This window comes from Tamandua tetradactyla, chromosome 2 (assembly GCF_023851605.1).
Source record: "Tamandua tetradactyla isolate mTamTet1 chromosome 2, mTamTet1.pri, whole genome shotgun sequence".
In the NCBI taxonomy this organism is placed as follows: Eukaryota; Metazoa; Chordata; class Mammalia; order Pilosa; family Myrmecophagidae; genus Tamandua; species Tamandua tetradactyla.
Genome location: NC_135328.1, coordinates 120,705,518 through 120,777,606, shown reverse-complemented (window position 1 = coordinate 120,777,606; position 72,089 = coordinate 120,705,518). Strand labels below are relative to the sequence as shown.

At 38.9% G+C, this 72,089-nt stretch overlaps 1 protein-coding gene and 1 long non-coding RNA gene across 2 annotated transcripts; one reads left to right on the top strand and one right to left on the bottom strand.

The window, feature by feature from the left end:
- The first annotated feature begins 30,431 nt into the window (after positions 1 to 30,431).
- Positions 30,432 to 35,113, top strand: LOC143661913 (uncharacterized). The gene is made up of 4 exons (XR_013164978.1): positions 30,432 to 30,533; positions 30,667 to 30,814; positions 33,003 to 33,111; positions 34,972 to 35,113. It is a non-coding gene; the product is annotated as an uncharacterized LOC143661913 (long non-coding RNA).
- A 22,229-nt stretch (positions 35,114 to 57,342) lies between these two features.
- LOC143657210 (oligosaccharyltransferase complex subunit OSTC-like) lies at positions 57,343 to 63,317 on the bottom strand. Its single transcript, XM_077129343.1, has 5 exons — positions 63,273 to 63,317; positions 58,224 to 58,463; positions 57,565 to 57,795; positions 57,448 to 57,451; positions 57,343 to 57,383 (listed from the first exon to the last, which is right to left on the bottom strand). The coding sequence occupies exons 1-5, from the start codon at positions 63,315 to 63,317 to the stop codon at positions 57,343 to 57,345; spliced, it is 561 nt and encodes a 186-aa protein (XP_076985458.1).
- Between the last annotated feature and the right edge of the window lie 8,772 nt (positions 63,318 to 72,089).

Genomic DNA, 72,089 nt, shown 5'->3' with positions numbered 1-72,089 from the left:
AAAAAAGTTAGAGTGGGTTTAGCCAAAATGTCCCTAAAGGTTTGGAGAAGGATCAAAGGAGAAGGAGGAGTTATAACAGAGAAGATAAGATTTAACAAATGAGTACAACTGCTGAATTATTATACTGATATTTCTTTTAGTCTCCAGTGTCTTAGAGCAGCTAGAGGGAAAAACCTGAAATTGTGGAACTGTAACCCATACCAAACTCTGAAATCTGTGCTGTAATTGCCTGTTAAAGCATACTTTGAAATTTATTGCTTTTTTGTATATCTGTATGTTTCCCAACAAAAAAAGAGTTTAAATGTCACCTATAGAAACAGAATAAAATAGATTGCATACAAGTAAAACTGTACTCACCATAACGTCATCTTCCCCTTAATAATTCAGGAGGTATCACAAGATTTTGAAGAATTACAAGCATCCTTTATGGACGTCCCAGTTAGTAGAGATGGGCTGCTGGGACATGGCCAAAACCTGCGTTAATTCTACATAAAAGTGGAATATCTTGTATATTGATATTCTTCTCGTCTCTGTGTTTAACTTGTGCTGTTGAAAATAATTTTTAAAACCGTACACCTTGCCTAGAGTCACCTATTTAAGAGGCCACTAGGTGCACAGAAATTGGCTGACTGGATAAATACTGGTACTAATTCTATCAAAAACATTTTTTGTTTTACTTTGTAAGTTTATTTTTTCAGAAACTTGAGGCCTCCAGATTGTTCCTATGTCTCTCCCAGAACATCAACCGGTTTCATTCCTCTACCCCATAAGGTCAACACCCCTTTCCAGCACAAAGAAGCTAAGATGGTCACTGCCCAGATATCCCTGAAGACAGAGAGAAAGATCAAATGAGAGGGAGGAGGTGGAACTGAGCAATTAGGATTTAACAAATGAATGTGACTACTGACTCATTCTATAGATACTTCTTTTTAGTTACCAGTGTATTAGAATAGTTAGTAGGAAATACCTGATATTGTTGAATTGTGTTCCAGTAATCTTGATCTTTGATAATGATTGTATAACTATATAAATTTTACTGTATGACCATATGATTGTAAAAACCTTGTGACTGACACTTCCTTTATCAAGTGAAAGAGTAGATGAGTAACAAAGTAAAGACCTGCATGAAAACAAAGTAATACTAATAATAACAACAAGACAGGAACATGGGAAAAATATCCCTACATAAGCTAAGGACATTAGTTAATAGTACTACTTAAATAATCTTTCATCACTTGTAATGTAACTACTATTAAAAAATAATAGAATTACAAAAAAAGTGTTATCAATTTTAACAAATTTTCCCCATCAATGCAAGTGTGGTGGTGGGGTGGTATGTGGGAAGCCTGCATTTTTTGCATGATTGATTCATAAATCCATAAGTTCTCTAATAAAATCAAAACAACAACAACAACAACAAAACACTTACTTTGTGAATCTGGGGAAGCCACTTTCGCACTTTAGAACTCGGCGGACACTTTTGTCAAGAGGGAGTTGGATTGGGTTTCAAGCTCTATGTGTATGATCTCTCATAACGTTTGCTCCAATCAGAGAAATCTTAATACGGGTCTTAAAGTCACGTGATCTGAGCAAATGGCCTCCCAACTTTTCATATATGTTCAGGAGAGGATTCACAAGACACCTGGAGGATAGACATGGCAACCTATTTATTCACGATGTTTTCCTTTGGATTGTTTGTGTTTCTTCATTCTGTCACCATAGAATGCTATTTTGAACTCCCAAGAAAGAAGAATAAAACAAGAAAATAAAACCTTGCCATTCTCTAGTGGGAGCTGTTATGAGCACAGATGGTGTCTGCAGTTGGGAAATCCATTTTAAATCTCAGCTCTACCCCGGTGTGAGCACAAGCAAGTGACTGAAGTCACTTTTCCCCGGAAAAATGGGAACCACAATTAGTACCTACTTTAGAGGATTGTTATGCATTTACATGTGTGTTTAGCCCAGCGTCTGGCACACAGTAGGGCTCAATGGATGTAGGTCTTACTTTTGTTATTTGATTTGTGATATCCTGCCCATCATATAAAATTATGGGGGGTTGGATGGTTACTGTTATGGAGATAAGATTAGAATTTTAAAATTATACTTACAATTAAAGAAGCATCAGTTAGTCTTATGCAATAGGTAAGTTGTTATTCTATATCTAATGTTATTATTATAATCTTAAGAGGAAGAAAGACCTGGCATTGACTCTAAAATAAAGGTTCTAGAGAAGGGATAACAATTGAGTAGGTAACAATTTGTGAGTTCCAAATGAGCTCAAAATTCATTCTTCAGCAAAAATAGAACAGTACAGATTTCTCACATACTCTACGTTCTGAGAGGGAAAAAATAACTCACAGAGAGAAAAGGATAAAATAGTGTGGGAGTATTTTAAAGTGGCCTAGGAAAGAAAAGTCTTCTGGTTGCTCCTTTGAAGTTAGATTGAAATGAGTCTATTCCTTACTCATGACATGAAGGCATGATTTGCTGTGCATATTTTTTTCCCCTAAAAATATGTAGCTAAGAGAAAGCCAAGGAAATATTTTCATTTAAGAGAAGCCAACTTTGGTGTTATTTTCTGTGTGGGTGGAAAGTGTTGTGTTTTTACTCTTGCCAATCAATAACCAAAACTCAAGAGTCTAGATACACATTTCCGTTAAATGATTATAACCTTATCTCTGTCCTTTAGGGAGGTTAATGTTTAAAGCAACCTGAGTCTTCAAGGATCAAAATGTTTTCTCCCCTGATGAACATCCAAGGAGTTATTTCCAATGTTCAACCAATATTGGTTGCATTTAAGCCCCATTTTTCACTTTGAATGTAGACTAGACCCCCTGACATATTCAACCTCTTTATATTTTTGGAACTCAGGTAGGAGGTGTGTAGTATGCTGGGATAGCCGAAGTACAAGTTTAGAATCAGATAACCCAGGTTCAAATCCCAGTGCTGCCACTTTTTACTTCAAGCCTCAGTTTCCTCATGGGTAAAATAGAGATAATAGTAATATCTACCTGCTGGGAATTGAATCATACACCCCACAAAAGACATGTTTAAGTCTTTATCTGCATTCCTGGGGATCTGAACCCATTCCTTTGGAGATGCTATGTTTAGTTAATAGCATAGTTTATGCACAGAATCTTTGAAGATCCTATTTATATGGAGCCAAATGGAATCAGGGCGGGTATTAATCCTCATGAATGAAGGTCTCAGAAACAGGAAATTTGTATGCAATCAGTCTGCAGAAGCAGAAATTAGAGGAAGCCAGAGAGGTGGGCATTTGTCAGAGGACTTCCATCACTACCGCCTCCAGGAGATGGGTTTGATGGCCATGCCGATATCATGATGTTGGACTATGGCCTCCAAACCATGAGCCAATACGTTTTAGTCATTTAAGCCAATCCGTGGTGTGGTTTTCTCCTTGCAGCTCTGGCAAACTCAAAGACTATCTTGTGGCACGTTTATGAGAACCAATGTGATCACAAATGAGGCATGAGTTACCCAGGAAGATGACAGTAGTGATGAAGAGGCAGACCTGGAGATGCAAACTGCCCATCTCTACCACTCACTGGCAGTGTGATACTGAACACACTGGGATCAATGTCTTCATCTTTAAAATGGGATAATAACAGTTTCTACCCCAGGAGAGTAATTGAGTTGATTAAATGAAATAATACACAATAGCAACTAGCATGGGCTTGGCTTCTATTGATCAATACTATTTATTATTTATTCTTCATCTTCTCCATTTAGAAGTTGGATTTCTTTAGTCTTTTATCATGGGGATTATTTTTCAACCCCTTTTAGCCTTCCTTGAGTTCTCATTCTTTTAAATACCTATAGTAGTTTTTTTGCTTCTTTCATTTAACACTTACCCACTTTTTTTTTTTAACTTTGTGTGAAAATTTTAGTTGTATTTTTTGTCTGGCCTCCTGCTAGATAGTAAGCTGCTAGAGGACAGGACATATTTATACATCTTTGTATTTCTTCTAGCTAGTGCCTAAACTTTCTGCTCTGCACTAGATTCAAAAATCACTACTTTGCCAGCCTCTGGTATCTAAGTTCTGTTTGGTCCTCTTCATGTGGGTCTGTAAGTATAGTTAGTTGCCAATATTTAAAAAAAAAAAAGAAGAAGAAGAGTCAACATTCCTTCATGGCAACTGGACAGAACTTCAAGGGGGCAGTTTGCCCATACAGAGCTATTAAGTATACCTGACTATAGACATTTGAGTTTTCCAACACTTGATGCTTCACATGTTAAGCAAAGAGAGATGAGTAAATGAAAAAATCATTTAAATTTGAATTATTTTTCTTGGAATTCCAGTTTTCCTTTTAAAATTGTGGTGGCCCCAGTATTTGCAGGTCACCTAAGATTCCATTTTTTCTCTCTTTTTCTATATTTTAACTAAATAACTCAAACTTTTCATATTGCCTGAAGCAAATGTATTCCAGATGGAGGAAGTAAGTACTAAAAATTTAGATTGGGGAAAGGGCCTTAAATGTGAACTTCCAGCAATGACAGGTTGTAATAGTGGTTTAGTTCATTAGCTTTGAATGAGACCAAGATTAGTTGACTGCAGTGAACTGTATCAAGAAAATACAAACATTTTTATTGTATCAAGTGAATTTAAAATTATGGTGAAAGACTGTGTCTGTTTTGAGTTCAATTTCCCCTCGAACAGCCATTTCTCATTTCGGTTTGTTTGCTACTTCTTCTGTCTTATTTGCCTTGATTCGCTGTGCCTAATGAAATTATTCTGGAGCTCCCCTGATTCATTTCAAATCAGAACTAGACTGAATTAACCTCCCAAAACTGAAACACTATCGTTTGGTTTTTGTGAAATGATTTAATACCTATTAGAGTTATATTGTCTGAAACTAGAGAGTTCTGACTCTTTATTCAAACTCTCACCTGCAATTTCAGGCCTGTGTGCATGTATTGTGGGCAATTCAAAGACAAGTGTCTGGCACATACATAGTTGAACTTGGATTAAGTAACAGGAGATAAAGGGAAGAGCGTGGAGCTAAGTGACAGAAGAGCTGGGCCACCATGGTTGTACAATTCTTCATCAAGTAACACTGAGCTCATTACCAGGAACCTCTTATCAACATCTGTTTGGTGTCTCTGGGATAGGACCAGTAGAACAAGAAGTGGGGTCAAAAAGGAAGGAGCTAAAAAAGGATCTCAACCAGGCTGTACCGACCACTTTTTGGAAGGCATAAGACCATGTAAAGGTGGCACCGATGTTAATTAGATGCTGGAATTAATTGTTACAAAAAAGACCTACACCCTTGCTCAAAATGCATTCTAAAAAGGCTAAAAGCAAAGCACATAAATATTCTAGGTGGGTCTGAATAAAAAAATCCTAAGGTTAAGAGTTATGTATTTTATCACATGAAGGTTCATTTTAGAAGTAGTACAACTTAATTTAGCTTTGCCTGTTTGTACTCCCATTATTATCTCCCTCTTTCCTATTTCTCTTCTACCGTTAGCTAGACTTTCTTTGTGTCATGTCAACACTACTTCATCATCTATTACCTGTTCTTTCGGAATCCAATTTGGCTTTTTCCAATTCGTCTCTGTATCACATCACACTGTTTTACATAAACACCTGTGCTGGTTTAAAGTTGTTGTATGCCCCCCAAAAGCCCATGTTCTTTTAATCCATTTCTGTGGGTGAAGACCTATTTTGGGTGGGATTTTTTTAAATTTTTATTGAGAAAAATCTTCAAACACATACTTCCTATACGTGATGCACAATCAATGGCTCACAATATCATCACATGGTATCCATCACCATGATCATTTTTTAGAACATTTGCATCACTCCAGAAAAAGAAATATAAAAAAAAAAGAAAAACCTCATATACACTGTATACCTTACCTCACCCTCTCATTTCTGACTAGTGTTTGCATGTACCCAATTAATTTTAGCCTTTTTCCTCCCTATTATTTATTTATTTTATCCATATTTTGTACTCATATGTCTATATCCTGGATATACAGAGCATCACACACAAGGTTTTCACAATCACACAGTCACAGTGTAAATGTTCTATCTTGATACAACAATCTTCAAGAATCCACACTACAGGAACACACAGCTCAACAGTTTCAGGTACTTCCCTTTAATCACTCCAATACACCATAAACTAAAAAGTGGCATCTGCATAAGGCATAAGAATAACCACTCCAATACACCATAAACTAAAAAGTGGCATCTGTATAAGGCATAAGAATAACCTCCAGGATAACCTCTCTACTCTGTTTGAAATCTCTCAGCTACTGAAACTTTATTTTTTCTCATTTCTCTCTTCCGCCTTTTGGTTCTGTCATTTTATGCTGGGTCCTGGCTTATCCCAGTACCAGCTGTCATGAGGATGGGGATGGAGCAGGTCATATAAGAGGCCATCAAACAATAGGGGATGATCATTTAAATTAGTGACTCCCATTTCTTGTATATCAGAGTTGCCTAAAGAGCTGATAAAGAACATAGATTCTAAGATTTACGTAAATAGAAGAGAACCTGGACCTTTGCACTTTTACCAAGTTCATTTCAATGCATACCAAATTTGATAACTATAGCCCAAATTCATCCCCTTAAGCTAATTTCCTTGCTCCCACTTGCTCTATGTAAGGCTGTGGTTCACAAATCTGTTTGCAGTTTGGGGGTTTTAAAAAATATCTACAGAGTTTATAAAAATACTGATACCTGGGTCTCATCCCATAATTCTGATATAGTGATAAGAAGAGAGAGGCCTGTCCATCACAATATTTTAAATCTCCCTAGGTGAGCATAATGTGCAGTCAAATTTGAGAATCACTCACCTAATTAATGATGGGTACGCTAGATTGAATTTTTAAATCCTATTCAGACATGTTCTAAGTTTTAACCCACATTCCTATGGGTGTGACTCCATTGTAATGGGACATCTTGAAGATGTTATTCTAAATTACGATGTGGCCCAACCGAAGCATGGTGGGTCTTAATCTGGATTACTGGAAGTAAAGAGAAAGAAACCGGAAACCAGGGTCAGAGAAAGTAAGGGGAGGAGCCAGACGCCGGAAGTTAATGGAACCGGAAGAGGAAGTGAGGACATCGCCCGGGGAAGGGATGCAGAGATGCAAGGCAAGAAAGCCTGAGGATTCCAAGGAGGCGGTTCCAGAATGCTACAGACTTTGGGAAGAAAGCAGCCTCTTGCTGTCAGCTCAGTTTTGTACTTTTCCTAGCCTCAAAACTGTGAGCGAATGATTCCCATTGTTTAAGACAACCTATGGTATGATGTTTTTCATAATAGTCTGTTAAACCAAGAAAGTGGGTAACAAAGCAATATATGCTTGGGGTGCCTGGTTTTGTAAAAAAATATTATTTATGTGTATGTGTAAAAAAACATTACCTATATGTATGTGTGTGTGTATGCACAAGAAAGAACCTAGAAAGACATGTACAAGCGTCCTGGACCAGTGGACATGGTTATGGATATTCTTTATGTTCTTTTTGGTTCTCAGAATTTTCAGATTTTCCTGTACTTTCAAATTGCATTGCATTTGAAATGATGCAAGACAATAAAAAGAAGCGGAATTAAAGAATGCAGCATAAGAGTTGGATATATATTTGTTAAGAGTTTTCATTTCTTTTTGCTTCCAATTTTCAGCCCATTACGTCTGCTTTACTCTTTGGTGATATTTTCCCAAGTGTTTAATTTGGCCTTGAATTAAATGGTGGGTTGAGTGCTTCCGCTGAAAAATGGCCCTGGCAGGCAGATCGAAAACCCCAGGAGGGGAATGTTGAGGCAGAGAAACAGGAAACAGCTGTTCCCAGGGAACAAGTGTCCCAGTTCCCGACCAGGGTGTGGGCGTGCCTTCCCATCTCATTCATGGGCCCCTTGGGCAGGTGAACCTTACGGGCCAGGTCCAGCAACCTACTCAATACCTGGGCATTTGCATGATGCTCTCAGCTGTGTTGGGCTGTCAGAGATGAAAAAACCCTGAAATGTCAAGCCTTGGCTTCAGGCATAAACCAGCCTGCAATTAAATTAAATATTGAATGAATTTGGAGGCTCTAAACATTGATCTTCTCTTAGAATAGTTGCATTTATGTCTGAGTAGTCAAATTCAGCAGTGCTAAATTTTGTGTGTTTGCGTACCTAATCCCTGATGCTCGAGATTGATCTGGACCCGTCATACTAGTCGAGTCATATATTATTGAAATGAAGCCAGGTCTTCTGTCTTGGCTGCTGAATAATGTGGTTAGCGTTTCAGTGTTTTTATAGAAGTCATATAAGGCTTTTTTTTTCAGTTCACTTGGAAAAACTGAAATAAAATTAAGCTTAAACTGTTGCTAATTTTTAAAAAGTTGTTTGGACAGTGATTTGCTCTCATCTTACAAATGACAAATTTAAGCCAAAGAGAAGGGGTAACATTTTCACTGTGTCTTCCTTGATTTTCAGATCCATGTTTATGTGCTTTCCTTTGCAGTTTTTCTCCCAGTGAACTTGGTCTGAGATGATAGAACCTTTTAGCATAATCAGAGGCTAAATTTCTTTCAGCACCATGCAAACTGACTTTTTCTTCCAAAACAGGTTTTTAGCTTTGGAATATAAAATGACAAAAGAAATGCATCTAGGCAGGGTACTTACTTGAGCCCAATGCAAGATTCATACTTGATAGGACTTGTCTGATAAGTGGGGATGGGAGGGTTGGGAGGTGCAGATCCTTAAGAGGTGATTTGCATGGAGCCCTGTTTTTTGTTGAAGAAGGGGGAAGGATTACCTTTGGAGGGCAATTGGGGAGACATAGGTAAGTGGGGAGGGTGTTATGGTACTGTTCTCTGGAAGACTCAATGACTCAGCTGCCTTGCGCTCTAGATGACAAAATGTAGTCAAGATTCTGTGATGCTTTCTCATCAGTCTTAGAGAATGCATCACCAACTTACCATTAAGGCTCGAACCTTTGGGAGCATCCAGAGAGAGCCTTTGGAATGAACTTAGACCTTCTCTGGTGAGTACTGACTGCACCAAAGAATCAAAGAAGAGATCCGAGGAGAGAGGAAGATGGTGGGTACACCCCCTGTGTCAGGGAGCCATGGGCCACGTTTGGGTGTACAGATGGGACATTGGCTGTGGATGCCCAGCTAACTGCTATATTTTTCAGTGTTCTGGAGGTCTTTTGTGAACAGGTAAAGAATTTAGAGAAATGAAGGCTTTTCCCGTAAACATGACCCCATCTTATACCCTACCTCTTGGTGACACCTAAAGATACCTGTGTTATCGGCAAACTTAAAATGGGAACTCAATTCGAGAATGTGTATTTGCCTTAGCAGCAGAACCCTTTTAGCCGAACAGGTACCTAAGGGGGTAGGTTTGTAGTGAAGAGAGGCTACAGGCTGGCTGCATTAATTCCAGTTAAGTCTTTGATTCATAGAAAGTATTCTTAGAAATCTTGGACTGGAGCAGAACACTAAACAAGCAACTGCCTGATTTTCACAAAGGAAATGCCCTTGGCAGCAGTCACCTGCAGGAGATCTTCAGAAATGCACATGACGCCCAAAGAGGTGTTGTTCTGGAAATACCTTATAATTAGTTGCAAACGCTTACCAAACAGCAGCACGGGCCTATAATTTCTGTACAAACTCAGGTCACTGTTTAAGTCATACTATATTTCTTTCTCTGTTCAAGATCCATTTAAAAAAAAAACCCAAAACCTCCTTGGCTATACAAAACAGTCATCTGACATTGCTGGAGGGAGAAGACAGTTGCCCAGTGGAGGGAGCCTGTTTGGCTGTGAAGGCCAAAGGACTCATTGTAAGGAGATCTGAGATTCTCACCTCACTCACTGTGTGACCTTAAGCAAACACCTTGACCTCTCTGAGCCTGGGCTTTCTTTCCTATGAAATGAGAAGGTTAATTTAGATTCATATTCAATAACTACTTGTTGATTAACAGATACATGCCAGGTAATTTCCATGAACATTACCCAACCTAATCACTTCATTTTGAGACTATCTGATTTCCAAGCTCCATGTCAGTCCTGAAAGCTTTGCATGTCTGGAAACACATTTCAGATTCTTCTGTAAGGTTTTTACCTGGTATGTAACAAAAATGGAAACATATTTATTATTTTCCTGATTCAATTTGCCAACTATACATATTCATACAATGCAGAAATTTATAAAATAAAAATCACCGGTCATCATATATCTCAACAATATCCACATATCCAACATATCCATGTTTTGGTGTGTTAGTATCTAGACATGGTTTTATGGAGACTCACAGATTTATTTTTCCTAGAGTATTTTCAGAAGTTCTCCATATTCCCACGTGTTTTTTCCCCCAACATATTAAGAGCATATCTTTCCATATCAATATGAGATATTTTCATGCCAACAAATATCTGTCAACATCATCATTCTCTATGGTTTCAGAGCATCCCATTACATGGTTAAATCATAACTTAAATACTGTTTCTTACTGATGGACATTGAGGCTAATGCCAATTTTCATATAAAAACAAATCTGAGGTGAGTATCATTGCATATCCATCTTTGGGAATAGATGTGTCTGTTTCTCCATTTTTCCTCCTTAGTTAAATTCCTGGAAATGGAAATCTTGGTTCAGGGTATGTCCAGAAAGGCTCTGTCAATGTACATTCTTAGCACAGAGTTAAAAAATACTCATTTCTCCAAAATCCGTCCATGTTGGCACTATCTTTCTTTTAAATTTTTATCAATCATCCAGCAAAAGATGTCATCTAGTTTTTAATTTTAATTTCTTTGACTACTAGTAAGGTTGAGCTTCTTTTTTGTGTTTGTTGATCATTTATATTTCTTTTCTAAACTGCCTATTTGTTTTTTTCTTCCATTTTTCTATTGGAATGTGTATCTTTTTTTCCTTATTGCTTTGTAAAGACTCTTTCTGTATTAAGGATAATATATGCGTTTCATTACAGACATAGGTGTTTATTCTCAAATTACTCTCATTCTAATTTAATGCTCGATTTACCCATTAGCAAGCCATTTATTACATGAAAGTTTGAAGTACATTAAGGAGAGTAGATTGCTATACAGAGAAGGTCAAAACCTTATTTTATATGGCAAGCTAATTTATTTTCAAGTTTCACTTTTTTCCTCTTCATCTCCCTCCCACTCTCTGCACAGCATCCTTTGCTAACCCCCCAGCTCCCACTACAGCTCCCCCAAAACGGAGGCTATTAAGGCGTTCAGTGATTAGAGGATTTGAACATTTTGAAAGAGAAGTGGGTGTTGACAGCACGTTATTGAAACCTGAAAGCAAGCCAGTGTGATATAATTTCACATTGGGTACTGATCACTATGGCAACAAAGAACAGATTTTGAAAAATAAGGTTCAATATAGTAGAATTAGGGGAGGGAAGTTGATTAGGGAAAAATGACTGTCTCTCTTTTGTTTCACCATCAACTTGTTTATCATATGCAGCCAAACTCTACATTAACTGCCAAGAAGCATATTTTTGCTTTCAAAAGCAAACACATTTTAATTATGTTTACGTCATATAAAGACACAAGAAGGAAATGGTTTTGTTAATATTGCTTTTGTTTGTAATAATGGTGACAGTTTTTTTTTTGGAGTCTTTTACTTGAGAAGAAATAGTATCCTTTAAAATATATATGTAGATTACTTTTTTCATTTATTAACTTAATTTTTTCTTTCATTCATTCATTTAAGTATTCTTTGAGCTGCAGTGCTAGGAATTAGGCTTTGGGCAAATTCAGACCTGGCCTCTATTCTTCAAAACAGTAACTCAATAGTATATGATATTCCAAAATATATATATATATATATATATGTATATATATACACACACACACACACACATATGTGTGAAAATTTATTTAATTATTCTACTGTTGTTGGACATTTAGGCTGATTTAACTTTTTCATTATGATAGATGATTAAATGATGAATTTATCTATAGATTAATCTGTTTCCTTAGAAAGGGAATTAATAACTTAAAGAACTAAATCTATTTCTTTTAAAATATAATAGAACTTTTAAAATGGTAAAATTACAGTTATTTTACATGAAAAGATAATCTTATCAACAACATTATTTCCAGAAGTGCAGCATGGCAAGGATAGAGCACTAAACTTCTTTATTTTACTAGTGTCTCCGAAAGTGGGCGTTGTGTTGAATGTTACTTTAGAAATCAAACCAAAGTTTAATAAAATGTCAAAATTCAGTGTTACTCAGTGAATTGTGAAGGTCAGCGTGCTGGTTTGAAACTGTTGTGTACTCCAGAAAATCCATGTTCTGTAATCCCGATTCAGTATTGTTTAGGGTGGGACCTTTATGATTAAGTTGTTTCCATGGAGATTTGACCCACCTAATTGATGACAGGACATTTTTATTAAGTGGTTTCTTTGGAGATTTGTCTCCACCCATTCAAGGTGGGTTTGTTTACTAGAGTCCCTTAAGAGGAAACTATTTGGGGAAGAGCTCAGAGCCACCACAGGCAGAAATGTTTGGAGATGCAGAAAGAAAATACCCCAGGGAAGCTGTTTGAAACCAGAAACTAAAGGACCAGCAGATGCCAGCCATTGGATTGGCCTTTCTCGAGTCAAGGTATCTTTCTCTGAATGCCATAGTTTGGACATTTTTATGGCCTTAGAACTATAAACTTGTAATTTAATAAATTCCCTTTATAAAAGCCAACCCATTGCTGGTATGTTGCATTTCCAACAGTATTAACAAACAAAAACAGTCAGCTTTGATAAGAAAGGAAAAAATAGATCTATATATTAAAAGTTGTGTTTGAGAGAAAGATATGATCCAATTTTGAGGCTAATTTGCCTGTCAGGTGATGAAACCCAGAGATCAACAGTCAAATTAAGAATGCCAGGGTGTAGGTGGCTAAGAAGCCAGTTATGAGTCAACAGCCATATTGGTTTAACACCCTTTATTATCATAATTCCCTGAGACTGGTGATTACTTCTTGACACCCCATATTTATCCCTTGAAGTCTTCCTATTCCTTCTGTCAATTATGTTATTTTCCAGAATATTGAGAATTCCTATGGAATGAATTCTATTTGCTCATAAGAAACTTTGATTGCATTTTACAAATCATCAGATCTACCAGCATTGTATTCTATACAGCTTGCGTTTATAAAAGCCAGTATAAATGCTTCTTCCTTTTACTTGGCTCAAAAGATATCTACTGCAGTGAGTTTTCCTTAATTAACCCCCCTTCCCCAGATGATTATGATAACAAAGCAGTGTAAATATTAAGAGCCCTGAGTGCTAGTTTTGGAATTGCATTTGTGTGATTTCAGGCCAGTCACACTCTGTCTTATTTTTCTCATCTATAAAATAAAAAAGTTGGAGTAGATGATTTCCAGAAGTCCTTCTTTTCCTTATCTTCCCACTGAACACAGAATACACATACACACATACACAGACAGTTTATTCTATTTTTACTTAGTACCATGTGTTTCTTTGTAAAATATTTTGAGAATCAAATCTGTGTGTGTGTGTGTGTATATATATACATACATATATGTTATCTATCCATTAATTTTATTAGAAAGAATTAGAGTTTGTTCCAGATTGTTGCCAAGTTACCCAAACAATTTGCACAGATAAAAAAGCATATCCATTGAACAATGATAACAAGTTCATAAAGGTTATAAGTTAATAAATGCCATTTGTGAATTAATATAATAAAGATATATGGTATAGAAGAAAGAGGAGAATGTACTTGGTGGTGAGTCAAGCAGGAGAGTTGCCAGAAAATTGTTCTTTGGAATGCACATTCTTCTTTCTGCCCCATTTTCTTCACCAATTCCTCACACTTTTTTTTTGGGGGGGGCATGTTTTTCTGAGCTATAATTTTGTTCCCACATGAACTAAACAAAATTATAGCTCAGAAAAACATCTTTCAGTCAAAATTGAGGCAAAATGAGATGGAAAGACTGGAAATGGTAGATGCATGCAACAAACGAAGAGTGGTAGGAGATGCTACTTTTTCACCCTTCTTGCTCGGCATGTCTAGGCAAAGCAGAACAGTTGGGGTTAATTCAAACATGGAACACGATCCAAACCCTCCATGTGGAAGTTTCTGAGTAACTATCTTTGCCTGAACTGTAATGTTGAACCATCTAGTTGCTATTTAGCATATTTTGGGGTGAAGAAGTGGTTATGTTGGAAAGAAGATTCGGTTGTTTGAAAAGTGATAAAACTTTTCAAGAGCCTTTACTATGAAAAGTTGGTTACCAACTGAAGAGTTAGGGCTTGAGGTGAGTCAGTACTTGGGATGGTGAAAGTGAGGTGGAGGTTTCTGGTGCATGGACTTGCTTCTTCTTCCTGAGATGTAGTTACCACTACCAAGAAACACCTGCTTCCATCCTGTTGGCAGTATACCTCTCTGCAGTTACCTTCAAGGGAGTGTAGATAGCAGCCCCGGCCCTTAGGCAGATGTGGTTCTTGTTCTCTGTCAACACCCAAACAATGAGATGTTGAATTGCAGAATATTATGTATTACAGTTTATTTGTTATCTTATGAGAAATATGTTATCTTTTCTGGGTGTGACTTCCTCAGTGAGTACTGTTTAGGGCCCTGCTGACCTTGTTATTGGAAATGACACAAGCATAGCAGAATTATCAAGACCAGTTCATTCACAGTAACAAGAGTTATTTGATTCTCCAGTTTGATATGTAAACTAAGGTCAAATATTTACTTCTTTTTTCAGCTTGATACCACCAGCGTGTATGTTACTAACCTTTTGAAGAGAGAACACCTGCTTTGAGTGGCTATTGTAAATGCTAGTTGGGTAACTGAAGGAAGAGCTCTATTTAATAATAGTTAACATTTTCCTCCTTTGTTGATTGAAACAGGGTTTTGCCCACAGAGATGTCATTAAAATTAGCAAAAAAGGGAAATCCCAAATAAATTGCTGTTTGTTGGAAGCTTTCCCAATCAACACGGCTTTATTTTGTAAAAATGGGTAAAAATAAAACACAACAAACAAAAAACACAAGAAATGAGGAAGTCCTGGCTCACTCTGCTCTGAAATGCTATTGGACAGAAGTCCCTCTGGATCTTCAGTTTTGATGTGAACATTCTGATTGACAGTGTTTCCCCCAAGGTGCTAATAGGGACTGCACATGGCTTTGAGAAGAAGGAATCCAAGAGAATGCAAGCATGGAAGAAACATTCTGGGTCTCTTCCATGACTGAAGGAAATAGATGAGCTTGTCACTAATCTTTGTAATCTAATGTATTTGTTGTCATTTTTTGTGTCTGTCTTCCTTGTACTTTCTCAAATACAGTAACAGCCAGGTCAAACCCTGTGCCACAGTCTTTAAAGACTTTACATTTGGTTATTCCAGTTGAGAAGAGCAGTCAGTCTATAGGTGTTTTCCCTGGTTTTGCTGACTTATTTTCTTTCATCTCTATTAAAATGAAAGCAGATTATGTTGTAAGGTTGAATTTCATATTCACCTTTTAATTAAATAATGACAAGAAAAATGAGGGGCTTTTCCAATGTTTGCTGATACTCAGCTACTCTCAAATAATTAGTTAGGTCTTCATCTTTTTATTGTTGATAATAAGAATGATGATAAATATAATAATAAACTTAAGGAATCATTTGTTATCCACTGTTGAGTTGCTAAATAGGTTTCAGAATCTATCTATAAATTAAGCCTAATTTAGTCAGAAATAACTATGAGCTGCAGAACAGTTATATCCAAGGTATTCATGACCTTGTATAAATTATAGCTCTCAGGCCTGGGATCCCTTGAGAGTTACATATTTTTCAGTCTTAATATAGAGCACAAATTTGGCTCTAGTTTATATTCAGGAAGATTCTGATTGAAGTATTCTTAATAATTAATTCATGAAGGCCAAGACCACACATGTTTATTAATGGATAGGCAATTATGTTAATGGCTCAATAGCTTTCTATTACACATTTTAATTATACATTTTATTATTGGCAAGTTGCTTTTAGAAATTGCTTTCTGAAAGCAAGGCTCAACTTGTTCTCCCCATTTAACAGAACAAGTTGCAAAAAGCACAGATAGTAACTTGCTCAAGGTCATAGAAGTGAAGGGGAATGTGGAATTCACAGCCCTTCAGAGTCAGATGTTTGCTTAGTTCTCTGTAGCCTCTGTTTGTTGCCTACGAACAGTGGTGCTGCTTTATCTATTAAGCGTCATCTATGAAGAACATGCTATAATGACCGGTTTAGGGTTTTTAAGTGGAACTCAAATTCTTGTTAAATCAATTATTTGAATTCTGTATATGGCAACAACAACGACAACAAAACTAGTAAAGCAACCAAAGTTTGAGGAAATTGAATCCTGTCAAGATTTGAAAAAATAATTCTTTCAAGACTTATTTCTTGCCGCTTTTCTCTTGGGGTTCCCTGCTCTACAGTGTCTTATGTTTTTTACACTAATTTTATTTTGTTTTAACTTTATTGTGGTTATATATATATCTCTATATATTTATATCTATAATTGCCTTTTAAGTGTACAGTACAGCATTAATTATATTTACATCAGGTGCTACCATCACCACCACCCATTACCAGAACTTTTGCATCACCCCAAACAGAAACTCCATACCTGTCAAGCAGTAAATCCCTATTTCTCCCAGCCTCTTGTAACCTCTAATTTACTTTTTGTCGCTATGGATTTGCCTACTCTAGATATTTCATATAAGTGGAATCTCATACCATCTGCCCTTTCGTGCCTGGCTTCTTTCACTTAGCACAGTGTTTTCAAGGCTCATACATATTATGGCATTATCAGAACTTTATTCCTTTTTATGGTTGAATGGCATCCCATTGTATGGATATACCGCATTGTGTTTATCCATTCATATGCTGATGGTTGTTTCTACCTTATGCTATTGTGAATAATACCGCTATGAATATCGGTATGCAAAAATCTATTTGCGTTCCTGTTTTCCATTCTTTTTGCTTGTTTATTAAGAAGTGATCTCAATATATTGCACTCAAAATCAATCAGTTATTTCTAAGAGGAATCAGAATCAGAAGAACTTTGGAAGCAAAAAGAATAATAGCTGAATTGTTAATATAGCTGAAAAAAGAGATAAGACTTGGTCTAGAGATATGAATGAAGCTGATCTGGACAAGACTAAGATAAAACAAAATAGAGAGTAATATTTACAAACTTCATTTTGTAAAAAAAGACATTTACAAACAAAATTGTGACACTAAAGGGAGAAATGTTTATTTGGTACAAAATTTATATTTTGGGCAGCACATTATCTAATTAAAGTTGTGTGGTTGGTTTACTTGAACACCATAATTATATGGAATCTTGAATAGGACTTGAGATCTTGTTGGTGTGTGCAGGTTAGTATGATGCCCTAATTTGGGTAGAGAATAAAAAAGTATTTGCCAAGTTCTGTTGGGTGACTGACTAGTGAGAAAGGAGGGACTATTCAATTTCCCCATCTGGAAACTTCCTGATATTCTCACAAGCAGTGGGAACAACCAGATCAGTAGCCTGAGCCCTTAATCTTGGGGCTCATGCCTATGAAGCTTATTCCTGCAAAGGAGAAGCTAAGCCTACTGATAATTATGCGTAAGAGTCACCCCCCAGAGAACCACTTGTTGCTCAGATGTGGCCTCTCTCTCTAAGCCAACTTGGCCAGGGAACACACTGCCCTCCCTCCTAAGTGGGATATGACTCCCAGGGGTGTACATCTCCCTGACAATGTGGGATATGACTCCTGGGGTGAGCTGGAACCCCACATCAAGGAATTGAGAAAGCCTTCTTGCCCAAAAGGGGAAAGAGAGAAATGAGCCTAAATAAAGTTTCAGTGGCTGAGAGACTTCAAACAGTCAAGAGGTTATCCTTACATATTATATGGATATCCCTTTTTAGTTTATGGTGTACTGCAGTGATTGGAGGGAAGTACCTGAAACTGTTGAACTGTGTTCCAGTAGCCTTGATTTTTGAAGAAGACTGTATAACTATATAGATTTTGCAGTGTGACTGTGTGAAGAATACACAAGTATCTCATGATATTGTGAGCCATTGATTGTATAATATGGTTGGACTGTGTGTGTGCATATTTCTCAATTAAAAAAATTAAAAAAAAATAGCTGATCCTTATTGACCATTTACTAAAGGCTGATGATGTTTTGGAAACTTTACCTGTAATTGGTAGTATCAGAATTTGAATCTATAACTCTGACCCCATCAAATAACCATTAGACTTAGAATACTACCTTTGATGGTCAGGTTCATGTGTCAACCTGGCCAGGTGATGGTGCCATGTGTCTGGTCAAGGAAACACTGGCCTATTTGTTGCTGTGAGGACATTTCAGGGACTTAAATCATGAGCATGTTGGCTACATCCATAGCTGATTACATCTGCAGTCAGCTAAGTGGAGTGTCTTCTGCAATGAGTGAAGCTTGATTTAGTCACCCAAAGACTTTTAAGGAGGATTCAGAAGAGACAATCTCTCTTCTTCCTTGAGCCAGCCAGCCTATCCTGAGAGTTTGATGAGGACCTTCATTGGAGCTCCCAGCTCACAGACTGCCACATAGACTTTGAACGCTTACAACCCCAGAATTGGGTGAGACACTTTTATAAATCTCATATTTATAGATATCTCCTGTTGTTTCTGTTTCTCTAGAGAACCCTGGCTAATACACTACCTTAGACTAATGTTATGAGGATGGGCTCTGGAGTCAGGTTTAGCTTTCAGTCCTGACTGTACTCTTTATTTCCCTGGGTATGTTGCTCTAACTCTAAAATACTAAGTTTTTACTCTAAAATCCTCATATATGGAATTTAATTCCAGCTCTAAGCTTTTTCAGAGAATAAATGAGTTCTAACTGGCGCTTTTCATCCACTATGATGCTAACAGGTCCTTGTTGAATATTGCCCAGGTTTTGTGTAACAGCAAAAAAAGGTAGAAGGCCCCTTTCTGCATGAGGATCCTGGGATGGACCGTCCTACATACTCAAGCCGAGCAGCAAGAGGCCATGATGCTGGAGTGGAGAAAAGCAACTAGGAGAGCCAGAACCATATCAAGGTCAACCAATATGAGCTCCAGATATAAGAGCAGGGTGAGGATGGAAAAAGAATGCCTAGCCAAGATGGGTGGTCAGAGTAGCAAGAGATGAACTCGGAAAGCCTAACAGGCATGAAACTCTCAGGACTAAATCTGCAAATAGGGATAATGTTTGGGTGCCTGTCCTATGCTGTGGGTTGGATATGCCGTATTAGAGAGGTCTAATGCTTCTTTAATTATCTACTTGTCTTAGTTTGCCAGGCTGCTATGATAAATACCATAGAATGATTCCTTAAACAACAGAAATTATTGTCTCATAGTTTTGAAGGCTAGAAGTACAGCAAGGTTTCAACAGGCAATGTTGAGACAGCTTGCTGACAGTCCTTGGGGTTCCTTGGCTTGCATCTCTGCCTCCATCACATGGCTTCTTCTGGCTTCTTCTTGTCCTGCTCAGTTGCCTATGTCTCTATTCAGATTTCTTTCAACCATGTGGATTCAGGCCCATCCTGATTCAATTTGGCCTCATCTAAATAGGGTCTTTTTTTTCATTTTTAAACAGTTTTATTCACACATCATGCAATCCAACCTAAGCATGTAGACATGTCTTTGCCACCATACTCTATCTGAAGACATTTCCTTTTCTTCCATGAAGAATCATACCCCTTTCCTACTCCCCCACCTGCTGACATTTAGCTTTGGCATAATGCCTTTGTTACATTCAGTGGAAGTATATTACTGTGTTGCTGTTGACTATAGACCCTAGCTTGCATTGATTGTACTTTTTCTTGTATAACCATTTATTTTCAACACCCTACAATCTTGACGTTCATTTGTTCTCCCTCATGCAAAAAAATTTTTTTAATTTGTACATTTAATCATCCTCATTGTCCACTTTAGGTATTCCTAAATTATACCACGTGTGTCTCTATCTTTCTGTCTCATTTCATACATGCCCCTGGCTCTTCTCCTTAAATTATACTCGAATTTAGCTCAATGTACTTATGTGATTGTACTACAATCAGGTAATATTGTGCTATCAGTTTCTGAATTTTTACAATCAGTCCTTTTGCACACTCTGTATTCCTTCAGCACCGATTGCCCAGTCTCTACCCTATGATTTCTATCTCCTGGTAACCTGTGTTCTTAACTTCAGTTCTCCAAGTTCACTCATTAATATTAGTTCATATTAGTGAGACTGTACAGTATTTGTCCTTTTGTTTCTGGCTAATTTCACTCAGTATAATGTCCTAAAGTTTCATCCATGTTGTTACATGCTTCATGACTTTATTCGGCCTTACAGCTGTGTAATATTCCATCATATGTTTATACCAAAGCATGTTTATCCACTCATCTGTTGATGGACATTTGGGTTGTTTCCATCTCTTGGCAATTGTAAATAATGCTTCTATAAGCTGGGTGTGCAAATGTCTATTTGTGTCCTTGCCCTCATGTCCTCTGAATATATACCTAGCAATGGGATTGCTAGATCATATGGCAATTCTATACTTAGCTTCCTGAGGAACCACCAAACTTCCTTCCAGAGTGGTTATACCATTTTACATTCTTAGTAACAGTGGATAAGAGCTCCTCTTTCTCCACATCCTCTCCGGCACTTGTCTTTTTCTGTTGTTTTTTTATAATGGCCATTCTAGTGGTTGTTACATGATATCTCATCGTGGTTTTGCTATGCATTTCCCTAATAGCTGGTGAAGTTGAGCATCTTTTTATGTGCCTTTTAGCCATTTATTATTCCTCTTCTTAGAAGTATCTGTTCATGTCTTTTGCCCATTTTTAAATTGGGTTGTTTATCTTTTTGTTGTTAAGTTGAAGAATCTCCTTATATATTCTGGATACTAAAATGCTTATCTGATATGTGGTTTCTAAATATTGTCTCCCATGGCATACACTGTCATTTTACTTTGACAAAGTTCTTTGGTGCACAGAAGTTTTTAATTTTGAAGAGTTCCCATTTCTTTCTTTCTTTCTGTAAGTCTCGTGTGTTAGGTATAAGGGCTAGGAAACCGCCTCCTATTACAAGTTTTATAAGATATTTCCCTACATGTTCTTCTTAAAGTTTTATGGTATTAACTCTGATGTTTAGTTCTTTGATCTATTTTGAGTTACTTTTTGTATAGGGTGTGAGATAAGGATCCTCTTTCGTTCTTTTGCATATGGATATCCAGTTTTCCAAGCAGCATTTATTGAAGAAGCTGTTCCATGCCAGATGGGTTGGCTTGACCATGTTATCAAAGATCAATTGTCCATAGATGTGAGGGTCTATATATGAGCAATCTATTTGATTTCATTGGTATCAAGGTGATACCTTGTAGACAGATGAGTCTACACCTTAACTAATAACATCTTCAAAGGTCCTATTTACCAATGGGTTCACACCCACAGGAGCTTGAATTGAGACATGAAATGTCTTTTAAGGGGTATATGATTCAATGCCCAACACTATTAATGAAAGTTTTAATTTGTTATATGTGTCAGGACATTTTGGAATCTTACTTTTGAGAGCCTCTCTTGAAAATGAAGCTCCTTGGTCATGGGCTATGGACTATACTGCAGTTTCTTTCTCCAAGATTAAGTTAGGCTGCCTATAACTGAGTAGGGGGGTTAAGCAAAATAGAGATTTATTTCTCCCTTATGTAAAAGTTCTGAAAGTAAGCAGTCTAAGGCTGAGATCAGGCAGTTCAAGGTCATTGTCATCAGGGAGCCAGAGTCCATCATCCTTGTGTTCTAACGTGCTAGCTTCTGAACTCAATATGTCATCTGGAGCTTCAAGCACCAAATCTGAGTTTCAGTGTGAAATAGAGAAGAAAAAGGAGAAGGTCCGAAGGTATACCTTTCAGCTGAATTGGTTGTTTAAGGAAGGTGTTTAAATGGAAGCACCATTTAACAGCTTATGTTGACATATCATTGGCTACCTTGGGCTGCAAGGAAGTCTGGGAAATGCAGTCTTTTAACTAGGCTTTTGCTGCTTGTCGTATAACACGGTTTTGTTAGTGAATAAGGGAAACATGATATTATATAGGCAATTATCAGTCTCTTCCACAGACCATCCTCATCCCCATTACAGTGTCTCAAGCCTCTCCTTATTCTATATAAAAAATTTCCTCACTTAAGACATTGTCTATATTTTAGAACTGCACCTACTCTTTGAGACCAAAGGAAAAAAGGTTTATTTTGTTTGGAACCTAAATTTTCTGTAGCACATAATCTAACTCAACCTGTCTGGACAGCTCATTTGAACAATTGAAACACAGGGAGCCCAGAGTAAGAATAAGGGCCTTTAATCCTTTATAGCATAATGTAATGCCTGGATACATCCTAGACTGTATTAAGCAGATAATCAGAAAGGATTGGCAAAATCCCTTAAGGGATGGAAGAAAAAAATATGGAACTATTAAACTTTACCATCAGGGAATCCCCCTGATACTATGTCAGACATTAGGGACACCGAAATCAATAGGTCAAGCATTTGATCTTGAGGCTTACTCTTATGAAGCTTATGTAGGTATTAGAGAAGCTTAACCCACCTATAGGTACACCTAAGAGTTACTTCTGGAGGACCTCTTTTGTTGCTCAGATGTGGCCTCACTCTCTTTAAGCTCAACTCTGCAAGTGAAATCCACCCTACCCTATATTATTGGCAGCCCCTTCCAGCATTAACGTTCACAGCAGCGCTATCCATAATGTGCAAATGGTGGAAACAACCCAAATACCTATGAACAAATGAAAGGATAAAAAATGTGGTATATCCATACAATGGAATATTATTCAGCCATTAAAAGGAATGCAGTACTGATACATGCGACAACACGAAAAAAACCTTGAAAACATGCTAGCCACACAGCCAGTCACAGAAAGCCATACAGTATATGATTCCACTTATAGTAAATGTTCAGAATAGATAAATCCATAGTGACAAAAAGCAGATTTATTCGTTACCAGTTGTTGGGGGTAGAGGGAAATGGAGAGTGACTGCTTAATAGGTACAAGGTTTCCTTTTTTAAAGTGAGGAAATTTTGTTGGGACTGGATAGTGGTGATGGTTGCACAATATTGGGAATGTATTTAATACAACTGAAATGTAAAATTTTAAATGGTAAATTTTGTTAGGTGTATTTTACTGCACTTAAAAAAAATTAATGGACCACTTTTGGTCATATTGCAAAAGTATACATCTGGATTAAAAGGGGAGTTCTAAAAAAGGAACTCCCTGAAAATCCTATCCCCATATATAAAGATCCCCATTCCACACCACATTTCCCTACCGTGTCTTTTGGAAAATGTGATCCAAATATCCCCTTTAAAAAGTCAGTGCTCAATATCATTAGTCACTAGGGAAATGCACATCAAAACCACATATCCAGATATATACATAGGAGATGTTCAGGTCGATGTTTTTGGCTGGATGCAGTTGTATTTTGGTAAATGTGGAATAACTGGTTCCCCCCCAAAAAGCAAAACCAAATAATTTATAACAGTTGTCAGTACCTATGGTGTAACTCAGCGACTGTGGCTGATTTCCGGCTGTCGATGTGCTGTCCCTAACTACAAACTTGGGAAGAGATGTGCATAGTCAGCTGTCGTAAGTGGTGGCTTTGCACACCACTGGCATAGTTTTAAAGCTTACTGTTTACATCAGGAGAACTTCAGACCTCTGCCAATCATCCCGTAAAACCCAAATACAAAGAGGATTTAGTTCAAAGGGTAATGTGTTCAGAAAACAAAACAAAACCAAAGCAGGTTCGGTTCCACTAACTCATGGATATAATTGACTTGAGCCTCTGGAGAAACAAGGGGTGAACGAGAGAGACCCCAATCCTTTAGCAAAGTGCCTGGAACTGTATATATATTCAGTTACTACTTATAAAACACCTGTCATATGTGAGCACTAACTTTACTTCTATTTATGTGAAATTTTCCTTTAACTTGAATTTATTTAAATCCTTTAAAAAAACTTAACTTCATGCTAAGTGAGTATATATATAGTGAACTGGTTTTCAACTACACCTCAAAACAAATATTTAACCATTAAAATAACAAATACTCAACAGCTAGAATCTAAACTTGCCCATTGTGACTGTACCAAACTTTATGAAACAATGCACCGAGTAAATGTTGGCCGTTGTTATTAATATTTATCTTTGGATTCTGAGCATTCAAAGACTTCCTCTAATAATGGAGATGGTAAATTCTCAGTACTATATTTAGATACATCATCAGGAAACCTAGCTCCAAATACCCTGAAAAGCCTCGAGGAAACATCTATTTGATGTTTCTTTAAAGGTCACTGCTGCTAGGCAGCACCTAGCTCCTGGGATGTTGACCACAGTTCAGAGATTTTATTGAAGCCCCTATCTTGTTGAGGGTAGAGCTGGAGGAACACATTCTGCTTCTAACATATCAGTCAGGTAGGGAGTGGCACTGAGCTCAGAGAGGACAAAAGGAATTCATACAGAAGTGTCCATGAATTTCCTTCCCTCTTCAGGCACATCCGTGACAGTTGTGTTTTGTAGACAGCAGGGGATAAACTGGAAAATGAAGAACTCTGCGTTTTAACCTTGGGCCTGCTCCCTGGGTGACTGCTGGCCAGTCTCGCAATCTTAACTTCCCCGTTTGTCAGAGCAGTTGGAGCGGAAGGCTGAATCCCACGAACAGGAAGAACAGATTTCAGAAATGGAAGATATTTTCTCTCATTCTTCCCCTTGAGCTGAAGAGTGGCAGTTATTTGCAACATTAATACACACAGGGTGGATAATTTTCTTTTAATTTATTAATTTTTAACCCTAGTGGAGAAAGCTTCTCCACTGTAAATCTGCAAGATATGTTCCAAGCTTCTGAATTATGGTTCTTTTTTTTTCTCATTTTTAAGGGAACTATAGTGTTCAAACACAAATCCAAATCAAAATGTAATTTCCTCGGGTAGTTAACTGAATATAAAGAAGAGTTCCTTCTAATTGCCAGCTATCATCCCGATGGAGGGGTTATCTGTATTCATCCTTGACTGGTAAATTCATAATTTACGAAGCTCTGCACAACCACTTGCCTTAATAGCCTTCATTTTAGAACGCTAATGTCTTTGAGCCAAAGGATGCTTGACACACATTTGGTAATGTTGATAAGCCTTGACTGATTGTTCCAGAAGTAAGAGTTGATGGAAAGGGAAGTAGTTTCCTAATTCATCTCAGCTTCCCCTCAGGCCAATGCACCATGCTCCTTTCTCCTACTCAACAGACTTATAAAGCTGAAAGTTATAGGAAAACAAACATCCAATTGCTAAATCTCATTTTGCTGGAGAAATCAAAGACCGCTGTGTGTTTTCAGTCTTGCAAACGTTCTTTTAGCTTTCCAGTATCGGTGGCAAGCTGCTTGGTCCTGTATTTTCTCACATTTTAGGGCTCACTGATTAAGGCTTATTTCTTGGCAGCAGGTACCTAACCTTCCAGTTTTCTCAAGAGAGCAGTCATGACCAGACAGATCCCATCAGGAAGAAGAAGTTTAGAGCAAGTTACAGTTGAGGTTTCTATGGAGGCTGTCCTTGGAGCAGAGAGAGGGCCATCCACCAGCAGATTTGTTTAAAAAGGGCCAGGCAGATAGCACTAATGCTGGATGCACTGTGGAGAAGACTCCTGGGCAAAGTAGATTTACTCTTGGACTTACAATCTCAAAAATTCTTACCTAACATCCTTTTGGACGGGAAAAATAATCCACAGTTGTGGAATGTCCTGAGCTGGAGTGTCCTGCAGGTCCCAGGAGGTGCTTGGCACCTGGTTTTGTGGTAGTAGATAAGGCACTTCACTCTTTTGAGTGTCAGTTTTCTCAGCAGAAAATGAATTGAACAAAGCGCTTTCCAACGTTACCTTCTCGCTCTAAGATTCTATGGCTTAATTACTTATCTTTACTTTTGGAAACCCACTTGTTTCGCTGAACAGTTAAGTCACATTTCTCTCTGGAATTGTAGGGTCCAGAAATCAATGTTGTCCATGAGAAGAAGAATTTCTACAGCCTGACTTCCTCTCTCCTCCAAGGCATTTCTGCCTTTCATTTTCTTTTCTGGGCTTAGACTTCATCGCCAGTGAATATCAAGTGTCACATCTTGACTTCTGCTTGGTCTCACCAGTGAAAGTTGGAAGGCACACTGTGGTATAGAAAAATATAAAAAGCTTTGGATCCAGAGAGACTTAGTTCAAATTCCAGCCTACCCACTTACTCTCTGAGTGACTAACAATACTCAAGATACCCTCTTCTGTAAAGTGGGATTAAAAAATATCTTACCATGAGGAATGGTTGAAAAGGCTAATTAAATGCCCTTCCCTTTCTGAAGTCATTTAATGATCAGCTCATTCACAATTGACCTTGCCACCTCCTTCTTGGGGACCCCCACAGCCACATGGATAAGCATCCTGTACATGAGAGTCTCAGTTCCTCTACCTCTTCACCTCCACTATTATTTTCGTTTTTTCCACCTAAGCTATTGACTACCATGGCTATAACAGGGTCATTTCATCATCCCTAAATGCATGATTGCTGAAAATCAACTTCAGCAGCCCATTATCTGCTGCTACCTACTGTATCTAATTTCCTTACTCTAGTACTCCACTCCAACAATTTTTCAACTTCAGCTCATATTTTCACTATCAGAAACTCCACAATACCCTCATTTCACTCCTTATTCAGTCTTGTGCCAAGTGAACCAGCAGCAGGACTTGCTCCAAAAGAAGAAATAGGGGAAGACACAGCTGGGACTGCCTCAAACCCCTTTACAACGGGACCAGTAGCGATTTCAAAGAAAGAAGCAGCAAACAATAGGGCTCCAAAAGCACTTGTTAGGGGACCTTTCCTACAGAAACGTGCAGCTACCTTGCAACAGAATGCAGGACAGCAAGTTCACTTGACTATGTCTATGTTTATGGCAACTGCTCTGCAGGTTATATATGGTTGGGGAACAGCGGTGGCTAAATGACAGTGGCTTGTGTGCAAGTATTGAAACATTTTGATCTGTGCTCTTTCCTAAAAACAACATGCACTTGGGATGGGCTGTTTTCAAGGTTATAGCAGCCAAAGCTTGGTGTGCTTCCAGGGAAGGGATGTCTGAGAAGGAGGAGGAGGAGGGCAGGGGTGGGATCAATCCTCGCTTAGGTAGGATGGGTTATATGTATCACACACTCAGAGTACACGGCCCATCACTCTAATCATCTGTTACACATTCCATGAATTTCCTAGGCTGTCTCCCCAATGGTTTACTTGTCTAGCAAACCCACAATCTTGATTAAACCCAGTTCTCCACCTCGTCTGTGCCTTCACTTGAGCAGATGTGTGGAAAATAACACACTGTTACCTTGGCTGGTGTTTCTTTAGTTTCATGACAACCAATCTCAATTGTGTATTTATTGCCACTCAGTAACCTTATTATCCTACCTTAATGGATTAGTTTTCCCACTAATATGACCATTTCACACCTTCTTCACTTACCCCAGGTATTTTACACTCTTCCCCATTTGTCTCATACTCCACTGAGGAAATAAATTAGGCATGTGCACCTCATGGCTTTCCCCTTTGATACTTTCTAGCAATTACAATGAAGGGAGCCCAGTACCTCTATTTTGCACTTGGGTATCATCTCCTCCTCCTCCTTAACGGTTTTTATTCCTGTAGCTGTCACCTGCACCATCCCCCAATATGCACTATAGCAGCTGCTTTGTGCCAATCATCATGTTGGCCCTGGGTTACAATGATTAACAAGAAACCACTTTTTCCCCAAAGCTCTCCCAGACAGGCATGGAGACAACCAACCATAAGGCTGTGTGATTGGTGCTCTCTCAGAGGCTGTGGAAACAGTTCAAGGATGAATTGTGTCCGGGAGGGGAAGTGGGGAGCAGGGGAATAACTCCAGTGATCTGTGGGATTTTAGTGACAACACAGAAATCCACCATTGTTTACTTGGGCTATGTAACTTTCTCACCACCATTAATAATCTTAATCTCCGATTATTAGGATCCAGGACTCCTTTTTACTTTTTATAAAGTGAAATTTTCTCATATATGTAAGATAAATCACTTACCTTGATGGGGATTCATTCACAGATTTATGGTTTGTTATCTGTGTTGCAAATATTTTTTTCTCAGTTTTCACTTGGTTTGTTCATATTTCATCATGCAGAAGCTTTTATAATTTTATGAAGTTAAATTTATCTGTGATTTTATAATTTTGTGTTTTGTTGTCTTGCTTGAGGAGACCTTCTCTCCCCTATGCATGCCCATTCATTCATTTAACAGTTATTAATGGGATGCTACAATGATCTAATTATTGCTATTGACCCTGAGCATACAGATAACATAACTTCCTTTGGGTAATTTATGATTTTAGTTGGAGAAGAGAGACAGTAACATATGAACAAATATGCAATCATTTCACAAGGTCATAAAGGCTTTGAAGGAATAAACAGACTGTTGTGATTGGTGCCACCTGGAGAAGGGGTGACACGGCCACTTGAGATAGTATGCCAAGAGAGCTCAGACCTGAAGGATAAAGAGGAGTCAGCTATCCATACAACATGCCAGGGAAAGGTATTTATGCAGAGGGATGAGCAAGGACAATAGCTTGAAAGCAACAGGAAAGCATGTAATAGCATTAGAGAAAACATCACTGCAGATATAGTTTTGCAAGCAAGAGAAAAGTGGGGTGAGATGAAGTTGGATGGGTAGACAGAGCCCAATCATGTAGGTGTTGTGAGTACTGGATTTGATTCTGAGAGCAATTGAGAAACCACTGAAAGGTTTTAACTAGAGAATGACACAAGGGATCCCCTAGCCCCTGAGAGCTGCTAAGGCATAAGTTCTGATTTGGGAGGAACTGGGGATGGGTTCATTTGACTGAGAAGCATCACAAAGGGTTGGGAGTTTTTTCCAGAAATTTCCTTTTGGGGGTCTCAGAGTCAAACCTTTTACTTCAGCACTTACTTTTTAGATCAGTAGTAACTCTCAGAAAGTATGCTATACTATTCCTCTGCTTCCCTACCCCCATGGTAGCATGTAGAATAACCTATTTATTTATTTATTTTTTGCATGGGCAGGTACCAGCCAATTTATTTTGTACAAAATAAAAAAATCAAAGAAATGACTTTCGTGCAGACTGGAATTTTTGTCCAGCTTCCCACTCTTCTTAGTGTCTGTGGAAAAATCCTGCAGATTCCTGAATCCTGCCACCACAGTAAGACTCAAGCATCTGATAAATTAATGAACCATCATCTTTAAAAACCAAACCAGTGGGCCACGGTAGCTCAGTGCAGAATTCTCACCTGCCATGCCTGAGACCTGGGTTTGATTCCTGGTGCCTGCCCATGTAGAAAAAACCCCACAACAATACATTTTTAGTTTCCAGATACTTTAATTTATTCAATATTCGGAAAAGAATATGGTCATTTCACCACTTAGAAAATTTCCTCTTTAAAGCTGCTTGAATTTTCCCCACTTGAAATAGAAGCCTACACTTGATTTTTTTTTTTTTAATTAAAAAGTATTGAATATGCTTAAGACCTCACAGGCAACAATGCTGCCAGCGTGGAAGCCCTAGAGGTCTGAGTTGCTTGGCACTTTTTAAGCAGTAAGAACAGTAATGTTGACTAAAGAACAAAATGGGCAACTGAAGTATCATGGAACAAAAATTAACTTGGAAACTGGGGCTCTAGGGACTGTTTGGAAGATAAGGTTAACAGTGGCAGTCACTCCACACCCACCACCCTCCGAGGAAGCGGAGCGTTTTAGTCTACTTAGAATAAAGCAGGTAAAAGCTCATCTCCACCCAATGTGCGAAGAATTGGGCATGCAATGATCCATCCACAGTTCTTGCCAACACCTGTGCGAGAAAGGCAGCCTCTTCTTCCAGTGCCAGTATCATGTGCTGGTTGCATTTTCCCTGACTCAAAAAGTGTCACATTGCGACTGCTGTGGAGTTAGCTTTGCTCTTCAAGAATGGATTCTAGTCTTAAAGGCAAAAACTGGGTGCCGCCCTCCACAGCCAGATGGTTGGCGCAGCTGGGAGCAGGCCTTTGGAGATAAACCGGTATCGGGTCCCAACCTGTCCACTACTCTGGCTCCTCACAGTTCTGTGAATTTTGGCAGTTTCGTCACCTGGATCCTGCAACCCCCGCGGCAGCATCTGCCTTTCTTTTCCTGGAGCGAACCAGAAGAATCGGTGCTGCCTTCCTCTGATGGTGCCCCCGATCCTTAGCATCCCTCTCCTTTCTGTCCCTCGGCATGGCAGGGCTCCCACTTCAGGCTGCAAGCCGCCCGGCTGGCGGGCACAAGCCGAGGCAGGGGGCGGGCGGTGAGCTGGAAGCCGGCGGCGGGCAGCGGTGCGCTGAGCGCGCGGCGGGGGCGGGATCGGCACCTCCCCTTACTCGGCGCTGGCAGCCAAGGCAACTGCTTTCCTGAGGCCGGCCTCGAGCGGGAGTAAACCTCTGCTTTTAACAGAGGAATATATTTAAAGTAATAACTTGGAGGTCTCTTTAAAAATTTATAGGTTGATTCTGCTTCAGGGAATGTGCTAGTTTAAGAGTAAACGGAAATATTCTGGATGTTTCACAATCCCAAAATCATAACTTTTTCATTCTTTCAACAGACATATATACGTGAATAATACTAACAAGATGTTATGCAAGATATATGTTTTTTATGAGAAACAATCTTTTGGTCCTGAGAAATCTGAAATTCAGCAGAAGATAGGGCATGGACAAGTACCTGCAGTATGTGATAAGACACAGAATGAGGTACAAATGGAGTGTGGTCATATTTGGAGGAAAGCTGTCCTTTAACATAGAGGTGAGCAGGGAAGACTTCCTGATGTGGGTAGCATTTAAAGGGTTTGAAAGCTGTACAGTAGGCGGAACTAAAGGGCAGGAGAGAAGGAATAAGCAAAGCTAGGAAGGCAGGAAAAGTCAAGGTATATTTGGATAAGCCAAAAGTAAATATGGATGAAGGTGGGGTAGATTCAAGGGATTAGTGGGAAGCAGCGTTTAATGGTGGATGGTTAAGGACAATAGCGTGGTTGGCAAGGCTGTAGACCAGGGTTGGAGCCTATGTAAAGGTCAATTTGCAACTGAATACTGAGTCCCTGGCTCTAGTGGGTACCTGTTTGTGCTCCAGAAAACACTGGGTCCCTCTTCCATGTCTGTGCGCTTTCTCTGGAAGGTTTTTGTGTTCATCTATCTCCAGCGTCCCGGATCTACTACTCTTTTTCAGAAGACTGTCCTTCGGCCACTAAATCCACCTTACCTTCAGAACCAAAGGGCTAGAAGTTTCTGGCAGTTTATGTCCCTTCCCACCTCTTCCCAGGGTCACCCTTAGCCAGGATTGGGGGGTGTAGCAATATTGGGTAGGTTTATCAAAAGTTCAGTCAGCAACCGCAGAAACTTCTGGCACCAACTACAAGTTTGGGTGTCCAGGCCATGGACATTTGTGACCTACCGACTACAGATTTGGGGTTTCTACTACCTCCTCGAGTTTGGTAATTCGTTAGAATGACTCATAGAGCTCACTGAAAGTGCTATATGTATGATTATAGTTTTATTATAGGGAAAGATACAAATAAAACTCCAAAAGAAGAGATGTACAGAGTGAGGTCTGGGGGGTCTCAGATGCGAGCTTCTGGGTCCTCTCCATGTCTAGTAAGAACGTGCCACCCTCCCAGAACAGCAGAAGTGTATTTTCTCAATCATGTATGCTCACTGGAACATCAAGTGCCCTGAGTTTATATGGGATCTCATTATGTAGACATGGTTGGTAGAATCACGGTCCCCGTGGTTGGGCTCAATCTGCAGCCCCCTCCCCTCCCAGATATTGAGGGTTTGGGCTAATGTGACTTGGCCAAAAGCCCTACCTTAGTCACATGGTTTGTCTTTCTGGTGAGCACAGTCCATACCTTAAGGCTCACAGTATCATCACATAGTTGTGTATTCATTACCATGATCATCTTTTAGAGCATTTATATCACTCCAGAAAAAAAGAAAAAGAAAAAGAAAAAACTCATATATCCCATACCCCTTACCCCTCCCTCACATTGACCACTAGTATTTCTATCTCCCCAATTTATTTTACCCCTTATCTCCCTTATGATTTATTTATTACCTATTTTTTTATTGTCTATATTTTTATCCATACCTTGATTAAAAGGAGCATCAGACACAGGTTTTCACAATCACAAATCACATTGTAAAAGTTATAATATCTTTTTTTTTTTTTTTTTTTTTTTTTAAAGAGAGAGGGAGGAAGGGAAGGAAAGACAGAGAGAAGGAAGGATGGAAGGAAGGAAGGGAAACATCTTTAAACATTTTCTTGTTTTATTGTATTTTGTTTGTTTGTTTGTTTTTTACATGGGCTGGGGCCGGGAATCGAACCGAGGTCCTCCGGCATGGCAGGCAAGCACTTTGCCCGCTGAGCCACCGCGGCCCGCCTATAATATCTTTTTAATGAACTTCTCTTCTGAATGTTTGGAGTCAACTTTGATTGCTTGCGAGTAAAAACTCTGACTGAGAGTAGAATATGAAAAAAGTGCAACCAGTGTGTTCAGCCTTTCAAAATCATATGAAAACAAGAGAGAGTACTAGTAGGCTGTGGAAACCAGCCTCTAAGATGTCCAGATCTTAGGCCTCATCATTGCCTCTTAGTTTTCATGCATTTGTTCCCCCATCCCATGTTGAATAAAGGATGCTCTATGTAGTTACTGGAATAGAGTGGAAATAATAGTGTGTAGCTCCCCAAGCTAGTCCATAAAGGCATTAGAGCTTCTACATCAGTGTCTTGGATTGGTCGCTCTGGGAGAAAGGCAGTCTTCATGTTGTGAGAACACTCCAACAGCCCTGTGGTTATGCCTATTTAGAGAGAAACCAGCTTGCCAGCACCGATTTTTTAACCATGTGAATGAATCACCTTGGAAGTGTTTCCTCCATTCTCTTTAAGCCTTTAGATACCACAACCCTAGCTGGCATTTGGCTGCTGTTTGTGAGATACCCTGAGCCAGAACCAACCGAGCTGCTCTTGGGTGCCTAACTCATAGCAACCATGCGAGGTAAGATATACTTATTGTTGTTTAAAATTCTACGTTTTTTTATGTGACTTATAATGGAGCAACTGGTAACTAAAACATAGTCTAAATATTTCAGGATGGGTTTGTTTTTATAAGGGAGGGGAGAACTGAGCCTGCTTATATAATGAAGGAAAAGGGCCAGAGGACAAGTAGAGTGCTGCTGATTCATGAAAGAAGAGAACTGAACAAGGTTTCAGAAAGGAAAGGAAGGAATACAATCAAATATACAGGCATAAGCCTTGGAAAGGAAGAGAGACTTTTTTTTGAGACAGGAAGAAGAGGGCTTAATATTGTTAAGGGCAGAGTGTGAGAATGAAGGAATGGGTCTATTGAGATCTACTTCTTCTCCGAGATGGAGTCAAGCAAAATCATCAGAGAGTAAGAGGGCCTAGAGTGAATGGGTCTGTTTTTTAAGTTTATATGTATTTAGTATTGATTTCAGGCCAGACATGAGCTAAGGGCTGTCCATGCCGATTTCATTTCATCTTGGTACTGAAGGGCTCATTATTACCTTAATTTATAGATGAAGAAGCTGAGGCTAATAGGAGTTAAGTAAGCAGGGAGGTGAGCCAGTTCTGTTGGGCTCCAGAGGGTAAGCTCTTACTCATTCTCTACACCCCTCGAGTGGTTTACTTTAGAAAAACAGCGGTGAGAAATCTTTAAAGTGAGTCAATGTGGGTGACTCAAAAGGAGAAGGAAAAGAGTTCTTTAAAAAAATGTAGGATGCCTGACCTTCACCACTTCAACCTCAAAAATAGCCACAAAGATAAACAGAATCTTTCCTAGCTGTTTAAAGAGCTTTGTAATACCCCCAAATAGTCAGATAAATCAGGTAACATTTAGAGAGCAGACACATTTCTACATGGAAAAATGTAATGAAACGTCAATCTTGAAACTAAAATGTTATGCACATTTCAGTTTCTTTCTGGGAAGGGTAAAATAACAAAAGAGGACTGCTTCTTTGTTGAAATTGTATGCCTGCATGTCAGGTGTCTGGTTGAAAAGTGATTCATTCCATATGGGCCAAGGTAAGAGAGTAAAATCATAAAAGATACCTTGTTTTCAAAAACTTCAAGTTGGCCCGGTGTTTACAACTACAATAATTAAAATTGATTATTGACAAAAATTGACAGACCACTGAGATAGGATAGCAATCCAACAGGTAATGTTTTAGAAGACAATATGTGATTTAAAAAACTCACCAAAAATAGGAAAGAAATGGATTACACTGGAAGGGATCCAGGAAAAGCCAGTATCCTGCTTAACCAGGAAGGAGATAAGGATGCTTACCATCAGCACTATTTTGCCTTGTTCTTTAAAAATACACATATTAATTATACCCTCCTTAATGGGGAAGATTTTCGAAACATAAACATGTAGAAGCTATTACAAAGAAGAGATTCGTAGTTTTGACTGTATTTAATTTAAAATAAAAATTTAAAAACAATTAAAAGGCTAATGGCAGTGGCAGTTGGGGAAATGGAATAAATTATAAGATAGATAAAGAGTTAGTAATCTGTATAGATTAGCATCTCTAATAGTAGTAACATCCTGACAATCAGAGAGAGACCGAGGACAAGTCTGGAAAGTCACAGAAGAAATAAAAATGCCATCAAACATGGGAAAAAGACTTCAACCACATTGATTAGCAAAGAAATGCAGTTAAAACGATGAAGTGGTAATTCTGAGGATATTCTACCTAAGAAAGTGTGGAACTTGAAAAGGCTGGGTCTGGAGGCAGGAGCCGGTGGAACACTCCTGCTGGCAGGGAGAATAGTGTGGAAGTCTTTCTGGAAAGCAATTCAGCATTAGGTCTCAATTCATATTTTTTTGACCCAGCAGGTACACTTCTGAGAATCTCTACAGAAGAAATCATCAGAAAGTCAAAAAAAGATTTATATACAAGGATATGAATCACCATGTTATATATAAGGGTGGAAAATTTAAAATAAGTGTTTAAGAACATTTTTTTAAGAGTACTTAAATAAAAATAAAGTTTGACCCCTGATACTCTCTCAAACATTAAGGACTCCCAGGTTAATAGGCTAAGACCTTGATCTTGAGGCTTGCTCTTATGAAACTTATTTCTACAGTGGAGAAGCTAAGTCTAACTATAATTATGCCTAAGACTTCTAGAAACCTCTTATATTGCTCACATATGACCTCTCTCTCTCTCTTTCTCTAAGCCCAACTCCACAGGGATAATCATTACCCTCTCCCCTAAGTGGTGCATGACATCCAAGGGTGAAACTCTCCCTGGCAACTTGGGACATGACTCCTGGGGATGAGCTTGGCCCTGGCACTGTGGGATTGACAACACTTTCCTCATCAAAAGGGGGAAAAGAAATGTCAGAAAATAAGGTCTCACTGGTTAAAAGAATTAAAATGGCGTCGAGAGGCTATTCTGTAGGCTACTTTTCTAGAAGCTTCAGTTAGATATTGGTAATTGCCACGGTTTGGCAACCCCCCACCAACATCATTCCTATTTGCCCTAAAGAACATCCAGGGCTCTATCTGAGATTCTACAAAAGTTTCACACATTGAGTTTAATTTCCAGAAACCTATAACCTCCAGATAAGTCCTGAAACCCAGTGGTGCCAGCCTCTTCATGAACATCAACTAGTTCCATCCCCCCACCTTATATTGTCCATATTCCTTTTCAATGTGAAAAGTTAAATGGGCATTGCCTAATTACCAAAAAGATTGAGAGAAGGATCAAAGGAGAAGGAGAAGTTATAACGGAGAAAATAGGATTTAATAAATGAGTATGACTGCTGAATCATTACATTGATATTTCTTTTTAGTCTCCAGTGTCTTGGAGCAGTGAGAAGGAAAAACCTGAAGTTGTGGAACTGTAACCCAGACCAGACTTTGAAATCTGTTCTTTAACTACTTGTTAAAATGTACTTTGAGATGTATTGCTTTTTTATATATAATGAAAAAATATTTAAAAGTAAGGTTTAGTTACGTAAGAATATAAAGTTGTTGAAATCGTATTCTTCAAGCACTTTTAGTGGTATGAAAATAATCATGATATATGAAAAAACAGGAAACAAAATATAAACTTTAGGCTCCCAACTATGTACAATGAAGAATTACACTGGAAACAGAGCATGCAATATCTGCAAGTAAAGAAAATGCGTACTAAAATAATCATAGCGTTTAACATTTGGTGATGGAAATCGGTGATTTTAAATTTTCTTTTTCAGAGTTCTCCAAATTTTCTGTAATGAGCATTCATTAATTTTATAATAGAAAAAATTATTTTATTAAAACTTTCCATGATCTCTAAAGATGGGCCATTAGACTTTTTACAGTAGTAAGGCTCCAGCCTGGGTTGGGAGTTAGTCTGTTATTTCACCTCCAAAACTGAGATGAGAGTTGAGATTTAGGGATTCCCAGGAAATGTGAACTCTGGTTGGGGATCATTTGGAGGCATTCCAAATGAGCCTCAGGGAATTCCTCTTCCATACAAACTCAAGGAAGTGAGAGAACAGAAACCAATTAGATGGGCCCCCAGTGGTTTTAGTCAAATAACATCATGTAGGGATGTTAAAATGCAGATCAAAATTAGTAGATCTGGCTGGGGCCAGAGGTTTACATTTCTAAGAAGCTTCCAGGTAAAGTCCATGCTGCTGGTTCATGGACCACACTTGGAGTAACAAGTCCTGCCTTAGGGCACAATATAGCTTTACCTGCTTGCAAGTATAAAAGATTTAGAAACAAGTTAAATCAGCAGACATTAATCAGATGCTTGCCTATGGTATGTGCAAGACCACAGTTAGGGAGATTGCTTTGGGGGCTGTGAGGTCATTAGGATACCAACAAGTGACCTCATAGTGCAAGTACATTCACATGTATGTGTTGATATCTATATCTATCTATCTGTCTATCTATAGATATATATACACATCTTTCTTCTTGTTTATAGAACAGAGACGGAGGCTTAGAGAAAAAAAACATGCATGCAGAGTTCCTATATACACTCCCTTCACACAGGCAGCTTTCACTATTAACACTTTACATTAATGTGGTAACTTTGTTACAGTCAATGAAACAATATTATTATGATTATACTATTAATGGTAGTCCATAGTTTATAGGGTTCACTGTTGTTGTACAGACGTGTGATTTAATTCTTGTAATAGAGATATAAGCTAAAATTTCCCCTTTTAATCACATGCAAAAATGTCAACCAATAATGTTAATTACCTTCCCAACGTTATGTTATCCCCACCGTCCATGACCAAAGCATTCCTCTCACCGCAAACGGAAACTTTGTACCAATTAAACATCAATTCCTTATTCCTGACCCCCACCCTGGCCCCTGATAACCTATATTCTAATTACTGACTCTATGGATTTGCTTATTTGAATTATTTCATATCAATGGGATTATTCAGTATTTGTCATTTTTGTGTCTGGTTTATTTCATTCAATGTGATGTCTTCAAGGTTCATTCATGTTGTCACTTGTATCAGAACTTCATTCCTTTTTTATGATTGAACAATATTCTACTGGAGATATATATATATAACAAATTTCATTTATCCATTCATTGGTTGATGGACACTTGGGTTGCTTCCGTCTTTTGGCAATTGTGAATAATGCCACTATGAACACAGGTGTACAAACATCTGTTCAAGTCCCTGCTTTCAGCTCTTCTGGGTGTATACCTAGAAGTGGGATTGTTGGGTCATACGATAATTCCATTCTTAACTGTTTGAGGAAAAGTCTGTGTGCAGTCTGTTCCTTCAATCAGCTAGTGATATGAAAGAGATTTAGTTGAGGGCAGGCCACGGTGGCTCAGCAGGCAGGAATGCTTGCCTGCGATGCCAGAGGACCCGGGTTCGATTCTAGGTGCCCGCCCATGTAAAAAAAAAAAAAAAAAATTTAAAAAAGCACCAAAAACGAAAGAGATTTAGTTGAGTGCCAGGCGCTAACAAAATCAAATAACCCAATGCAAAAAATAGCTTTCACTGTCTTTTCAAATTTGTTCTGTGTTGGCTGGTGATCTTCTTCTGAATTTAGCCCCCCTGTCAAGATCGGTGGGCAGTCTTTTCTGAGCCTCCATCTTGTCCTGGGCTTGCTTTGCGTGGGGCTTCAGGATTTCCTCCATTACAGACTTCCAGTGCCCTCAACTCCCTGTGAAATAGACTTTCTTCCCTCCAGAGTCCTCGGTTGTGTCTTAAATTAGGTAATTCTTTGCCCCAGGCTGCTTGGCCCTAATTGATTCTTACTCTGCTTTAGTTATCCTCAAGCTGGTTCTGCTTGTGCAGTGCAAGTTCTGGGAGGGTGAGCCTGGGCAGGATTCCTGGGTCAGTCTTTCTGAAGGATTGACACTGACATGCAGGCACCCCAGCATGTGCATGGGGGTTACTCTGCTCCCCCCAGAACAGGGCTGGGGACCCACAGTGGGAGCAGAGCCTGGCTCCATGCCAAGGCGTGGAGCAGGGAGAAGGGACCAACAAGGCACCAGGGTGTTCTCTACTGTTTTTAGTGCTGTGGTTCTTTATTTGGTACTTGCCAAATTACTACAATCTTTTAATGTTATTTTGGTGTTTTGAGCAAGATAGCTCTGCCAGGTTTTGCTAGTTGTTCATTTTCTGTGGCAGAATGGCACCCTGGGGCATCTTTGCACTACCATCTTGGTCGAGTTGAAGTTTAGTTTTGTGCATTTCTGGTGAATTTTTTTGTTTGTTTGTTTTTTTTGCATGGGCAGGCACTGGGAAACGAACCCGGGTCTCTGGCATGGCAGGCAAGAACTCTGCCACTAAGCCGCTGGCACACTGTCCTCTGGTGATCTTTTTAAAGGAAGTTCTTGGGCATTATATTTCATCTTTCCTGATGGAGTTGTGGCAGTGCTCATAACAGCAAACCACCAATCCTTTCCCCTTGTCTTTTTTACATTTTTCCCTTTACAAAACCTCTGGTCTCTGCATGTGTGCCCAGTAATAAAAGAAGCAGAGGCTGCCTGTGGGTCCTAGGAAGTGCATTATCTAATCTAAAAATAGACAAGAATCCATTGTCTCATGCAAAAGTGAGTCCCACATACTAATCCCACAGAAAGCGATCTTGCCTTTAAAAGATTTATTAGTTCCTGATTTTCTTCACTGTGCATGACTCTTTTTCATCTTGTTCTGTGAGGGAAAAATTGAATTAAGCAAGAGCTGAAATAACTTCTTTTTAAAGGTCTATAAATCTTTTTAATGCAAACCTTGGCATTTAGGAGGCCTCCAAGTACTTGACAATCAAAGCATTAAGTGAGGAGAAGGAGAAAAATAACTGTTATTCTAGAAACAGATAGGTTCCCAGCAGTGATGTGCTGGTAAATGTTTAATAACCTGCTTTCAAAAAATAAGGAACATTGCCAAAGGATGGGGAGCTGAAGAATGAGTAGTGATTGTCAGGGTAACAGGTTCTCTTTTTGGGGTGATGAAAATGTTTCATATTAGATAGTGGTGATGGTTGTACAGCTTAGTCAGTGTACTAAAAACCACAGAATTCTAAAATTTTAAATGATGAAGAAGCAGAACAGGACAACACTCTCAAAGGCTGATTCCCATCATCTGCCAGTTTCCATGGAGTAAGTACTCTCACCATGTCTGATTTCAGACTATCGCCTTGGTACCACAGGATGCTGATGTGGGAAACCACAGGCTGCAGCCACCGATTCCCAGTGTGGCAATTGTTTTCTGAGCCACTGGGTTTTAGGAAGAAGTGCACAGCTCTCCCTGAATGCTGGCTTCAGGGATGTGCTTTCTTTGTTGCTTGTTTTTATTGTTTCTCTTTTTTGTCTGCAAGTGATCAGGATGTGCTGAAAACAGCTCCAGAGTGTGATCCTGGATTTCAACATTTGTTCTTTTTAATAATTTAGAAATTAAACAGCACTTGTATTGAGCACTTCCTCATGGTAGGCTCCCTTGTGTGCTGTGAATTCTAAGGTGCCTGGACTAGCCCCTGTCCGTGAGGGGAGTCTAGCTAGGGATATAGACATCAGCCACCCTACCCGTATAGGGTTGGCCCCAGTTGTACCCCTCCAAGCCCAGTGGGCATTGAGTGCTGGAAGGTGGGGGTGGGGGGGCTTTGCCTTCCTATTTTTGTTGTTGCTATTTATTTATTTAAAATAATTTTTTGAGATATCTTGACACACATATAGTCCATCCAAAGTATACAATCCTTGGCTCACACTATCATCATATAGTTGTCTATTCATCACCATGATCAATTTCAGAACATTTGCATCACTCCAGAAAAAAAAATGAAATAAAAAAAGAAAATCTCATACATTCCATGCCCCTTACCCCTCCCTCTCTTTGGCCACTAGTATTTCAGTCTACCCAGTTTTTAAATACCCCTTATCCTCCCCATTATTTCTTTATTTACTGTCTTTTTTTTTTTTTTACTCATCTATCTACACCCTGGATAAAGGGCCTTTTTCCTTTTTAAAAAACACATATTGAAGAAGAAACACACATTTTACCCATGCATTCCCTGCCCCTACTGTAAAAACTGCACATACTTCTTGTATAATAAGAATGCATGTGTGTGTGCTGTAATAGAGGAACGTGCACTCTGATAGATGGAGAATGGGGGTGGTGGTGTCGGTGAATGTCTCAGAGAAAAAAAGAAGTCTGCCCTGGACACTGTTCAAAAAGAATGGCATGAGCAAAGTTAAGGAGGCATGAAAGTGGTGGGGTGCTAAGGAAATAGTCTGCTGTGGCTACGTCACAGGTTTGTCAGTGGCCATGATGAAGAATAACCTAAAGGGTGGGCTGATATGTTTTTAAAGCCTTTATGGAGTTTGCACATGATCTTATAACTTAATGAGCCATTGATGTTTGTAAAACAAGGGATCGTCTTGGCTATGCCATCAGTATTACTCTTTTTTTAAAAAAAAAACGTTTTAAATTATATAACATATTTATAAAACAAAGAAAGAAAAAAGGCAGTAATTTTCAGAGCACCCATCAACAAGTAGTTATGAGAGATCCAGAGTTTGTCATGGGCTACCACCTCTAGGTTTCAGGACTTATCCGGTCTAGGGACCCATCTGGAAGTTGTAGGCTTCTGGAAAGTTACCCTAGTGCATGGAACCTTTGTAGAATCTTATATATTGCCCTGGGTGTTCTTTAGGATTGGCTGGAATGGTTGTGGTTTTGGTTTGGCAAGTTATGATAGGTGGCAATGTCTAAATGAAGATTGCATAAGAGTGACCTCCAGAATACCCTATCGACTCTATTTGAACTCTCTAGCCACTGATACCTTATTAGCTACACTTCTTTTCCCCCTTTTGGTCAGGATAGAATTGTTGATTTCAAGGAATCTAGGCCAGACTCATCCCTGGGAGTCATTTCCCACGCCGCCAGGGAGACTTTCATCCCTGGATGTCATGTCCCACTAGAGGGGAGGGCAATGATTTCACTTAAAGATTTGAGCTTAGAGAGAGTGAGGTCACATCTGAGCAACAAAAGAGGTCCTCCAGAAGTAACTCTTAAGTATACCTGTATGTGGGCTAAGCTTCTCAGATACATACATAAGCTTCACAAAGCAAGCCTCAAGATCAGGGGCTTGGCCTATTGATGTGGGTGTCCCTGATGTTTGACACAGTATCAGGGGATTCCTTGATGGTAAAGTTTAATAAGTCCATATTTTTTCTCCCATCCCTCAAGGGATTTTGCCAATACTTTTTTTGATCATCTGTTTATTATATTCTATGATGTATCCAGGCATTACATTAAACTATACAGGATTAAAGGACCTCATTCTTTTTTTTTTTTCTCTTGAGCAGGCACTGGGAACTGAACCTAGGTCTCCGGCATGGCAGGCAAGAACTCTGCCTGCTGAGCCACTGTGCCCTGCCCAAGGCCCTCATTCTTACTCTGGGCTCCCTGTGTTTCAGCTGTTCAAATGAGCTACCCAGACAAGTTAAGTTAGATTATGCACTACAGAAAATTTAGGTTCTAGACAAAATAGACCTGTCTTCTTTTGGTCTCAAAGAGTAGGTATGGTTCTAAAATATAGACAATGTCTTCCTTACCCCTGTGTTCTGAATTTCCTTAATCCCAACCTGATCGACTTCTTCTTATCTTTAAATACCAGGCAATAGATATATAAAACAACCTCTCAAAATCCAGAAATAATAATTACCACTCTGGATTAAATGTGTCTACTTTAAGAATATTACTCTTTGACAATAAGAATACGGTGGTAAAAAAGAGGGAGAAAGAAGCTAGAATTGGAGAGGCCACAAAACAATATTTTGTTATTCCAGATTAGAGATCAGTAAGCCAGTGTTGCTGGGTATGGAGTAGAAAGGTTGAAGTGGCGACATAAATCAAGATAAAATTGATGGAACTGGAAACTGAACTGGATGGGCAGGATGGACCAGATGGGGTTGTCAGGCTAATGTAAACATTTATCGTAAGTGACCAGATGAGTGATAATGCCCACAGTGGGTCTTGCGCGTGATAGATACTGGATAAATCTGTGTAGAATGATGGAACAAATAGTGGACTGTAGAGGGGCAGCAGAGTGTTATGGACGGCATGCATATGTGGAATCAGATTTTTATACGAGCATGGCTGCTGACTAGTCATGGGACATTGAGCAAGTTTCCCAATCTCTTTGAGCCTTAGTTTCTTCATTTATATAGTGGGAAAATGATATTGACCTGAAAATGGCTTTGGTGAAGGTTAGGATTAATATAACACCATAAATTATTCTTTCAAAGAGCAGTCACATTACAAGGACACTAAAAGCTCAAGCGTCCCCAATCTCCATGCATATCCCATTTGTGAAGAAATAGACCACTTTCCTTCTACGGTGTAATTTACAGCTCCGTGTCTGAAAAAGCAAAGAATATGGAAGTTTGACACAACAGAAGGCTGAATGGTGTGGTGTCATGGTTTATGTGGGAATCCCAGGTAATCACTAGATTCTAGAATATGGGAAGGAACCCTTGCCAATTTATAAAGCAGGAACTGGAGTTAGGAAAGTAAGCATGTTGAAGCATTGTGAATGGCTTTGAAATGGGCAAAGCAGATTGTTGCATCTTCTGCCTAGCATACTGTCCTTTTTCATCTTTACTGCTCATTGTCTTTGACCAATTTTACAATTCTGTAAATTGTGAACAACTCAAACAATTCTTGCCCAGAGTCCTGCAAATATATTTTGTCCCCTGAAGGGGTAATTGACCTCTCACCTTGGTGGGGAAAGAAGTAAGTATTGCATCTATTAAGCAAATGCATTTTAACACTCCTTGGTGCCCAAATTTGTGTCTGATCTTTAGTTTCTCCCTTGCACTGGTTACAACATCTTGCTGGTTTCCTAATTAACTAATGAGTTAAACAGAATCTTTGACACATGTTCGCTTTACATTGTTGGGGAAATAAAATGAAAAACAAGATCTTCTCCCAATCCAGAAATCTTCTTCAAGAAGGTAGAAGAGAAAGAAAAGCAATTTTATTACTGAATAAGCAGTAAACCAGGCGAGGCATCATAGGCAATCCACTAAAGAGATTGCAAAGGAAGAAATCTTACCTTTTCAACGTAGCCAAGCAGATTCAAACTCTTACATAAATATTCTCAAGATAAACGACAAGTAGTCCTCAAGTAAGACAATTTAACAGCACCACCATTTGTCAAACAGACCCATTTAAATTCACCTTGATTTTGGAGTGGACTTTGTGTTTGCTAATTGCTTCTATCCAAAGGAATAATATAACTTCTCATATCTCTAGGGTGGGTAGATAGTTACATCTTGGAGCCAGATGCCTAAACTAGGCTTAAACTAAACCCCCATGGAAGTAGGGAGATAAGACTCTAACTACCTCTATGTTTACATTTCAGAGAGATGGCTCCCAGGCCCCGGAGAATGACATTCCTGGGCTGTAAAAATGGCAAAGGGCTTTTTAAAGATTTAAAAATGATTTATAGGGTGGGTTACAGTGGCTCAGCAGGCAGTGCACTCACCTGCCATGCCAGAGACCGGAGTTTGATTCCAGGTGCCTGCCCATGCAAAAAAGAAAAGATTTATATGCATCTGAAAGGAGTAGGAAAAGGATTTACAATTGCAAATTTCCTAAAAATACTCTAGGTAGGGAGAAGGTCGGGGAATTCTCTTTTCCTTTCTTTTTGATTGATTTTCACCCTTATAATATTTATATGGGAATCATGACTTTACCCTTTCAAAAGAAATATCCATTAATAGGCATCACAATTACACATTGAAAGTCTGAGGAAGAAGGAAGCATGCACTCAGTCCCAGGGTAACGCCACAGTGCTGTTGGGGGTGGAGCGGGGAGCCTGGTAAGATTCTAAACTGGGGTGCCCAGGAAGTCCAGCCTTTTCTGGGGCTGAGAAGTGGGGGGAGGGGGGTCCCTCCTCATGCAGATTTTAATTTGGGTCACCCGAATTCCAGCCAGTGGGGGACCCAGGAGGTGTTCTGGATGGAACTGTGATTCAAATTACAAAACCTAGAAGCCCCACAGGAGAAGATTTATAAATTTACTACAGAAAAAAAATGTTAATGGCTTGATAACAAATGATGCTTGAATAGTTAACAGATAATTGGTAGAGTGAAAATTGCCAGTATCCGGAAAATTGGAAGTGCTCCTTAAAGGAGCTTTTTGACTTAAAGTCAAAAAGAAAAACACAAGCAATTGAATAGACGTGAGCAAGAAGTTTGTGAGAGTATAAATATAAGTAGCCAATAAACAAATGAAGAGAAGCTCAATCTTGTTAGTAATAGGAGAAGTAGAAAGTATAATAACTATGAGAAAAAAATTTTTTCAATACCTTGGTAAGTAATATTTTAGAAAGAATAATTTGGAGAGTAGGCTTGAAAATGAAGACATTTCTATTCACTGTTGAATAGAATGTAAATTGCAAGTCTTTTTGGGAACACACTATTATCATAAGGAAATTCCTTTGATCTAGGAATTCCACACCTAGAAATTTGTCTAAAGAAATTCTCTCCTGTGTACACAGATGTAGCTGCATACAAAGATGTTCATTGCTGCATTATTTATAATAAAACAAATTTAGAACTCACATGAAAGTCCACCAAGATGAAGTAGGAGGGGCAGACATGGGTGGAGGAGGGGAGAGCAACCTCTGTCTTTTCCTCCCTATACTTCTCTTTAAAAAAAAAATATATATATATATTTTAAACCAGAGTGTAATTGTGTATACTTGTTTAGGGTAAAGAAAGGAAGGAAAAAGAGTATAAGGAAATACACCAACATATTTAAAAAGTTATCTCTGGGTCTTGGCATTGTAGATAGATAATTTTTATATTATTTAAATGATATACAATAAATAGCTTTATTTTTATGTTCAGCAAAAAAGACAAAGTCAGCACATATAATTCTAAATATTCCATATATATACATCTATATTTAAAAAATATGAACAGCAAAAGTACTGGTGGAAGATAAACCCATAGGTTGGCATTGTTTGTATCTGAATGGTGGTGGATTTAGGGGTGATTTTCTTTTATTTCTGTTTTTCTTTCCTTTCCATGTTTTCTTTGATGAATACATTCATTTTAAAATTTTAAAAGGTTTGATTTAAAGAATGCATTACATATAAATAATTTAATACAGGTACTCTAAACACAAATACGTTTTGCTTTAAATGATTACTGATAAGTTATTTCCATTTTTTCAACTTTTTAAACCTAAGATGAAACAGGTACTTTAAAATGAATTGTGTGTATACACATGGGAATAGTTTAAAATAAAGTTGTAAGTTTTTCTTTTTTACATGTCACAGGAATCACCATGATTGGTGCCTTGTCTAAAGAGATCAACTGCCCATCAGGGGTGGCCTGTCATTGTTCAGTGAGGGCAGAACCTGAAAGGAGAACACTTTGATTTTTGAACAGCCAGGGGTCAGATGCAGGCTTTAGAACAGAATTCTGAACTTTGGCTTTATAGGGGTAAAATGCCCTTTAAGACATGGTATCTGGCTGACCAGATCATTAATTTAAGTTCAAGAAGATCATGGCATATAATAATAAGTGGTGACTGTATTTTAATTTTAGCATATTGCCATTTCTTCAAGTTTTCTTTTGGAGGATGGTAGTTCGGAAATAGATAAGAAAAAGGAATTCTGATCTTTGTTTCTACTTAATTTTCTTCTTCCTGCTTTGCATTTGATTTATTAGAATCCTTGCTAAGCTCTATCTGAATGAAACAAAAAATCCCCAGGGATAGGGGCCCTTACTCCTTATTTAAAAATCTATTTGAGATAAATAGCTGCAAGGGACAGGGAAACTTGGAATCAATGTGGTTGCATGTTTGCATTTTGTTTCCCAATGAATTCATCTAGCTAAAAGCTATTTTGAATGAGTGTTGATGGCTGAGTGCTCAGGATAGAAGTATAGTTCCCTCGGAACTTGCGCATGGCGCTGCTGGATGGCTCCTTACAGCATTTTGCTACCTTCATTCAGTTTTTTGGTTGATATCCTTGAAATTGGATTCTTTTTTCATAAATCAAACCCTCTTTTTAGGAACCCCAAGACCATGTTTCCAAGCTCTAGCAGAATCAACCTTTGTGATCTGGAGCCAATTTCCATACAGTTCACTGGACAGCAGCCCCAAACCCTAGGCTAGGGAACTCTTTCTTTCATTTAGCTAAAGAAATGCCATTATTTAAGCTTCCTCGAGGCTCCTGTGACATGAAATGACAGCACTTTCATGAAAATGTCTTCAGTACTGTTGAAGCCTTGCCTTTGGCTCTTTTAGTCAGTTCTGTGTTTGTTCAGCTGGAGAGGTCAAATGATTTGTTCTTCCAGAAGTTAATCATTTATGACAAATTTACTTGACTGCTACATACAGGCTGTACTGTAGACCAGCTCGAGAACCGCCAGCCTAAGCGTTTTTTCTCTTTAAAAATGCTCCTCTTCTTAGTTGAGCATTTTTAAAGTTGAGTTCCCCCCATTTCATTCAGCAGTCTCAGACAATTACTGCTTTTCTCATCACCTTCCTTATCTCATCTGCCTGTGTCGGTTTCTGCTCTCCCCAGCTCCTCCCTGGTCAGGTTAAGGCACAGAACTTTTCACCTGCCAGGGCTCTCCAGGACTCAGACAGGAGATCTCATTCTTGATCAGAAGTGGATTGCCTGAGGAAGCTTAGCTTCAGGACCCCTCCCTTGCACAAGCCCTAGCAATGTATGTGTTCATGTAGTCACGTATTGTAAAATGTACAGATGTAAGAGATTTTAACATTTTTCCACTCCAGCTTCCATGAGTTACATCTCCCTTCACCTGGGTAGAGTTTGAGTGTCTCTGGACATTGTATACACATCTAATTAATGGAAAATACTAAATCGGTTCATGGTCATGCCTGTGTACAGCTGTTGCTGTTGTCCTCGTGGGAGAGAGTGGCTTCCGGGGAGACTCCCGCCGCCCACTTTGCTACTCTCCTAGCAAGGAGACTTGAAGGAGCAGAACCCAGGGGCCTCCTGTGCAATGAACATGTCCTGTGGTTCCTGGTACCCTAATACTTGAGAGGAAGAAGGGGAGCAAGGTCTAAGAAGTATGACACCTGAAGGCAGTCTGTGAAAATCTTTCAATTCCAACAGCTAATACGTGAAAGCAACTTGATAGAATCATGTCCCAAACTCAACAACAATCCTAAAAAACTCATATGACACAATCAATAACAATTGTGATGCCTAAAGAACTTCTAAACAAGAAACAGATTAATGGTGCTAGAGAAAAAAAAATCTGTGATCCTGTTTCTGATGTTATAAAGTCTTTGAAATTGAAGAGGAGACTAAGGAGTATGCAGTCAAAAATGTAGGAATAAAAATACTATACAGATAGGTTAGAGCTTTAGTAAAATTATTTTTTCCCCTGAATTTTATGATGCTTATGATATGTCAGTTTAAAAAAAAAGTATTTTTTTTTGTGATTTCTAATTTCCCTCATAAACATACCCAATTTTGTATCCTTGTTTAAAGAGAGGAAACCAGATTGCTGAAGCTTTAGCATCCTCAAAATCTAGATCTTTCCCTGGACTTGACTGCTTTAAACTGCTGTGATACCTTTAATAAAATGTTTTTAATAAAGCTGGTGAATCAGAAAGTTTCAACCAAGAAGTTAAAACAATCTTGAAGACAAAATTCCCCCTGTTCTTTTCATCTTTTTAGCCGACTGTGTTTTGAGGTGTGATGGTTAATGTTAGTGTCAACTTGACTAGGCTATAGTGTCCAGTTAAACATCAGCTATGAGGATATTTTGTAAATATGATTATCACCTACAGTCAGTTGACTTTACGGGAGATGTGGGTGAGCCTCATCCAATCAGTTGAAGACCTTAAGAACAAAGAACTAAGGTTTCCAGAGGAAGAAGGAACTAATGCCTCAAGACTATAACAAGAACTTCTTTTTGCATTTCCACCCTTTCAGCCTCTCCTATGGTTTTCAGACTCAATACACAAATGTCAGTTCTTGCTACAATTTCCAGCCTGCTGGACCTCCAGATTTTAGACTTGCCACTCTCACAATTACTTGAACCAATTGCTTAAAATAAATCCCTTTATATTTATATATACATATAAATACAGATACACATATATATATACATACATGTACATACATGCATACATACACATATATCCTGTTGGTTCCATTTCTCTGGAGAACCCAGACTAATACACATTTTTGTATAGTAAAAACTGTATTTTTTATTATGTATATAAACTATATAGTAAAAATATATAGCAGACAGTTTTACATAGTAAAACTCAACCCCAATGCTTGGTAACCAGTATATTTGATTCTTTTGAGATTCATATTTTTCTTGTTTCTATAAAAAATGATATTTCAGTTTAGAGAATATTTCCACATTAACCATGACTTGGAAATCTCTAAAAATATAAGGCAACATTCAGTAGGAAGTAAGTTATGTCATAAGAATTATTTGGCTGGGTCTTAGGAACAGTTCGTAACTGGGCACAGCCAAAATTAGTGTGTTTGTCTTCTAACAGAACGTAATGGCAGTGGCATAGAAAAAGAAGAAAAGAAAAACTTACGACATGTTTCAGTGGAGGTTGCTGTTAGGCAAAAGGCGTGGACTTCAGAGGAAGGCATGTGTTGTCCCTGCTGTTTAGATGGGGTTTGTCTGACTGTGGGTGGCAATGACTAGGGATTAACAGGCTGATGGAAACTTCTCCTGGTTAAGCACCTTTTGGTGCCACTTACAAACAGACCCCAAAGTTTAATACTTTTAGGGTATATGGTAATTAAGATCTGAATGAATTATCAGCTTAGGGTAATGATTCTCAATCTTTGGCATCAGCATTACCTGGAGATAATCTGTTATCTCGTTAAAAATCTGTTAAAACAAAGTTTCAATACAATTCTGAGTAACAGTGGTGACAGTGGGCATCTTTAGAGGGAATGAGTTCAGTCTTTCAACCTTAAATTAGCTTTTTTTTCATATATTCTCTTTATCATGTTGAGGAAGTTTCCTTCTATTCCTAGTTTTCTGAGTGTTTTTATCAAGAAGGGGTGCTGGATTTTGTCAAATGCCTTTTCTGCGTCAAGTGAGATGATGATGTGGTTTTGATTTTTCTCCTTCATTCCATTAATGTTGTGTATTATGTTAAATGACTTTCTTATGTTGAACTACCTTTACATACCTGGGATAAATCCTACTTGATCATGGTATATAATTCCTTTAATGTGCTGTTGGATTTGGTTTGCTAACATTTTGTTGAGAATTTTTGCACCTATATTCACAAGAGATATTTCTTTTCTTGTGGTATATTTATCTGACTTTGATGTGAGGATGATGTTGGTCTCATAGAATGAGTCCATGAGTGTTCCATTCTCTTCAGTTTTGGGGGAGAGTAAGAACAGGATTGGTGTTAGTTTTTCTTGGAATGTTTGGTAAAATTCCTCCATGAAACCATGTGGCCCAGGGCATTTCTTTTTGGGGAGGTTTTTTGATTACTGATTCAATGTCTTTACTAGTTACTGGTTTGTTAAGATCTTCTGTTTCTTCTTAATTCAGTGTAGGTAGTTTGTGAGTTTCTAAGAAATTGTCCATTTCATCTAAGTTGTCTAATTTGTTGGCATACAGTAGTTTATAGTATTCTCATACAGTCCTTTTTGTTTATGTGGGGTTGGTAGTAATGTATCCTCTTTTCATTTCTGATTTTAGTTATTTGTGTCCTGACTCTCTTTTTCTTTATCACTAACTAAAGGTTTGTTGATTTTATTGGCCTTTTCAAAGACTCAATTATTGGTTTTGTTGATTCTATATTTTTTTTAGTTCTCTACTTCATTTATCTCCATTCTAATCTTTGTTATCTCCTTCCTTCTGTGTACTTTGCGCTTAGTTGCTCTTCTTTTTCTAAGTCCTTCAGTTGTGAGGTTTGGTCTTTGATTTGAGATCTTTCTCCTTTTTTATTTTAAGCATGTAGGGCTATAAATTTCACTCTCAGCACTGCTTTTATTGCACCCAGTAAGTTTTGATATGTTGTGTTTTCATTTTCATTCACCCCAAGATATTTCCTACTTTCTCTTGTGATTTCTTCTTTGACCCCTTGGCTGTTTAAGAACATGCTGTTTAATTTCCATATAGTTTTGAATTTTCCATTTCTCCCTCTGTTACTGATTTCTACTTTCAATTCACTTTGGTCAGAGAAGATACACTATATGGTTTCATTATTTTTGAATTTATTGAGACTTGCTATGTGGCCTAACATATGGTTTATCCTGGAGAATGATCCTTGTGTAATAGAGATGAATATACAATCTGCTTTCATATTTATTTGAGTTTTTAAATTTTTATTATCTAGGAAATAAGTTTATTTTTTAAAAAGTAGCATTTCCCCAAATATTAATATAATAATATTCCTAAAACTAACTCAGAACATAAACTTGCTTATCACTTGTATATTTTATTCTTGGGGTAAAGTTAAAAAAAAGTTTCTATAGGACTATTTTCTATGTCAACACAGGTTATTAAAACATTATTTATGCTGGAGGATTACTATGAATTACAAAATTATACATGTTCACAATCTCAGCTTCTCTACTCCTAAACCAGTCATGAATAAACATTGTTTCCTACTATCTACATTAAAATATTGAATAATTCTATTTTATCTTCTATTATTTTGAGTCCTGTTTTCTATGTTGTATGTGTGCATGGAAAATGAATACTAGAATGGGATTTAAGAGACTACGATTTCTAGGTCTAATGCTCCAAAATCTTGGTGTTATTTTGAGGCCTAATAAAATAAAGAAGTTACCTTATAAGTTTCAGAGGTTTCTTTCAGCTCCAAAATTCTATGGCTTGAAAATAAAGTTATCTTCTATGTTAGTTCCTTTTTATTTTGATTCTTTTCTTTCTTTCTTAAATCATAACCCTAATCCATTTAATTAGACGTCCCTAAATACTTCATAAAGGTCATGCCTAATCTTATTTCTGATGGGTTTGATATAAGCTCCTAGAGATTTCTAAGAACACTGTAGAAATATAACTAAAGGAATAAACCTTTATGCTATATTCCACTTAAAATTTCTATTAGGAATAAAAAGCTACATCATGTCATAATTTTTAGAAAACCTTGGGTTTACTTAAATAATTCAAAAGCTATTACACAATTCTTCTAATTTCTTTAAACTTTAAATTTACTCTGAACTACATAATGTATTTTTTTGGGGGGGTAATTGAGTTTTTGTACTGTGCCATATTTAAACTTTTTTTCATTTCTTTCTGGATGTATTCTTCATTTATTATCTTTGTGGGTGCCATGGGTTAAAATTTAACATTCTTGCTCTTTTTATCTAGGGTATGGACAGATGAGTAAAAAATATGGATAAAAAATAAACAAATAATAAGGGGAACAAAGGTTAAAATAAATTGGGTGGATGGAAATACTAGTGGTCAATGAGAAGGAGGAGTACGGTGTACGGTATGTATGAGATTTTTCTTTTTCCTTTTTAATTTCTTTTTCTGGAGTGATGCAAATGTTCTAAAAAATGATCATGGTGATGAATACACAACTATGTGATGATATTGTGAGCCTTTAATTATACCCCGTGTGTGGAATGTTTGTATGTTAAGAATGTTGGTACGTTTGTATGTTAGTTTATCAATAAAAATATTTTTTAAAAATTTGACATCCTAAATATATAGCAACAAGTTTTACCAACTTAAGTTCAATAACAGACACATATACTCTTCCTATACCCCTGTGTTAGTTAGATTCAGTTGTCAACTTGGCCAGGTGAGCATACCTAGTTTTGTTGCTGTGGACATAAGCCAATGGTACGTGAACCTCATCTGTTGCTAATTACATCTGCAGTCAGGTAGGAGGCGTGTCTGCTGCAATGAGTGAGGTTTGACTTAATTGGCTGGTGCTTAAATGAGAGAGCACAAGGTAGCACAGCTAAGCAGCTCGGCATTCCTTATCTCAGCACTCGCAGCTCAGCCCAGGCCTTTGGAGATGCAGAAAGAAATCACCCCGGGGGAAAGTTGTTGGAACCCAGAGGCTTGGAGAGAAGACCAGCAGAAACCATCCTGTGCCTTCCACGTAAAAAAGAACCTCAGTGGAAAGTTAGCTGCCTTTCCTCTGAAGAACTAACAAAATAAATCCCCTTTTATTAAAAGCCAATCTGTCTCTGGTGTGTTGCATTCCGGCTTCTAGCAAACTAGAACAACCCCTCTGACCCCTATGTTTTTTTTTGTACTTGTTATAAATTATATCTCTGACATTGTATATCCAAAACTGTAGATTGTCATTACTTTTCATGCTTTTGTACTTTAGCAACTTTAAGAAGTAAGAAGTGGAGTTATATAACAAAAATTACAATATATTAATGCTGGCATTTATAATTATCTATATGGTTACCTTTCTTGATGCCTCTTAGATACACCATGTAGCTCTTTTTCCTTCAGTCTGAGACACTCTCTTTAGCATTGCTTGCAGGGCAGGGTTAGTGGTGACGAACTCCCTCTGCTTTTGTTTATCTAGGAATGTCTTAGTCTCTCCCTCCATTTTGAAAGAAAATCTCTCGCATATAACATTTCTTCTTCTGCCTCCTCCTCTTTCCTCTTCCTCATGTGGTCCGTGACTGAATTCTAGTTTTCATGACAGTGTACATGAACTCATATACTTGTAGAGAATTCATTTATTTTATTCCAATTCCAGAGCTGTAAAGAAATCTGGCCCAATCGCCAAATATTACAAGAGAAGAAAAAGAGATCTGGAAAGTGTAAGTGTCTTGATTTCATAGTTCACATTTTTGGTTAAAAATAGTTTTCAGTCAGCACTTTTTAGTATTTTATCTCACTGCCTTCTTGCTTCCATGGTTTCTGAGAAAAATCCCAGTAGTTAATGGGATTCCCAGGACTCCCTTGTAAAACCATTATGTTTCTCTCTTGCAGCTTTCAATACTCTCTTCTTATCCTTTGTAGCCAACAGTTTGACCACTATGTCTGGGAGTATTTTTCTTCCTGTTTATCCTGTTTGGTGTTCACTAAGCTTTTTGGATGGGCATATTCATGTCTTTGACTAAGATTAGATGTTTTCTGTCATTTTTTCCTTTGTATATTCCTTTTGCCTATTCCTCTCTCTTTTTTTTAGCTTCTGGACACCCATAGCGCATATACCTGATGGTGCCCTGAAGGTCTTTTAGGCTGTTTTCACTTTTTCTAATTCTTTTTTTTCTTTTTCTGCTATTTAGCCTGATTCATTTAAATTGTTTTTTTTTTTTTTTTTTTTTGGCATGGACAAGGCACTGGGAATCGAATCCCGGTCTCCAGCCTGACAGGTGAGAACTCTGCCTGCTGAGCCACCATGGCCTACCTTCATTTAATTTGTTTTGTATTTGAGTTCACTGATTCTTTTTTCTGACAGCTCTAGTCTTCTGTTAAAACCTTCTTGGGAATTTTTCATTTCAGTTAGTGTGGTCAACGCCATAGTTCTGTTTGGTTCCTTTATAAAATTTATTTCCCTTTATTGAGCTTCTCATATTGTCCACTCATTGTTTTCCAATATCCTTTAGTTTTTTTCTCTGTATTTTCTTTTATTTCTTTGAGCATACCAAGGATCATTAAAAAAAAAAATCTTTGTCTACTATCCACAGTCTGGTCTTATTCATTGATATTATCTGGATTTTTATCGTCTTCTTTTGGATGGGCCATCATTTTCTATTTCGTTGTTTATCTTTTGTTGTACCTTGTACATTTTAAAATATTAAAATGTTAACTCTGGAATATAGTCCCTGGGCTGTCTGCTTCTTGCGTCTGTATCCGTTTTGTAATTTGACAGATATTTTCTTGAGTGGCAAGCACTAAGAAAAACAAACAAATCAGTGCAAAAACACCTTTCATAGTCTTTGCTCTTTGGATTTGCATTGGCCAGTACTCTCCTTCAAAATTCAACCCTCCTACCAAGAATGCCAATCTTAGGCAAATGCAAAGCTCCAGTTCTCCCTTTCTTTTCTGAGCCTGTGTCTTTTCCTGGGCTTGCGGTTACTATTAGTTTTAGTAGTTTCCCTCATACAGGAATTTGAATGCCTCTTCCTCTCCCTAGGAAATAGACTTCTCCCGGTGCTCTACCACATGACTTAAAGCAAACAAGCCTTTTCCCTACACTGCCCAACTCACTTGCTTCTTATACTACATTCACTCTCCCACGCTGGGCAAATTCTGGGAGGAGGTGGTTTGCCAGAGAGGAGTTTCCTTAGTCAGTCTTTCATAGTCAGAGAGAGCCAGAGACCCACAAAGGGAGCTACGGCCAGCTCCACATTGCCTTGTGGGAGGGAGTGAGGGAGGGGCCAGCAGAGTTCTAGGAGCTTCTCCTAGGGCTCTTTGAAGCAGCATTTTCTTGATTTAACACTTGCCTTCTAAATGCAGCCCTTTAATTATTTTCCTTAGTTTTGAGGAAAGGTACTGTCTGTAAGACTCTTCTGTCACTTTTGCCCTAAGTGGTTTGGAATAATGGTCATCCTCAGAACTAACTCCCCAGTGATCTAAAGTAGCTGCTCAAAAACAGGTATCAGCAATTGGCTGTGCACCCCCGATCTTGGGGAACTAGGTCTTTATATCACACCCTGGCATCAGTAAGTTGCACCAGGCTGGGGTTGAGGACCTCACTGCTGCCTTCTGTGAGGCTGGGGTGTGGGTAGTGGTAGCCACTGCCAGAGGGTGCAAGTCACCGGGATTTACCTCAATTTACCAGTCACCTCCTGAATGCTGTACAGTGTTCTCCTGGATTCTGGAGTGTCAAAATGGTTGATTCAGATGGTTCCTGCCATTTTAATAGTTGTTCTGGTAGAGAGACTATTTCCTGGAGCATCCTGTTCCACCATCTTCCCACAATCCACCTGGTAAACACATTCCTCTTAAATATTGGTATATATATATATATATATATATATATATGCTAAGCACTTGTTTTATGCCAGATACTATCTCTGCACCATATAGCTGGGAACAGAATAGACTTAGTTCCTCCCCTTTGGAAACTTACAGTCCATTTAGCAATGAAGAACTTTAATCAAGTAATTATAATGAAATGTGATGAATGAGTTTATGAGATCTGCTTGAGAGGAAAGGAACTCTGGAGGAAGAGAGATTCACCCTGAAATTTGAAGAGGAATAGAGGTTACGTGAAAATTAATGGTGGTTGGAATCATAGATTGAAAGGCAGATGAAGAGTGTTTTTAGGTAAGCCAATCATTCCCACTGTAATAGGCAGTAACCCAAAAGCTCAGTTACTTAATATTTTAAAGGACCTAGGCTGCTGCTATTTTATAACTCTGCAACCCTTCACTTCTAGGAATACAGATAGGAAAGAGAGCAAATAAGAACATGGAAAACTGACACCTTTATTATCTCCTTGCACTGGAAATGACACATCACCTCCACTCATAAGTCATTGGAAATGTTTAGTCATGTGACTCTCCCAGCTGAATAGGGCCTGGGAAACAGGAAGAAATGGACACTTACTTAGTTCTTCCCCTTTGAAAGCTTACAGTCCATTTAGCAATGAAGAACTTTGATCATCGAATCACAGCTAACAGATCATGCATAGCTGGATCTGCTGGCGAATCAGGGCCAGGCACATAGATCCCAGGGGGGATGGTGCACCCCTGGCTGGCTCTGGACGACCTCACCTAATGGTGTCACAAGATCCAGAGGCTCTGCCCTGAAGACAGCTGGCAGTGGGGGATAAAAGTGACCACTGTAAAGTGGTCTTCAGAGCAGCAGACGGCTCAGCAGGACAGATGTGTGCCCAGGGCTTACCGTCACCGTGAAGCGGCCTTCACTGATTCCTGGCAAAGGAGGAAAAGAGATTGTGGTGCATTTTGAGAAACGCTGATGAAGCCAGAGTATAGGATATGAAAGTTTGAAGAGCAGTTGTTTTGGCTGGAGAGGGAATTAAGAGGCCAGATAGTTTGGGAACTTGAGTATCGTGTTTGGGAAATTGTGCTTCAAAGGTTAATGGGAACCACTGAAGGGTTAAAAAGGGGAAGTGTTGAGATCAGATTTGTGGCTCTTAGAAGAATGCTACCATGGCATTCTGGATATTGGTTTGGAATAGGGTGAGACTGGGCATAGAGAACAATTTTAAAATGTTCTATAAAATGCAATACTGAAGAATTATTTGTTTTAATTAGAGAAACTATTACTGTTCCTTTCATGCATCTTATTGTTCAAGAAGCAGTCCCACATGCATATCTGAAATAATGTACTATCATAAATTCTGTTTAAAGGCAAAGCACCATAAGTAAAGGTGATCAGCTGCCCAGAGTTCTCAGGGTATAGGACCTCACTTCCTAATTTTACATTAATTTCTGAAAATTAGAAATGCCATCTCCCAAAAATGTTAAGGAAGTTGTAAAAAAAGTCACTTTATTCAGTATTATAATTGTAGAAATGGAGTATATTTCCCTCTAGAAATAAAAAACTAAAGAAAATCCCACTGTTTGTCATTGGTATGGCAGCGTAGGTCAGCAGGAAAAAAAGACTGTGGTAAGATTGTGTCTCTGATGTTACGAAGAAGAATTTTTAGTCCAAGTTTTCATGAGCTTCTTTTGTTTTCATTAGATTTGTCTTCCTCTATTTATTGCTTTTCATATTTTTCCTCCCACTTTTCATATTAGAGGATCAGTACAACTTTTAAAACTTCATTAATAGGAGCAAATCCAGTATTCATTGATTTCTTCTCAAAAGGCACTCTAACCCAGTGGGTGACCTGGCAGTTTCATTCTCATAAATACTATAGCCATGGGCGGGCCGCGGTGGCTCAGCGGGCAAAGTGCTTGCCTGCTATGCCGGAGGACCTCGGTTCGATTCCCGGCCCCAGCCCATGTAACAAAAACGGAGAAACAGAATACAATAAAAAACAAGAAAATGTTTAAAAAAAAAAAAAAATAAATAAATAAATAAATAAATACTATAGCCATGGAAAAACTCAATAGGACACAGACAAATCCAATAAATAGAAGAAATTTATTGAGTTTTGAAATGTTTGGTGCATTGGTTTGGTCCAAGATTATGCATCCTAAACCTCCCATTGTAAATAAGAAGTTAGATGCAAGTCTTTCCATAGTATATTGTCCATTTACTCTGAAGGCCAGGAAACCTATTGGCCTCTCATGCCCATTGTCATGGTCAGGTTCATGTGTCAACTTAGCCAAGTGGTGGTACCTGTTTGTTGTTTGGGCAGTGCTGGTCTGTCTGTTGTGATGAGGACGTTTCATATAATTAAATTATGATTACGTCAACTGCATCCACAGCTGATTCCATTTGTAATCAGCCAAGGGGAGTGTCTTCTGCAATGAGTGATGCTTAATCTGATCGCTGGAAGCCTTTTAAGGAGGATTCGGAAGAGACAGTCTCTCTTCCTGCTTCGGCCGGCAAGCATCTCCTGTGGAGTTCATCCAGACCTTCCATTGGAATTGTCAGCTTCACAGCCTGTCCTGTGGATTTTGGACTCTGTGTTCCCACGGTTATATGAGACACTTTTATAAATTTTATATTTGTGAGTGTTTCCTTTTGATTCTGTTTCTCTAGAGAACCCTGAATAATACACCCATGTTCATCAGTCATAGGCAGCACTTGGAGGTTCCACGACAACATCATCAGTTGCTCCTCCGCTGACAAGGAAGTAAGCCATCACCGCCAGCATGTGCCCCGAGGGCAGCTTCTTCAGCTGCAGGTTGGGACATTCAAGCAGTAACAATGGGAATTGGTACAAGTGTTCGGGTTGGCAGGGCAGGGGGCAGCTCTTAATCTCAAGCCTCACGTGTACCCAGAAAAAAGCATCAGCGAATTCTTTGAATTTGACAGTAAATACCTAACAGTTCAACATAAACATGGTATTAAGCAATTTTAAAGTTACCTGCTTCATTTAATTTGGGCATGAAGTATTTGCTCTGATTGCTAATTTAATCATGTTTGTTCAAATATGTCTTCAAAAAACAAATCTAAACCTTGCTTTGAAGAATAGATATTTGGGTATGATATTTTGTTTTCTTTCATAGAGAAATGGAGTACATTGCAATCCTAATGAGTTTTTCATTTCATTTTCAGTGGATTGAACAAGACCTTTATCCTGTGAAATGAAGATCTGTAAACCTCAGAGTCCTTGCTTTGGCATAGAAAATCCTCACAAATGGGAGGAATTAATTTAAAAAGTCAGAATGCAAGTGATAATAGGGAATTCAGAGGAGATTCTGGTTAAGCTCCACCTCTCACAACAGTGTTCAGTCTGCTTTTGGGTGAATCACTTGAGTGCCTGCACTTGGCTGCATCACTGGAAAATGGAAAAGTTCAGTCTCAGATTTACTCTGTGGGAAACTGAAGGAAAAAGAGGTTATGTAAGCATCTTCCAAAAGTAAATGCGTTCTTCTAAGGCATGTTTATTACATGATTCAGGAAACACGATCACATCATTGGATGGGAATTTAGGGAGTGATAGTTTATTTTCTCTGCCCTCTTTCCCCATCCTCAATTCTGTCTCTTTCGTTATTCTACCCAGGACAATGACTTATCTTTCTAATTTAACCACAGAGCATCTTACTGCACCCAAGAAGCCTGCTGCACCCAAGAGCCTGGTATTTTATTACTTTTAACAGTAATACAATATAGTTGGTTTCTGGGGGCTTTGCTAGCTCAATTTCTGTATGATTTCTCATGAAGTAATTCTGTGGTTGCTTATGTCAGAAAGGTTGGAATTACATAGGAAGGCAACAAATTGCAAACTGTTTAGCTTTTTTTTCTGACTCTTGCTATCAAGTCTCTTTAGTACTTTTCTGTGATCTAAAGAAAAAGAACTGGTGAACACAGTGTTCTGATTTTTACTGTCAGTCAGAAGAACCAGAGGAAATACAATCTGTGGAAAGATCCATGCCTCAGCACTGTTGCTCTCTGCTAAGTAATAGATCATGGTCCTTTGGTTGCCAGAAGCATTAGATTTCTTGAAAAAGTCCATTGTTCTCATTCTCTTTAAGACTTTTAAAAAGCCTTAATTTATAAGTTGATACAAAAGGACCAGTATTTTGCAAATTCAGAAGGCACTGCTGGGAGTTGATGATGCTCTAGTTTATGGCACCGCTGAGATAAAAGTCACATGAGTAGAGCTCTTTTAAAAATGTTTCCCACAATTATAAAAATGACATAGGTTCATACGCATTGGAGCTAAAAATATAGTTGAGTTACATTTTAGAGTTTTGTCCGCTATAGTCTGTACTATATGTAGCTTTTTTCACTTGACCTAGAACTTTTTTTTTTTTCATTATCATTTTCCCTATGTCATTCACATATACTTTTCTTTGGGTGTATGGGCCGGGAATCAAACCCCGGTCTCTTGCGTGTCAAGCAAGCATTCTACCACTGAAGCACCTGTGCGCCTTTTACGTATACTTTTAATGACTGTATGATTGTCTTATAGTGTTCTTCATAACTTAACTATTTATCTGTTGGTTGATGTTTAGATTGTTTCCAGTTTTGACAGTTATATATAATGCTGCAGTGAATACTTTGGTATGTACATATTTGTCTGCATTTATATTTCCCTTAGGAGCAATTCCTAGAGTAGACTGAGGCAAAGGGTATAAACATTTTTAAGGCTCTTTTCAGCCACTATCGAAATGATTATGTAGCTGATCTTATAGCCAGTTGATGCTATAAATTGAACTCTCTTTTAAAAAAATATAGAGGAAATTTAAGAGAGAAGTGTGCCGGTTTGAATTTGTGGCGGACCCCAGAAAAGCCATGTCCTTTAATCCTCATTCAGTATTGTTGGGTGAGAGCGTTTTGATTCTTCCCATGGAGCTGTGTCTCCACCCACTGAACGTGGAGTTGCTTATTGGAATCCTTTAAAAGAGGAAACATTTTGGAGAGAGCCCCTTTTTGTAGAGTCACGAGAAAGCCAGCAGATGCCACCATGTTCGTCATGTGCCCTTCCAGCTGAGAGAAACATTGATCAGCCTTCTTGAACCAAGGTATCTTTCCCTGGATGCCTTAAATTGGACATTTCTCTAGACTTGTTTTAATTGGGACATTTTCTCAGCCTTAGAACTGTAAACTAGCAACTTATTAAATTCCCTGTTTTAGAAGCCATTCTGTTTCTGGTATATTGTATTCAGGCAGCTAGCAAACTAGAACAAAAAGCTAGCCATTTTAATTGTAGGACATGTTTGTACAGTTAAGTTAGGTAAGATATTGCTAAGTCATTACAGAGGAGCACAGGGATATGTAGTGAGCATTAATGATTTTGGTCATAATCCCATGTATACTGAAGTCCAGGGGCAAAAGAGAGCAGTGACAGAGCCTATCTGCAGAAGAGCTATAAAATATTAGTTCCACATTCCCCTTATCCTCTGCCAGCATCTCAGCTGCATTTCCTTTACCTGTTGGGAGGAATCAAACCCTATTTCCTGTGGGTTCTGAGATCTTGCCAGTTTTGTCTTTCTTTCATAGTCTTAGTTTACCATTGACCAGAACTATTGGGGCAACAAGTGTTAAGAGGCATGTAACCAACTTTCTGGGTTCCAGACTGTTTTAGTTTGCAAAAGCTGCCAGAATGTAATATATGAGAAATGGAATGACTTTTAAAAAAATAATTTAATAAGTTGCAAGTTTATAGTTCTAAGGCTGTGAAAATGTCCAAATTAAGGCAAGGCTATAAAAATATCCAAACTAAGGCACCCAGGGAAAGATACCTTGCCTCAAGAAGGCCGATGACATTCAGGGTTTCTCTCTCAGCTGGAAAGAAACCATGGTGATGGCTGCTAGCTTTCTCTCTAGGGTTCTTCAATGGCTTCCCTGGGGGCATTTTTCTTTATGAATCTCCAGAGGTCTCTGGCTCTGTCAGTTCTGTTGGCTCTGAAGGTTTTTCCAAAATGGTTCCCTCTTAAAGGGCTCCAGTAAGCAACCCCACTTTGAATTGGTGGAGACACCTCTCCCTGGAAACAATCTAATAAAAAGTTGCTACCCACAATTGAGTGGGCCACATCTTCATGGAAACGATAAAAAAAAAACCCATCGAGTAATATTGAATGAAGATTAAAGGACATGGCTTTTCTGGGGGTACCTAATAGCTTCAAACCAGCACACAGACCTAGCATTCCTGACCTCCACTGAGTAACAGCATCCCACATCTTCCTCCACCTACTCAGTGAGGCAATTCTTTTCTCTGCTTGTTGGGCCCATGGTACAAATGCCCAGAATGGCCATGGAACAGCTTTAGCTTCTAATTTAATAGAATCAAAACTGAGTTGCCAGATAAGAAAATTTCTCTTTTGGGCATTGGGACCAGCAGACCGTTTGGTACCATAGTATCAGAAATATATTCCCCCCCCCCCCCCCATAAGTAATCTGATGTGAAAGAGAAAGGGGCCATTTCTACAGCTTCTCTTTGGTTTTCCAAGCCTATGTGCTCTGGCTGTGGGGAAAAGAGAGTGAGGGAGGCACACCCCCTATTAGAGGTTGAATCATGTTCCCCACAAAAAAAGTTCAGGTCCAACTCTTGTTCCTTGAGGTGTGAACCCATTTGTAAGTAGGACCTTTGAAAATGTGATAAGTTAAGGTGTGTCCAAGCTGAAGGAGGATAGCCTCAATTCAATATGTCTATTAGCAAGAGATTAGACATAGAGAGAGAAGCCAGTGGGGCTGGGATGGCGCAGAAGCCAGAAATCAATGGAACCATCTGATAGAAAAGCCAAAGAACCCCAGGGGATGCCAGCCAGCCAGAAGATACTGACCTTGGGAGGAAGCAAGTATTGTAACTTCTGAAACTGTGAGCCAATAAATTACAGTTGTTAAGTTAATCCATTGTATGATATTTGTTTTAGCAGCCAGGAAACGAAAATCTCCCCTTGTTAAGCAGTTTATCTGGAAGTAACAGACATCACTCCCCCCTCACATTCCACTGACCAGAGTCAGTAGCATGGCCACACCTGCCTGCAGGGTTTGCTGGGAAATGTAGTCTGGCTGTGAGCTAAGCAGGGAAGGAAGGTGAGTCTTGTGAACACATAACAGTCCCACAATATCGCGCCCGCCGTGACCAATTTCAGTTCTCACTGCCTTTTGCAGTACTTCTTCCTTGAATATGTTTCAAGAATATGGCACATTTGCAGTTTCATTAAAGATGTATTAAAAATACTTCTTTTACTTTTATACTTGGTTTGTTTTCAAGAGTAGACCAATCAGATGTATAGTCTCTCCTCCACTTGTAATCAGACACCTGGATACCATTAATTGAGGTAGCCGTTTATTTTCAGTGGCCATATTCTAGACTCCTGCAGATCCTCACTTTTGCAATAAAAATTTAGATTTTTTTTTTTTAGCTCCTCTTGGCATATAGGATCAGTTCTTTAGGTAATTAAATTTAACTTGGTGCTCCCAGTCTGTTTTGAAAATACTCTAGAAATTATTTTCTTTTCTTTGTATAAAAAAGTATTTAGAAGAATCAAACATTAAATCCACTATAGAAAGTTTTGAATGCAAAGCTTTTGTGTTGACAGAAAAATGAATCACAAGCATTATTCCTTTGAGTGTATTCTCAGTATTATTTTATATGAAGAGCTTTTAGAAAAATCTCCTCCAGTGTTAAGAATTCCTCAGCCAAGTTCTGAGTCGGAAAACTGAGCGGCCACTTTACCTGGTGGTTGAGCCCAAGAGAGAGTGAGCTGGCATCAATCAGCATGGTTTTCAAGGGCCTCAAGTGGGCTCATGCTGTCAGGGAGCCAGATCCCCTGCGCCCTGAAATTACAGATGGATTAAAGAAGGGATTAAGTGTCTTTGAAGGGCCTGTAACCTTGAGTGTAAGTCACTTAAAAAGTTTCTTAGAAAGATTTTAGTATCACATAAAAACTTTAGTATTTGTTCATTCAGGTTTATCTTATTTTTGTAAATCTCAAACAACCCTTGGTGCTGTTTTGAAGGAAATCTGTCTAATAATAAAAGACTCACAGGGATTAGAAATATGCAGGAGAAATAGGCTTTATTTGGCATATTAAAAGAAGAGATATGAATACATATGAGATAAACAGTAAGTGGATCGAGAGGGAAAGATTTATAAATTATGGATTTTTTAGAAAGAGCTTAAAATATTTATTTCAGTGATCATTCTCAAAAATGCAGAACTCTTTTTAAAACTGGAAAGGGCTTGCCCTTCATTTAATCAAATGCACTTTTGCAGAGATAAAATGATTGATATTCAAGCAAGATTGCTTGCCTTAGTTCATACAAATAGGATCAAAGATTTGATTGCTTTATTCATTACATGACTTTTTGAACAATATGTTTGGGTCCTGTGCTTGCATGTGCAGTGTTTTATGTGTTTATAGGTTGTTAGTTAAGAAACTTTTCGCTTTGCTGCTTTTGCCTTTTGAGGTACTGTGGTAATAGCTGTGTCAGGAGCCAGACCGTGCCTTCTTGCTGGCTGGTTATGAGACAGCTTCTGAGCTAAAAGGTTGTATGTCGTGTATTCAGTAGAGGAAGGTAGTATATCGTGTACCCATATTTTTCTGCTGTCTGTTTTTGTTACCGCAAGCAGGGCACTTTCCATAGAAGGGACTGACTGACCTGGCTCTACAAAGGAGAAACAGTTCTCTCAGTGTGAAGATGATTTATTACAGCTTCGGTTATCAAGATAAATTTGGAATTGGGGAGGGTTAGTTCTGAGTTGACCCAAAGCTCTTCATTAATAAGCATTTGGTGGCTATCTTTAGTGATCACAAGACTCCAAAGTAAAAAAAAAAACAGGTAAAATGGGTACAAGTGAGGGTGAGTCACAGGGTTTTTACAAGCACATGGGCACAACATAAAAGCTATACAATTATTGTCAGAGATCAAGGCAGCTGGATTACAGTTAAGAGATTTCAGCTATTTCCCTCTGTCTAATATACCAGAAAGCAAAAAGGATGTCTATAATGATTCAGTAATCATAGTCATCCCTGAAGTCCTAGCTTCTCGGTTATGATCCCATATAGAAGAATGGACTCTTCCCTATTCCCTTGTTCTTACTTTCCCCCTTCTCCTGATTTATTTTTCTCCAGCCTGCCCATATCCAAATGTTCATCTCACCCCACTAGAATATAAGTTCCATGACAGTAGCAATTTTGCTTTACTCACCTCTGTATCCCCTGCACCTGGAACAGTGCCTGCGTGTAGTGGGTACTCAATAGTTGTTTATTGAGTGAGTAAATGTTAATGATGTCACTGAAATTTAAAGGATGTTGCTGTCCCTGCAGATGTTCCATTGATACAGATATGCCCAGTTACACCAGTTCTCTCTTAAGTGTGGACATGAGTGAATTCTTAGACTTTTGAATATAGCTGCCCTTTGCAGGGGATGCTGCTGTTGGATTTCCTCATCTGTTGAGGATGCTCTTAGAATAAAAACCTGATGGCATGTGACCAAGGAGTTCCAGGAATACCACCAAGCATCATCCCTTTTTCCTTGCAGGGCCCCAGTGAGAGCTGTATGCATACAGGAAGCACAGGAAATCCATCCTTCATAATTGGGGTTGGGGGTGGTGGTCTTCAAATTCCAGTTCAGAAGAGCTCAGCTAGACCACATAACCAGGCATATCACCTTGATTAGACTTAAGTACAACCCTACCCCTAAATCCAAACCCAACTCTTGATATACAAGACGAACAGAGCTAGACACAATAACAGCGTTCTATGCAGGGTCTGAGGTTGAGTTGGTCCAGCTCATACTGTGTGGCCTTCTGGTGCCAGATTTGTGGCCCAACGCCTGGGTGTTTGTGGTGATGAGACAGAGGAATTGCCACACTTTACCCTTCTAGCCACGTGGCTGGAAAATAGAGCTTGAAGAGTCACGCTTGTGTGTATTGTGACCTCACTGTCCTTTAAAGTTTGACCCCTCCAAGTCTGAATTAGTGTTTTTGGGATTTGGGAGGGAGGGACAGTTAGGAGGGCTCACCGGTTCAATTTTCCCAGCTCCGGGCAGTTTCCTGGGATGCAAAACCTAAGAAAAAAGCAAACAAAGGACAAATTGATCACAATAGGGTGGTTGCAGTTTCTTGCTCTTTGTTTTGATGCAAACTTGGAATGAGTGAGGGGACATCTCAGAGGACACTCATGTCTAGAGAACCCGGTGCTAAGAACCATGCAAAATTATTTCTAAGTGCCTGAACTTGACACCTAGTTGTATGCCGCTATGTCTCAGCGCAGGGTTTTTTCTGGCCCTGGATCATTCTGCCCTCTCTCCATGCCTTCCCCAGATGGTAAGCCTTTTAATTTGCCAGGCCTGCTTTGACAATTATTACATACTGATTGGATTAAACAATTCATCTGGAATTTATTTGGCTCACAGTTTTGGAGGCTAGAAGTCTAAAATCATCAGGACAAACTTTCTCCTTGAAATCTGGAGAGTTCTGGCACTGGCTTGCCACAATCTTTGGGATTCTTTGGCTTGTACCTCTGACTCAGTCTCTCTCCTTGTATCTTCTTGTGCTTTTCTCTGATTTCCATCTTCTGGCTTCTTCTGATTGTGCCTCAATTTCCTCTTTATTAAGTCCCTAATCATATGGATTAAGGCCCATCCTGATTTAGTTGGCTTCATCCAAAAATAGGATCTTCATGGCCTTCTCAGGAAGTCCTTGTTAAATGCAGGTTGCGACCTCATTATTGGTTGTAAGGTGACTTTGTGGCACAGGTGGAATCTAGGATAAGCCTTCCGCTATTGGTTCTCTTTGGAGGATCTGGTGTGTGTTGCTGCATCACCATACATCATTTGCCCTTTCTGGTTACCACAGATTCTGTGACGAGGACTTTGTTGACATCACCTTAAACAAAGAGAAGACTGATGATGTTCACAGACACTGCTTCTTAAGGAAAGGTTGTTGTGAGCAGTTACACAATTGGAGTTCCATTTGTGGAACTTAAGCAGGATTTTTAAAAGTTCAAAGGAATGGTCCTTATAATAGTGCATATTTTAATTTCCACAATGATATAATTGAATATCTTATTTCAAGTTTTATAACACCAAAACATGGATCTCTCATTTATAAATCCTAATATCTTTCTATTCTATCACACTGAAGTGGCATGACAGGTGAAAAAATGTAGACAGATTGAAGAACCATCTGCTAATGGGAATGGGAGTGCTGATAAAGGGCAGCAAAAATGTTTTTCCTTAACGTACAGTTGAGGTTTTAAACAAGAAAGACTTAATGAAAGCACACAATTTATTTGGAACAGGAGGGCATACTTATGTGATGATCAAGTCTTTGAAATCCATGACCAGAAATTTGGGTAAACGCATTCAGAAGCTATAGGGACCTTGTCAGAATTGGAAGGTATACAACATTTGAGAGAAAGTTATTGAGTCACTGTTGAAGGGGCAGTGGGGTGGTGGGCAGTCATATAGTATGGGGGTAGTCCAGAAATGAAAGGATGAGGCTCTGGTTGAGTTTAAGTGATGTGAGAAAGATTGGTGGTAAACATGACATTAGTTCTGGGGTTGGCAATTGGCAATGTATGAGTGATGTCAAAGGTGACACCAGACAATGGTGGCCAGTTACAGTATTGAGGTTGAATGGAAAAGGAGGCTTTGAAGGAAATAAACAAAATCTCTATCAAGTCTCCATAAGATGAACGTTGGTCTAAGGTTTCCTTGATCTTGTCCTAAAGAGCTCTGTTGTGCCCTTTCTGTGGAAAGTGGGTAGTTAGATATCGTGCTCAGCTCTGGAAAAAGGAGACCTTCAGGTGGCAGGTGCCCTCACTGAGAGGGTCCCCTTGGGAGAGCATCCTTAGCCCCAGAGATTCCAATTGTGGGTGTAGCTTCAATAACGAAGTCGCAATGAGAAAGTTTGAGTTTATTGTTTCAGGTCCTCAAGCAGCTCAGGGTGACCAGAGAGGGGCAGATAGCAGTTCTCTGGCTTAGGCCTTAGCAGGGGGATAGAGAACATGCTTGGGGGAGCAGTCTTCTCTATTTAAGTGGGGAGACATATTTTCATGGGGTTGTTTCCTATTGGGCTTTTCAGATGGCTTTGGGGGCAAGGAGTAAGTTTACTGCCCAGCCTCAGGAAGGGCTACCTTATCTGTTCTGACTGGCCTGGGCCACCCTTAGGTACTAAATAACTGATGTTTTGACTGCTCCCAGGATAAGCTCACAAGAGGGTGTATTTAGGAATGGACATGGAAAAAGTAAGAGGAGAATGTGTAAGAAGGGTCTTTGCATCATTTAAAGAATGTGCTAGAAGGACGGATTGATTGTCAGAGTGAAAGGAAGTAGAGAGAACTAATTTTTTTTAAATACCAAAAAGCACCAAACAAAAGCAAACGTTCTTATTTTGATCATTCCATTCTACATATATAATCAGTAATTCACAGTATCATCACATAGTTGCATATTCATCATCATGATCATTTCTTGGAACATTTGCATCTATTCAGAAAAGGAAATAAAATGAAAACAGAAAAAAATTTATACATACCATATGCCTTACCCCTCCCTTTCATTTATCACTAGCATTTCAAACTAAATTTATTTTAACATTTGTTTCCCCTATTATTTATTTTTATTCCATAAGTTCTACTCGTCCGTTGACAAGGTAGATAAAAGGAGCATCTGACACAAGGTTTTCACAATCACACAGTCACATTGTGAAAGCTATATCATTAGACAATCATCTTCAAGAAACATGGCTACTGGAACACAGCTCTACATTTTCAGTCAGTTCCCTCTAGCCTCTCCATTACATCTTGAATAACAAGGTGATATCTACTTAATGTGTAAGAATAAACTCCAGGATAACCTCTCGACTCTGTTTGGAATCTCTCAGTCATTGACACTTGGTCTCATTTCACTCTTCCCCCTTTTGGTCGAGATGGTTTTCTCAATCCCTCGATGCTGAGTCTCAGGTCATTCTTGGATTTCTGTCCCACGTTGCCAAGAAGGTCCACACCCCTGGGAATCATGTCCCACGTAGACAGGGGGAGGGTAGTGAGTTTGCTTGTTGCGTTGGCTGGAGAGAGAGGCCACATCTGAGCAACAAAAGAGGTTCTCTTGGGGGTGACTCTTAGGCGTAATTTTAAGTAGACTTGACCTATCCTTTGCGGAGTTAAGTTTCATATGAATAAACTCCAAGACTGGGGGCTCAGCCTATAGCTTTGGTTGTCCAAACTGCTTGTGAGAATATCAAGAATTCAACTCGGGGAAGTTGAATATTCCCCCTTTCCCAGCATTCCCCAAAGGGGACTTTGTAAATACTTTTTTATTCACTGAGAGAGAACTAATTCTTGATATTTATATTTGGTGAGGTTTTCTTCTGAGTGTTTAATCATGGTTTTAAAAGAGAAATGCATGCCAGTGGTAATTGTGGCACTTTTGAAACATGTCTGCATATGCTTTGACACTCTTCCAATCCTCCAATCAAGGGGCGGAGTCTAACTCCCTCTCCTCAAATATGGGATCACTTCTAATTAGTAGAATGTGGTAGAGGTGATGCAGGGTAAATACAGAGGCTAGGTCATACAACATGGTAACAGTGTTCACCTGGGTCTCTCTCCTGGTATACTTGTCTGTGGAACCCAGTGGCCAAACGTGGAGAGCCATGTGTAGGTATGGCCGTAGGTGTGACCAGCATCCCAGCCAAGGGCCCAGCCATCATTTGGCTTCAATGGTCAGACACGTGAGTGAGCAAGCCTTTAAGAGACATCAATCCCAGTCTTCTTCTCTCTCTTTTCCCATTCTTGGAAGAAAGCATGTTGTTGACAAACCATGCATGGCAGTGCAGAAAGTGAGATGTGCCCAAGCATTGCCCAAGATGGGCCATATCTAGCCTGGCAGGGTCTTTGGGCAACCACTATCAAGGCCAGGATAGAAAGCTGCACATTCCAATCCAGGATCCTTCAGAATCTCTCTGTTTTCTCCTTAAGTTGGTTCTTGGGTAAAGGTTGAGGTATCAATGAATATGTAAGTGGGTATTTGTTTTGTTTCTTAAACTAACGATGATTCATGTGCTCTGGGCATGGTTTTCTTCATGGCTTTCGTTGGACCTGGGGTTTGGTTACAGGACATTACCTGGCAGTGTGCAGACACTGAGTTTCCAAGGCAGGTTTGTGCGGGGTAGGGGAAAGCTTTAGATTGCAAGGGGAAGAAGAGAAGTGAAAAATCATGTGGGAGTGAGTAATCATAATTAACTCCCATTCTACTTATTGTTACGTTTTTCCTTTTGTATCATATGTTTCATCCCAAGAATAAGATTCAAAGGCTTTCAAAACTACTTTTCCTACTTTAAATAGTAACTTTTATGTATCATTAAATTTGTGATTATATAAAAGCAGTAGCTATTTTACATCTGGTATGAAACTGTTAGCAATACCCCAGGCAGGCATCTGCTCTGAAGTTCCCCACCTTTTGGAGAAAGAACTTTTATTGGCTTTCTTAAAGCCTTGAAGACGAGAAGGAAGAATTGAGCATCAGGGAAAGCTTCTAGACCAGAGACTGCAAAGGAGGGAGGCAGCTGCCAAGTGGGCTACAGTTTTTGATGGGAATTCTGGAAGACTCAAAGAAGGGGCCTGGAGCGAACCTGAAGGGAATGGCTTTGATATGGACTGTTTGGTGGCTTTTGTCAGTACAAAGAAAGAAAAGAGAATATTCCCTAGCCTGCCTTCCCTTAGTATATCTTTATTTTTTTTTTCCAATTTCTGTACCACTTCAAGGGTGAAAAAATGTTTAGTTCAGTTCAACATATACTTATTGAGTGTGTACACCATGCTAGATGCTGGAGGTACAAAGATGAATAAAGCACAATCCCTGTCTTGAAACAAATTCATAAAGAGGCAAATCACCCTTCTTTTCCTTTTCTTTCCTCTTGGTCTTATTTTCCTATCTTGCCATTTGCCACTGCTTAGGAGGAACTGTACTATTTCCTTGGAATGCTGTAGAAGGCATTCACCTATGTAACTAAATCAACAATATTAGCTAGCATTTACTAAGGGCTGACTCAGAACCAGGTACTGTATGAAGGCTTTCACCAATACATTCTCATTTAATCCTCATAAAAACCCTCTTAAGAAGGTTTTATTACTATTTTTTTTGTCAGTTTGCTAAAGCTGCTGGAATGCAATATATCAGAAATGAAACAGCTCTTAAGAAGGGAATTTAAGTTACAAATTTACAGTTCTAAGGCCATAAAAATGTCCAACCTTAGGCATCCAGAGAAAGACACTCTGACTCAAGAAAGGCCGATATCTGTCCTATGTTGTGTTGATCAGGGTTCTCTAGAGGATCAGGACCAGCAGGCAAGATTTATAAATATGAGATTTATAAAGGTGTCTTATGCAATTGTGGGAGTATAAGAGTCCAAAATCTGCAGGACAGGCTGTGAAGCCAGCAGCTCCTATGAAGGCTCTGGACACACTCCACAGGAGAAACTCACTGGTTGAAGAAGCAGAGAAAGAGTATCTCTTCCTTAAAAGCCTCCAGCTGATTGGATTATCTCATTTTGGGAGACAGCAGTGATTTAATACATCAACCTTCCAGTTTATGAGCCAGCCACACAATATCCTTGCAGCAATGGTCAGGCCAGTGCTTGCCTGACCAGACAACTGGGCATAATCACTTGGCCAAATTGACACCAAAACTATCCATCACATATGGGAAGTCTTGTGGCTGATGTCTGCTGGTCCTTGCTCCTGGCTCCAATGCTTCCAGCTGCTGATGACAATGCTTTCTTCTCTAAGCCTCAGTGGGCCTTCACTTAGCTCTTCTGAGACACAACTTTGGGTTCTGCCTTGCTTAGCATCTCATGGAAAGGCATATGGCATCGTCCTCTGGGCTCTGCATCTCTGAATGTTTGTTTCTAGGTGTCTGCTCTCTCTGTTGGCACTCCAGGCATCTCCAAATGTCTGTGTCTCTTTTGGCTCTGAAGCAATTCCAAAATGTTTTCCCTTCTAAAGGACCTCAGTAAACTAATCAAGACCCACCTTTAGTGGGTAGAATCATATCTCCATCTAATCAAAAGGCCACATCCACTACTGGGTGTTACATCTCCATGGAGTAATCTAATCAGAAGGTCACACCCATAATTGACTGCATTAATATCCATAGAAAAGAATCTAATTTTTTCCACCCTATAGCATTGAATCAGGATTAAAATACATGGCTCCCCTGGGGGTATGTAACACTTGTAAACCAGCATTCCTCGTTCTAGAGATGTGGCAAATGATGCAAAGAGGTTTGGAAACTTGTCCAAGGTCACACAGCTAGCCCATGGTGGAGCCAGGATTTGGACCAAATGGTCTGATTCCACAGTTCATACTCTATATTACTGCCTCCAGCTGAACATTAGTGTCCATTCTACTTGTGAGAGATTTTATTGCTCAAGTAATCAATTCTCAATTGAACTGATGCATTGAAAATGGAAACGTTGTGGGCTTAAATCCTCTAGCCTGCAGATCAGCGGGTTGCATCTCCAAGATGAAACTCCCAGGGCTC

Bases quoted from the DNA above. Each gene is read 5' to 3' on its own strand.
- LOC143657210 (XM_077129343.1), bottom strand. From the start codon at position 63,317: ATGCTGATTGATGCCAGCTCACTCTCTCTTGGGCTCAACCACCAG. The intron at 58,464-63,272 runs GTAAAGTGGCCG...TTGAACTGTTAG, and splicing joins CTCTTGGGCTCAACCACCAG to GTATTTACTGTCAAATTCAA. The intron at 57,796-58,223 runs GCTGCCTATGAC...CACTTGGCTAAG, and splicing joins TTGTCGTGGAACCTCCAAGT to TTGACACATGAACCTGACCA.